Genomic DNA, 71,273 nt, shown 5'->3' with positions numbered 1-71,273 from the left:
CGAGGGGAACCCAGGGGGTACCCAGGGGTGCCGAGTTCCGCGCCCCCATGGCCCACGTCCGCCTTGGGACGCCTGTCGCTTGCCCTTGTCCCAGGCTGTCCCCTGCATCCCGAGGGTTTGGGGGGCACTCGGCCTCCCCGATGGAGTCGGGGAGGCTCGGCTTGGGGCCCAGCCGCGCTCGTAAAGTTTATTATCCGCATATTTCACCGGCGAAATTCATCACCGCGACCTCCGTCAAGTCTTTGTGCTGGGGAGGGGGGAGTTTGAGATCAGAGCTTTAAAAATGTGAGAAAAGCAGCGAAGAACTGCCCGCCCCGCGTCCCCCATTCCGCCAGACCACATCCCTGCAGTGCCCGGCCGCTTCCCTGCGGATTCCCCGCGTCCCCGGAGGGGTGCGGTGCCTGCACCCCCTGCTCCCGACATCTGCCTCGCGGGGAGCATTAGTGGAGGTGCTTTTTGTTTGTCCAGTGCAAATGAATTAAAATTGCTGAGCTGTTCAAATGCGCCGAGTCTCCGAGCGCCCAGGACGAACGCGATGCCGGTTTTGGTTTTATTTTAATTCAATCTCTCCCAGCACATTTTGCTCCAGGTTGGTTCTTGCAAATGCTTAAGAAAGCCTGTAAGTCAATGAGCTCAAATATTTGCGCTCTTTGTCCAAAAATTGTTTTTCTTCCTCTGTGGGTCAGGCCAAGTGCCAATCAAAGTTGTTTTTCAAGCCTCTCTTCCCTGCAGTAGGACTGCTTTTTTCTTTCTTCCTTTTTTTTTTTTTAAGGGTTTGGTTTTTGGAAAGGAGGTGTGTATTTAGGGGAGGGGGAGGAGAAACGTTAAAAATCGCTCAGAGAGAGAAGCAGATCTTAAAAATCATGTTTCTTGAATATTTAATGGAAACAAAATCTTATTAAATGTGCATGCTTGGTATGTGCAGTTATTTTTTCCATAAACTCTTGGATCAAATTACAGTTGATACTTGGTGCTCAGTTCTTAGCTCAGCTTGCGAGAAATGTAATGGATCAGAGAAGCACACATCAGCAGAGTCCGATTTTTAACCATTTCGTTGCAGGACCAAATCCTTTCTTGGCTTTATCTTGCTGCTGTTCCCACTTTAAGAAAAACAAGTACTTAAAACAGGGTTAAAGCCCGAAACAGCTTCAGACTTGACATATGTCTGAAGACATACAAATTAACCAGTGCCAAATATGTCTGTAGAACAAGCAGGGAAGGAGCTTGCTTTGTTCTGCCAAATAATCAAAATGTTTTGTTGACAAATAAAGTGGTGCTTGGCAGCACTTGTAGATCTAAAATTAAATTTAAGTTACTGATTTTTTTTTAAATTGTATTCCCATCTTGCTGGGTAGGACTTTTTTGTATACTCCTTTAATGCCAGTGAGAAGTAGGAGGTGGGGACAGGATTAGGTGGTATTTTTCTGGTAATGGGAAACTTGCTGAATTTGATTTATTGTTGTATTTTTATTTTATTTTGAAGTAGTTTAGGGATGATGATGGAACATAGGAGCCCAGTTGGATCTGTTGAGGAAGGCAACTTAGTGCTGCTCTGCTGTGGCTGTGGTTATTTCAACCATACAAAATTGGGGAAGAATAAAGAAATTGAGTGACAGCCCATGAAACCCTCTTGAAACATAGGTGTTCTGTGCTTTCAGTGCTGGTACTGGAACATCATTCCACTCTGTTCTAGGCTGGACAATAAAAAAGAAATGCAAAGCTTCTGACTACATCTGTCATTATTTAAAAGTTGTAATAAAAATAACTGTAAATTTTAACCTTTTGCACCTCATTGGCAAGCATGCAAGTAGAAAACACGAGGAAAACAAAACAAAACGCTTTATAGAAGCAAGATGCAAATTTGACCTGAGTCTCAGAGTAATAATTTTCAGACAAGTGCTGCCTCATCTGTTCTTTTGATAGTATTGGGGTTTTTTTGGGTTTTTTTTTTTTCTGATAACATACTGGAAAAAATTATTGGCCTTGAAACATGTTGAATCTCTTCTGCCCTCCTCCGTTTTAAGTCTTTATTTGAAGTCATATTGAATGCTCACAGTTAGAGCTGTTGCCAACATCATAAGGGGCAAAGCAAGCTTTCAACTCGGTGGCATATAATGAAATTTGAAATAGTCTAACAGGTTTTGGATTCTCATGGGTGAAGGTAAGTTTCTCTTTCACCTGGGAAACAGGAAAAGCTAGATGCAGCACTTTATGCTTCATCCAATTCCAGATTAAACAAAGTTATATTTTATTATAGAAAGTTCTATGAGGGCAGCACTGAGAATCTTGCTCAAGATTCATAGATTGAATTTGCCTATGAAGAAGATTTCTCATATTAAAAGGATACAATTTGCAGTTGGGTTTATTGTTATGGTACTCCTTAGATAATCAGATCTACTTGCAGAATAATTGTTGCTAATCAGAAGGGTTTAGACAATCACAGATACAGCAACTGCATCATTGTTTGGTTTAGGAGAAAACAAAGGACAACCAGTAATAGGTGATGCTGTCTTGGGTTTGGTAAGTGAGCTCGTTGAACAGACAACCAAGGCTAATGCTTTTAATCAGTTTAAAATAAATGGAAGAATGACCAAAGCAAGACGTGTAGCTCTGGTTCGTGGGATGGATGGGCAGCCTTTGTAACAAAACTGTGGCATACCAGTAGGGAGGAGTGCTTAACAAGGCATGAGAATGCTGTTGCCAAGTCTTTCCTAGAGGTGGCTGAGAGTTGCTGCCGCTTCAGTAACCAGGGCGGCTCCAGTTCTGCCCTTTGAAAATGCAACATGCAGGGGAGCTCCAGGGTGTTATCCTGGAGCCTGATGGGAACCCGAGGTTCTCCTGCCTAAACAAAACCAATATCCTAGCAAGAAACAAGAGAATATTATCTAGGAAGAGCTCAGTATTTCTTTGGATAAATAACTGCTTCAGGAAGGCTTTTAGGAATAAGCGAGAAGTCTTCAGGGGATGGAAAAATCCTGATATGTCAGGAAATGTAGGAACAGGGAGGATTTGCCAACCTTTCAAGCTTGGTTGCAAATTGCAAAGCCTGTGAAGTAAAAGGTTCTTTTACGTGTACATACAAATTGGTAGGACAGAAAAGTATAAACATGGTTCCAGGATTAAATATTTGGTTTGTGTTAGATTTCAGTGAGGGAGATAGAAGGGCAGTGGCAAGATGTGTGATGTGGGAGTGTGGTTTAATAGCAACCTTAATTGTTGGCAAGGTGGAAGTGGACCCAACTTAGCTGACACTCCTGGCTTGAGCCAGTGTCTGTGCTGGAGTGCAGCATAAAGGCATATGAAATCCTGGACTTTCCTGGTATTTATAGAACTACCCAATCAGGGGTGAGAGGGGAAATTCTCATAAAAATGATGGACATGATATGCTCCTCATCCTCCCATGCCTCCTTTGTTACTTTAGTAACGAAGTTACTAAAGCAGATAGGAAAAAAAAAGTATTACGTGATATCACCAGAAGTAGGTCATGCTAGACTAATGTAGTGGTCTTCTATTGATAAGGCAGCTGCTACAGTGTCCTCTTCCAAAAGCTTTGAATGGACTAAAATTGCACTGTAGTCATTAAACATCTGAAGTAACATCAAAGGCTTAACTTGACACTGCAAGTCAATGCAAATTAAATGTTTGTATATAGCAACATCAAATGTTCTATATATCAAAATATGTCAAAAAGTTTAACTGGGTTTGAAAACTATTCGGGCAAACTCCTAACAAAAAAATTAAACAGCACATGTAAATATGAAATAGCAACACCTCTCAGTACAATTTCTATAAGCTTTCCTGGCTGTTATGTCTATTCTATTGTCCCATGGCAATGACAAGTTACTGGGCAGGAGGGACCTTGGATCTGACACAGTTTCTCTATTTTTCTGTTACTGTTAATTACACTGATTGTGAACTGATGAGAATGGGAATTACAGTGGGCCATGCTGAAAGGAGAAGTCACTGTGCTGAGAGGATGATACAAGTGATAAATATTGTTGGTCCAAGGAGAGAGGGACATTTCATGAAGAACTGAGAGATCTTGAGCACTGGCATAGTTAAAGTGGTGTGTGAAATCCAGTGGTGTAAAATGTGAGAGGGCAGTCTTGGTTGTTCGCTGCTCATCACTTTTAATAAGAGCAGCTCCTTGGAAGGAGCAGGGAGAAGGATGTCGATGCAGGAGAACCAGCACCTTACTGTCACCCTGCATGGCTGTGGTGTTGAAGAGGAGGGAAACTGGGAAGGATAGACCCTAATTAAACAGGCACAGAGGGGAGCTGGCTGGGTGCTGGGAGAAAGGGCGTACTGATTTTGCAGGAGGAAACTAAAAAAAGTTTGTTTTTTTTTTAATTCAGCAGGAACAAAGGCTGAGAGGGGATATGATCAGTGTCTATAAATACATCTCATGGTAAGAGCAAGTGAGGAGAAATTAGCTCAAGAGTATGGATGCAATATGGTCATTTAGGCTGCAAAATTGAAGTGTCCACAGGTACGAGGATCTGGAAGAGTTTGTTCTAGGTCTGATGCTGCCAAAAAAAGCACCCACTTTTAAGATAGAAAAATGTGTGAATGTCATTAAATGATGTGGTGCTTACAATAGCACCAGCCTAGGCTCAGGGAGTTGACGTCATATCCAAAAAAAAAAAAAGAAGACAAACTTTCATTCACAGTATTGTTCTGTATGGGTAAGTAAGAAAGTAGCCCAAAAGTGAACCAAAAATATCAGGTCTCATAGGTCTGTGTAAGCTAAAATATATGTTACCATGAGTCATGGAGATGCTATTACCTGCACTGTAAAAATCAAGAGGTCTTTTAAGAATATCTCAGCTATTTTGAGGAGAGTCAGCCTGGTTCAATCTATTCTGAGCATAGGCAAATCAAAGTTGCTATGCTTTCGCTTGGAAAACACCCGGGGTTTTCTACAATGTAGCATCTCTGTTTTTTTTGTTGAGTTGCATAGTCTAGCTGGCTTTGGAAATCTCATCAACAAACCTTGGCTGTCACAGAGAATCTTAATTTGGAAAATCAAATTGTGTCTTCTATAGTTTGATGCCTCTTAATAATGCTCTCTTCATGTTGTAGGGGATGTGAGGAGCTGCCTAGATGGCTTTAAATCTCCAACGTGTTTCTTCCTAAAGGAGTTCTCAAAATGGTTTATGAAGTCTCTAATGAAAAATCAACTCTGTTTGCATTGGTTCTAATTTTAGCAATGTTCTGTTGTGTAAAACATTGTCTGCCTTCAGTGTTTGTGTCTTCCAGTCCCCTGGAGCACTGGTGAAACATGGTGAAACCAGCTCAGGTCACTCCTCCAACTAATCCTGTGTGCACAGCTACTGGGACAAGATGGAATTTTTAGGATCCAAAAATGTAAAGCTATAAACCAAGAGCAACAAACCAAATTTTTTAGGGCAGTTAAAGTTGATAGCAACAAGCCCCTCACTCTCATAATTAATTCTTACTTTTTCTTGAAAGATTTGATAAAAAAACTCCCAACAAACTAACACCTAAGAATAAGGTTCTTTCCTGTGAAGTAAGTGCAATGAAAATCCAGAATTGACTGGTTTCTCTCCTTCCCCATCCTCACCAGCGTTTCAATAATTTGTATCTTTTCAGAATCTGATCCATTTAACTGATTGTTCTCCCATCCCCTGTGTAGTCTTTGCATCCTGAAATCAAAGGGCAGTATTGCTCTTTGCACACGTATGCTGGCACTGAGGCTGCCTGGGTTCTTCTGCTTTTGCCTTTAAAACTACTGTAAAGAAATGTCCTTGTGTTTTCCTAGTTTTACTGGCTGAAAATGAGATGGCAGAACTATTAAATTTTCATTAGACCTGTAATGAGAGTGGTATGAGTGAAATGAACCTCTGGTGAACGATGCTGTTTTGAAAGGAGAAGCTGTAAGAAGTGGCCTTGTAGCAACCATGCTTATTTAGAATAGTCATTCTGTTTTAAAAAACAGAAGCAAAAACACAGTCTTCCCTGAATTACAGGGAGGGAATGGAGGTGAGAAAGGAAAGAAAGTGGGCAGGAGGATTTTCTTCAAAAGAAACTTTGAGGTTTAGTGTTTGGAGTGGGTTAGCCAAGTGTGGAGGCTGTCCTCTGCTAAGACTTACTTCTGCTGGTGGGAGTGGAGCATTGCATTAGCCAAATCACAGGCTGTGGTTTGGAGATGTGGACTCTGTGAACATTTGCTTTAAATTTATGCATATTACTTAATTAGGGTTTCAAATCTCACATATCTTTAAATGGCAGTGTTTTGAAATCTGAAAAAAGTAATATGGTTCATTAAGCATCCTTGGTTTTTCCTCTCTCCCACATTGGTGAGGGAGCTGCTAATACTCATTTAGTTCTTTATTTGAACAGTTTTTTTCTGGCTAGGGAGATTTGAGAGAGAGAAGGTAGTGGTATAATTCTCCTCTGGCTGTCCATAGCTGGGGTCTGGAGATTTTATTATCAGATTCCATTTACAGGGCTGGAGAATAATGAAGGATCTCAAGCATAGTTTGCGTGTCAGGTCTGAATATTGGCTTTTGTCTAAGTGGGTCAGGATGGACCGGGGGGGAAATGGGGCATTTTCAGTAGAAAAGAAATTTGAATTGTCAGGAGGGAGACCTCAGTTAATGAGAAATTGCACCTCATCATCTTTGGAAAAACCTGTATGGAAATAATTTATGCTGTTTAATTTCTCTGTTCTTTGCAGGTGTTCCTGTTTGTATGCAGAGGTGCTTCCCATTGTTGTTTCTGCAGCCCAGCCTGGTAGTCTTTGTGCTTTGAGTAGAAGCTATAGGGAACGTAATGCAGATGAGTCAAATTGTGAAATACCATTACAGGGAGTAGGGATACTTTCCCCAAACAATTTTTTTTCTGATTGTTTGCCATGAAATACATCACAGGAAATACATCAGTCAGTCCATGAAATACATCCCAGATAGTTCAAGAAATTTCATGCAGTTCTTGGTATGCCATCCTGGGCAGACAAGTGTTGCTGATAATAGGGAAGGCCATGATCAAGGGGTATTAATTTTAAATGTCTCTCTTAATCACTAGTTTCAGATTTTTATTATAGGATGTTTCTTGCATATCAGACATTAGATAACTATCACCTGGGGCAAAATACTGGTATAGATAGTAGTTAATATTATGTGTTTATGAAGCTGAAAAACTATTTTGTTCCTGTTACAGACCATATCAACCACTGATTTATTCAAATATCTTCATTCTCACATATTTCTTAAATTGAGAGGGGCTTTTTTCTTGTAGGGCATAATCTTTGTGGCAGTCATGGACTTTAGTCAGGGAGAGACTGAACTGGGTGTAAGTGATGGTGCTCAAGGTAAGAGACAGAAGTCAGTACTCTTAATCTAGCAAGATATCTCAATTCTTTCCTGAATGTCCCTGGTTACTTGAATTAGGATAAGATAAATAAACAGATAAAACCTCATGATTGAACACCCTCTGTTGTTGTTAATGACTCTCATATTACTCTTAAGGTAAGCATCTTGTTTTGTTAGACTAGCAGTGGATTTCTAATTGATTCTGAGTTCAGTCCCCAGCCTTTTTAACTTGGTAATAGTGTGAGGCTACCTGCAGTCCCCTTCCTTGGGCAATCAGGTGGTAAAAAATAATAATGGAGTGGAATATGAAGTATTCCTGGCTTCATCTGTTGGGAGTAGGCTGGAACAGGAGTAGTAAGTCTTTATCACAAGGGAATATGGTGTGGTCAATGTGTGGACCACCCTTTGACTTGTGGTTTAAGTCTTCCAACATACACAAATGTTAGGTTAATGTATGTGAAAGCCAGGAGGAATCGCATTAATGAGAATTCTTTGGAGCCATGGATCTGTTACCTCTGCAAGTGCAAAAGACATTTGGAAGAAAAGTAAAATGTAACTTGAAAATCAGGTTTTCATCTATTCAGAATGAGCAATGAAGTCATAAATACAGTCAGTATGTCTCAATTGCTGCAGTTTGGAATCAAAATGAGTAATTGTGTATCTGTTTTAAAGCATATTAAATTTCAAATTGGTTTTGTCATGAAACTGGAGAGAAATGTAAGTTCTTTCAGTCATTTGACACTTGATAGGATGGATTAAAATTGTTCCTTAGAAAGGAGGAATGGTTGCAAGAATGACTCCTCACTTAACATTTTCAAATGAAAAATTCATGCTTCTGAACAATTGCACATGACCTCAGTAAAACAAAGTTGTGTACATGACAGTGAAGGAATACAAGCTGTCTTGGTATAAACCATTCAGAGCAGTACACAGCTGCTTACTCAAAATCATCTTTTATTTGTCTCTGGGCAGTTTATTATTGCACTGGATTTACTCTGGCTGATACTAACAAAACAATTGAAAGCTAGCATATGTTCTCTCCTCCATATGAATTCTGCAGTTAAAAACTGTTTAATAAGACAATATCTTAACAGTGTTGAACCTAATTTAATAGCACATGCTTGTAAATATGTTTAATATCTCCTGCTGTAGCATGTGGTAAAGGAAATATAGTTTCATTATTGTCTAAATGTATCTCGAGGGGTTTTGGCCATATGGTTCTAAATCTGTTTTAAAGTAATTATGCCTATTAACTAAAAAAAATATTCCCCTCTGAGTTGATTGACATTCCTCTCAGTAAAGCACCCTCATTGCTGATGAGAAGTGTGGAAATAGTAATTTGTTCTAGTGTTTAGAAATTTGATTAGACCTTTAATGAAATGGAGCGCCTACATGCTGTCTAAATATTCTACCTGACACCAGCTGGATCTCATCCAGTGTGGAAGAACACTTGAAATGTTGCTTTACTACAATATGTTTTGTGTCTTGAAGTCAGCGTGCTGCCTGCATGCAAATACCCAACTGGCTATTCAGCAGGCAGAGCAAACCTTGTGCCTCCCTGGAAATCAGCATCAGCATGTGATTATTCCAGTGAGCACTGATTTCCTGACTACAATATCTGGCTTAGAGTTCAAAAATTAAGGCAACTGTTTATAGAAAAGGACCCATACTACTAACTCTGTAAGCTGGACTTTAGGTGCTTGTGCACATTTGTTATACATAGCTTGATGTTTATTTGAGGTAGAAACATGCTGAAGTTCCAAATTTGTCACTGTTGTTGTCTAGTAGTAAGGTGACAACAATGCACTATAAATAAGAATTTAAAGTTGAAGCACCACATTTCTCTCCCCTCGTTCAGTCCCCTCCAAAAGCTGATTGTAACACCCGTTACGTGCGGGGGCAGCTGCTTGAGCACCCATGTTTTTTAAGTCCTCTTTAATTCAGTTGCAGCCATTTTCACTCTAGATCACTCTGGCTAGAAAACTCTAAATTGGGACTGGGTCAGTGTCCTATGGTGGAAACTTCCAGTCCCTAGTGGTAGGAGACATCAAGATACTTTAGGAACATTTGAGGTGCTTGGTCTTCGTTAGTCAGCTGTTCATTTTGATTGGTTACCTTCTGCCTATAAAATCCAGAAGACAGGCTTTAATGCATCTCACTAGAATCAGACATGGCCTTCTTTCTTGGGTTTTGTTTTTTGGGTTTTTTTCAGTTCTGTTTCTCCACCATATTTAATATTTTCACATTTTGCAGCTGCCAGGTTCAAACAAATGCCGTGGAAAGGTTGAACCAGAAAGTCTCCTGACTACTTTATGGCCATATTAATGCTTCTGAAAATATTTTCATCTCATTTTCCCTCCAGAAAACCCAAACAAACTGTTCAATTATATTAGTATTTTAAGTTTTGTGTTACTGGGGAAAGACAGGATGAGGCAGTAACATTGAGGGTCATTGAAGTGGAATCTGCTTTGAAATAAGTGACTTATTCCAGCAATTTGAAATTTGTCTCACTTCTGTGCTGGTGCTCGACAAGTAGTTTGGAGGCAAGGTGTGTTGGTTGAAAAGGTCAACGTAATTAAAGGTTGAAGGAGCCTGCAGCCGGCATTGTAGCTCTTCAGGAGAGATGGAGCTTGGTGCCTCCTCCACCAGGGCAGAGTCCAAGTGGAAGGAAAGCAGGCTGTGGCCATGGAGGGTATGCTGGAAACATCTTTCGCACATGGCTTAGAAAAGCAAGAGGGGAATGAGGAGGGGAAGGAGGGTGTCCCTCCATTCCCCTGCTCTTTAGGCCACTTATGCAAAAGGTATTAGATAAAGGTGTAGTTACTTGACCTATTTAACCAACAGAAACTTGCTGTACAAGCAAAAGCAGTTTGACTGTTCAGTGCTGTTGCTGTTTTGTATGGGACACTCCTTTGAGTTAAGCAGTGCCTCATGAATACATAGAAGCAGCATCCAGCCATCTAAAATAGTTAATTTGTCTTGTTTGAGAAGTTATGTCTATGGCATCAGTTCTTGTTTCCCAGCAAAGTTGGACAAAAATTGCATGGTCTCACCTCTGTCTGTATAGAGGTAAGGCTGGTGCAAGTAAAGGCTGTGTATGTGTCTCTACGGAGCTGGGCTTATTCTGATGAAAAGGTCTCAGTCTGGGTTTGGTGACTTCATTAAGAAAAAGGGCAAGTCAACTGGAGGGCAGTGGAGAACCTTACTAGGCAGTGCATGTTAATCACTCTTCCATAGCTACAGAAGTCTTTATTCAAGCACAGTATAAAATAAGTGAGTTGATTACTTACTTATTTATTTATTACTTGCTGGTGGTTTTGTTTTGTAGAGTCATTAAATCAGCAAACTGTAGCAAAAGCTCTCTTAGTAAAAGTGTAGGCAGTACTCTGAGAAAATGGTAGCACCTGCCAGCAGAGGCTGACGATAAATCTGAAGTTCTGTCAATCTGCTGACCTGGGTGGCTGGAGAGAGCAGGAATAGCTGATCTGTCTCTGGACAAGTCCTGTATTTGCATGCAATAAATCTTCTCTAACAGTTAAGAGTCTTCATTTTTGAAAATCAGCATATCTTTTAAGCTCCATCATGAAAATACATTTGTATCTTATGTCTTCTACCACCAGCTCAGCTAAGTCAGTGTACGTTGGAGATTGTATCTCACTAATGACTCACTTTGGTAAGATGCAGCTTAAGATGCAAAATGTACTTTAAATAAAAAAATAAAAAAGAAAAAGAAGAAGAAGAAAGGGGAAGAAACTGCCTGACTGTAAGAATTCTTATGGTTGTTTCAGCAAGTTGGTGGCTTGCAAACATGCTACTGAGATGAACCCTTTTCCCTGTCTGTCTCTTACCCAGACTTTCCCAGACTAATCAAATGTAAAACTGTGTCAGCTCCCTGCTCACTGTAAAACAGTCTCCTGCCTTTGCAAACAAGACTCCTTGAAGAAATAATTTTTTCTAATTGGTTACCATTTTAGAATTTCTTATCAGGTGAAAAATCAAAAGGATTCATCCGTGGTTTTCCATCTGTGGCCCTAGCACATATAAGATTTTTCTGGACTTCCTTGAGGGAAACTGTGTAAGAAGACTTATTTCAGTAAACTCAGAGGCATGGTGTGGATGCCACCTCCTGAAAAATGCTTACAAGTCAACTAATCAAAAGAGGCTTAAACTCCTGGCTTAGACAGCCAGGCGCTTGCTCTTGGAAATTGTACCTTTAGGCTAGAGGTAAAGCGTGTTAGTCAGGGAGATTTTATTTTCATCTGGCACATTCTCCCTGTTTGAGTCATCAACCAAAGAAAGATGGCAAAAAAAGGTGCTTCTCTTAAATCAGGAGGATATTGCTCCTTTTGGATGTCCAGGAGGGCTATTCCTTCCTAGGTGTAGCGAGGAGAAACAGCATCAGTGTGCCTTACATTATTTGAATTGTCGCAGAGATGGTCAGTGATCAGCAGTTGTACATAAGCATTTGTCCAAGAAACTTGGGCCAAGGGGACTTCTCATTTTGTTTTAAAAGTTTTTTGATGGATTAATTCATAATTCTAAGGAATATTGGCCACAAATTTTGCTACAAATTAGAAACCTTATAACAGGCTTATGTTTTAATATTTTGACGTTGTCTTGAGTGTTGATGCAAATGGCTTAGTTAAAGTTTTTCATGGTGAGGTAGCATAGCCAATATGTGCTTATATTCTTCCAGAACCATCTATCTAAACAAATATCCTCTGCCCAGTAGGTGAGTAGTGAGGGTTGTGAGTATATTGTCTTTACATTTTAAGGCTAAAGCATTTCTTTTCTCCACCTTTTTTCAAATCTAAATTGGGGAAACTTCTGATGAAATGCATTCAGAAAAGAGGAATAATAACGCTGGCTTCCTAAAACCATGTTAGTAAAGAACTGAAGTGTAATGGTGTAAAATACTTCAGATTCTGAAGTAAATTATATAATACCCCCTGTGTTGAGGAGGCAGTGTAGGAATGTGCTCACCCAGGCACTAAGGAGCTCCAAAACATGGCCTGCATCATCTACACTGGATTAGTATCGTGCTTATTTCTGTAATGGTCCAGTTTACCTAAAACACCTTCTTGCCTGGGGGATGCCGAATCCTATCTCTATTACTAATAGGACTTAAAGAATAAGTATTTTTGAACCAATCTGTTGCAGATAGATGACAGCCTTAGAACAGAAACAGTGGGTCAGATTGAAACTCAGACTCCGGTCTCTGACAGTGGCTAAGGGAAGATATTGAAGAAAGGAGACACAAAATTGAGCAGTTTGTTATGTATTCCCACAGCACTATCTCCCAGGCTCCAAGTATTTGCCATTTGCAGACTTCCTGAGCTGGAGGTGGATTTTCCATATTTAATAAGCATTCTGGTGTTTCTCTTCCATGAACTTAAACGCTTCACTTTTAAATACACAGTGGCTTTTTGTCCATAGCATCTTACAGCAAGGATTTCCACAGCTTAGTTGTGCATTGTAGAAAAGGTTAAGTACCTCTTCTTGAGCTTGTTGCCTGCTGGTTGGTTCATAATCTTTTTATTGGAGGTGGCAAAAGCACACTGTGCATGGACTGTGACAGCAAGGAGGCAATCAATTAAAATTATTTGACATGCTTGTGACAGCAACATCAGCAGTTCAGAGTCGCTGTTTCCAAGACTCAAGCTACTGTGTTTCACAATCCTGTATGAAAAAGATGGCAGAAAACTAGCTGAGGGAGCTCCAGTACTGAGCAGAGCACATTTTCCTCTAATCTGTGTGAGAGGATTTTGTTTTTTGAATTTTGGCAAGTTACTTCCATGACGCTTAAGATAATTTCTGCACACAGATTCAAAATAACTATGATCATTTGGTACATTAAAAGTATGGGGAAAGCCTTTTGAAAGCCCATGCTTGTGCCATTTGCTTGACTTTCTTATGTCTCTGAATAGAATTTGGTTTTATGTAGTACTTGGTTAGTGAAAGGTGGCTTGGGAGTGCATGTCTGCAGCAGCATTTACTACTGAGCAAAGAGATGGTGTCCTAGAAATTTTTATCAAGCTGAAAACACTACAAGGACACAGACTTATCAAAAGGGAGTGTTGGCAGGGTTGCATGCTAAGTTTATTTCTGGAGTGTGGGGCTTCTGTTCATGTATTTGTTCCCTGAAATGCAACGAAGAAGCACCTGTGATACGCTCCAGGTAGCAAAATGTGTCTCTGCAGTGGGTTTGCTGCTCTTCTGATAAAAATCAGCCTTCCCACATGTATATCCTGGTTCAATGGCTCATCAGGGGAGCAGCCAGAGTGCACCTCCTACTGAATTTTAAAAGAACAGCTACAAGAAGAGTAAGCTGTCTAGTGACATTGCAGGGTGAAAAGTAGTGGAAATGCCTGGGAAGATGGATTGTGTGATCTAAAATCTAGTTACAGGTCAAACAGGTTTTCACATTGAAAAGGTCCTCAACCCTTGCCCTTTTGAGTTAAATTCTGCAGTGGATTCCACCACACTTGGCTTGTGGAGATTTTTCGGTGTTTGGTAGTCTGTAAATATGAAATGTTTGACATTAGTCACGAACATTGCTTGAAGAACGCCTCAGGCAGCAAAAGACTTCCTGTGGCCTGGAGACCAGTGCAGGAGACCTTGTTGCTTTTGATAGTCTATGCTGCAGGTAAGTTGAAGCTGGGAAGGAAACTATTTTAGTGAGCTGGTGTAGAGGTCAGAGCCCTGCTTCCTCCCCTGCAGCTGTGGGGGACTGAGATGCTAATCAGAGGAGGATATTGTTATTATTTTTTTTCCATTAAAGTGCAAGGGTAGGACTCCATACTTGCTGTGAGCAGGTCTCTTTATGTTCACTCCAAGCTGTCAAGCTTCATCCTTTCAACTGGAAACTCAGCAGTGGCTGACCTAACATTTGCCTGGTTTCTCAAGCCTGTTGTGCAGCAGAGCTTCACATGTCTGCCTGACTTAGGAACTGTTAACCAAGGACTTCTTCAAAACCAGTGAAACCAAGAACTTCTTTAAAGCTGACTTGTAGAAGAGCAGCAGTTGCTAGCAACTGCAGTGTAGGCATAACCTCAAAAGTCTCACCTTGGCAAAAATCCAAATCCTAATATTTTAGGGTACACTGTGCCTAAAATGTCTCTCTCTCTGCTCTTTGTCCTAATGAATGTAACACCAGTAACAAAGAGATGAGAATGCAGCCTTGATGACGGTCCCTAGTTAAAATTCACCCAGTCTGTTTTTATAGTAACATGGTGTTAATGCATCTTCTTTTTTATAAACCCTTGGTGATGATGGTCTCTGCTGAAACACTGTAGCACTTGAGGATTTTCTAGCATGAATTGCAGTGGAGCCTTTTCAAGACTCTCTTTAAAAAATTGTCTGAGAGTTGTGTAGTGTACTGCCCTTACATTAATTTAGTGTTTCAGTCATTTAGCACCTTTGAAATACTTGGAAAAACCAAAACCAAACAAGAAAAAAAACACCACACCCTGGGCCAGTTTCTTAACAGTAGGAGGATGCCATTATGTATTTACAGTATGGATGAATACCATTCTATTTTGCTTGCTTACAAAGCATGTCTTTTTAGACAATACTTCTATTAAAAATTCGGTAGAGCATTCTTGGGTGACAGTTCTGCCAGAGATACATGATGGATTTGCATAACCCCAGGGGTCTTTCTCTCTTTCAGTTTTTTAATCTCCAGTTGGCAGTATGCCAAATAAATCAAATTTGTGTATTTTTATGAAGTATTTAACCATTCCGTTTCTGTATTGTAAAGAGACTGTACTCTCAGGCCTTAATTTAGGTATTAATTCTAGCCTGTCAAAACAGCTGCTGTTCTATCTGCACTTTCTAGCAAACGTTTGTTGTACCTGTTGGCAGTGTTCTGCTACATGGATCCAATTGGGAAGTTGATCCAGTCTCTCTGTAAAAGGATGGAGGTCACAGGTGTGACCACAGTCACTGCCCTTGCCCATACTGAGCCTGCAGCCTTCTGAGCACATGGGACCCTTCTGGCAGAGTGAAACCAGGCTTGGTTAGATGGGCTGTGCTCAGGCAGGACAAGGCAGCCCTCTGCATGGAGGCAGGGGATTAAAGAATATGCTGGGCTGCTTCAGGGAGCGTTTCTTAACACGCAGCTCTCCTGTCCTGGCTGATGAGGAGGCAGATTAACTCAGTGCAGTTTTGCCGACTTAATGGCTAAAGGCTATGTTCTCCAAACCAGATCATACTGGTCTGTCTCAGTTTGTCAGATGTGGACTACACCTTAAGGTGGAAGGGAGCCAAAGTACAGATGAAACAAGTTCCAGCTAAAACCACTGAAGTTTCCTAACTTTTGCTCTTAATATCTGGTGCTGTTGAAACATAGAAAATGTTCTTCTGCCATGCTTGTAGCGTGTTGAGTCATCTAGATATTCACTCACAAGATCTTCTGTCCTGAGGGCAGTTCTTGAGGAGCACACAAACTCCAGTGTTACTGCTAGGTGTGCAGGGGGTGGAGGTGAAGTTCTCCATGGATGGAGGAGAGAAGCATTGTTTCTCCTTTTTTCTATTCTCCCCATAGTTTTGGGGGTTGTTTGTTTTTTTTAGTGGTTTTTTTGAAGGCTGAAGTAGACCAAAAGACCATTTGTTGGCTACTGGTGGTACATGTTTTGCTGGTCTTCAGACCAATACCTGGTTAGCCATGATGTCCTTTTAGTCTGTGGTGGAAATTCAGGCTTTTCCATGACATAGTTGTTCTCATCCTGAGTTAGACTTCACCTTCCTTTTTCCATTTTAACCAGCAGGCAGTTGGCTAACTCTGATTTGGATGCCTGTGTTTGGTCAGTTGTGTTTCATCCTTGGTATCTGAGAACCATTGGGGCATGAATAAGAAGTCAGACTTTGAGGTTTGGCTTATATTAAATGGAAGTGATTCTCAAGCAACAAGGAAGTAGAAAAAGTAGATGTTTGTCTGTTATCCTTTTCAGGTGTTAATAATCAATGTTTAGTTTGACCTGGCACCATTAGCAAATTTTCTTGTGAAGGTCTTTCCATTTTTCTATTTACACAGCTAGATGTACTCTGAGCTTCAGTCAGTATAAAATTACAGGTGTGTCTTTAACTTGATACATTTAGATCTATTCTGACCAAAAAATTTGCAAGTAGGGTTCAGGTTTCTTAAATAAAGAAGTGTTTCTCAGCATACTTGTTACTTTGACTTACAGTCCTTGTCTGTCTGCTCCCAGTTGCAGTTGGAGATTGATTTTGGTTCGTAGGAATGATCTCTAGGGCAAGGAGAGAGATACAGCAGCAGGAGCAGTAAGGATGCAGATACAGGATTCCTTTATGGAAAAGGTGGTAGGCTTTTCTGCCAGTAACTTCATGTTCTCTGCTGAGTTTTTCTCCTATGGGCTGAGTGTACCAGATATCTTTCAAAGAGCAAGGAACCATTGTGGGGCTTCTCCTGCCTGACCATCCTTCTTGGGTTGGGTAGAAATTGCTGATCTTTGGTTTCTAATTAGTGTGGATTGTGTTCTTAATAGCTGGTAGAGGAATGGAAACTTGGGATAGGCTTCCTTTTATTGTGTGAAATCCAAAGGGGCTGTAACCTGTTACCAGAGCAAAAGCTCTCCATCAGTTGTACTACATTGGCTCTCTTCCCAGCTCTTTGCACCACTTCATCAGCTGTGAGGCACAAAGATGCCAACTTCTTAATGTTAAAAGTTACTGGTTTAAGTATTTTGAAATGTTGTTCCATTAAAAAAAAAAAAAGAAAAAGAAAGATTTCCTGCTGTTAGACTTCCTCTGCTAATTTTTATCTTTATGGCTTAGTTTGCATTTTTGAAGTTGGACAGTCTGTTAAGAGGAAGAAACTGTTGCAAAATCACTTGAAATACCCCTAACAAATGACTGTAGGCTAGGACTTTTGCTTTGTGAACCCTCAACATTTTGACATTGTTTGTTCTGAACACTTCTTTTATTGCTCCTGGAGTTATATCCTGGGTTTAATTATAGGAGTGGGTCAGCTGTAAGGAGGAGTTCTGCACTGTCAGCAAATAAAGTGTTATGCATCATTCAAATAATTGCTCTTCACATTTTTGTATTTTGGCTTTTCTTTTTCTACAGAATTTTTTTTTAATAACAGGACACCAAGGTTTACCCTTGAAGTGTGTATCTTAAGTTTTTAAAGCTACAATGCAAACTTCATGTGAGATGAATTGTAGATACGTTCTGAAGCTATAAAGCTCCCAATTTTATTACATTAGATGCCACAAACAGATTTTTTCTTTAAAGAATGATACATGAATAAATTGTTGTAAATAAATGTCAAAATTTTACAGCTTTGCTGAATTATACTGCTTTGTTCTTATCAATCAGAGTTTCCCAGGAGAATTGGCATGTGAAGACAGGTAAACTGTGACTATTAACTTTTCATTTTAGTCAGCAAGACTATGTGTAGTTTTAACTATTGCATTAATCCTTTGCAAATCTACAACAAGTAATAAAGTTACCACCTAAAATGAACTGGATGCATCCTAAATTTCTGCCACATTTCTAAACTGCTCTTCCTCTGCCAGACTTGGTTGAGTAAATTAAAGTGCAACTTGGCATGCACACAAATAAACAAAATCCCTCCTGCATCCTAAGGAAGAGTTTGAATAAAAGTGGATGCTTTTTTTTTTTTTTAATGCTTTCTTCTGTTTTCAGTGAGGATGGAATAAGCAGATGGTCCAGTATGACTGTATAACTAAAATTGTGTTACAATTCACTGAAAATCAGAGCATTTGACTGTAGTTAGAGGCAGTTGAGGTAGACCCTGTTCAGGATCCAGGAACCAAATGTGTGAATGTATTTGATAGCAACAGTGGGAGTAGGAGAAACCAGTTTGTAGGCAGGGTTTTAAGGAGCAGCAGCAGCAAAAAAATGCTGCTTGTAACATGAAATAAAATTCAAGGCATTGTCAGCTGGAAAGCAAATGTGGGCTCCATATCATTAAGTCTGTGAGATTGAACTGGTATATTTTGAGTTTGAAGAACTGTACTATAAAGCTGAGACTAGTAAAAAAAAACCCAAAAAACAGTTCCTTTGGGAAGATTCAGCCCCAGGTAGGGAATCCTAAACCCAGTTCTCCACTCCCACCCAGTGACAGACTTAACTCAGATTATTGCTGCAGATGAGAATGAATATTTTGAAGAGATAGCCCACTGAATTTGAATAACAAAGATCCTTACAAATGCTAGATGGTAGCAAAATGACTTATGGATTATAATATAAGAAACAGTGTAATAAATAATAATTTACTTATTACCTTTCCCCCAAAAAACATTTCTGTTTCTTTAGGAAAGAGTTTGTTCCTCAGGAGAAGCTAATTTCGGGATGCCCTTACGATTTATATTTGGTCTGGTGTTGTTTATTATCTGATGTCTTGGCGGTGGTGGCAGGTGTTGTGAGAGTGGAGGCTCTGAGCCCCTTCACGAGTGTTTCCCAGATAGTTGCATTGCTCTGGGAGTTTGCAGGGACACAAGTGGCAGCATTGTCATGGTGCACAAAATTCCCTCTTGAATATTTCTTCTCTGTGATTCCCATCCCCCCTCCCCTCACCCCATTGAAGCATGGTCACCTTGATGTCAAATGCCAGATGATGTAGATTTTATGTGTGTCAGAAGCCCCCATGCACCCATATAGCAGTACAACCGCTTGCTTTTTGCCCATGTTTTCTGAAAATGTAGATATTCAGAAGTACTTCCCAAAGCAGATGTTTGATCAGCCCTACCAGCTTGCACTTCCATTCTCCAGCAAAACAGCCTCCTTTTACAGCTTGCTAAAAATAGCCATTTCTTTAAAGCCTGAGGACATGGTGGTTCATGTGGTGGTGAAGAGGAAGAAAGGTTATTTCTTTTGCTTTAGGCTTTGGGAAGAAAGCCACTGTGCTGTCCCAGTGCCAGCTGGGCTCACGCTTGCTCCCCCTTGGCCTTCATGGCCACATCACCAACACCAGTGGCTCTGGCATTCCTTGCTTTGCCACTGCAGCCTGGCAGCTACTTGAGGTGCAGTGCCACATCCCAGTGCCCATCTTGGCTCTGGAGGGAAGGGTGTGCAGTCACTGCCACAACCGAAAATAAAGCCGTGAGATGGCAAGGTGCAGATTTGTGTCTGTGGGTTTGTGCAGAGTTCACCCAAGGACGAAGGTATTCCTTACAGTTTATAGTTGGGCAAAGAGGAAATGCTCCTACTTTGTCATCTGTGGAGCTCCTGACACCATTGCAAGTGCAGTTTAAGGACAGGAAGGAGTCACAAGTAGAGCTTACATAGGACTTTTCATGGATTCCTGCGTCAGCTCTGCCGTGCTCCACAGTGGTCTCGTTCTGCTGTCTGACACTGCAGTGTGACAGTGACACTGCTGCTGAACCTGCTCCAAGGCTCGGGCTTGCAGCGGCCCCTTTCTCAGGAACGTGCTCAGGCACACGTTTTTCTGCCTTGAAGCCCTTCATCATATCATTCCTTCTGAGGAAACAGCCCTCAAAAAGGTACTAGTCTTAATGTAAATGGAAATTGTTCTTACTCCAGCAATGTGTTTCTGGAGGATCATGAAGCAGAAAATTACTGGTAGATGTGTGTGCAGCATTTTAGTTGCTGAGCAACCTGTTTCTTGCTTCAGCCTCTTAGCAAAAGAATCCAATCTCAAATAAGATATTTGGGACCCTGGCTGACTTAGTGACAGTTAGTGTAACCTGCAAAGACTACCTGGACAGGAAAACAAAATGGCTTTCTTGGAAAACAAGCAGCTTTGCAAGAATTTACACCATAAAGGGCCGTATATCTGCACTGTTGTTTTCTAATTCCCATATACCGTTTTTATGTTCGGGTTCTTGGGTAGACCTTAAATCATTGCTCTAGATAAAGCATGGCCAGAAGCAGTGGTTCTTATCTACAGCTCAACAAAGCCAACATTATCTTTCTCAGTGCTTGTAAACTTCAAGTTTTTATTAATAGCATCCCGAGAACTTGTGCAACCAGATGATGTTTGCTCCTTTTCTCCTCACAAGCTTGTTTCAACCAGTTTTAATAAAATAAAAGCTTTGGAAAGAAGGCAAAATAATCTTTCTTGTTGATTAAATGGAAGAATATATACATCTAATATAAAAAAAAACCAGCTCCCTGTAAGTGCCTAGTGATAAGACTCGACAACTTGAATGATCATGTTCTGGCTTTTGGGGTTTTGTTCTTGTTTTGGTTTTTTGTCCTTTTTTTTTTTTTCTTCCCCTAGGCTTGTTTCTTTTAGAATTTCCACCACCCAAAAGGAGTTGGATTTTGTTCTTTTTGTAGTAGATTTAACACACATTTTTCATGTCTGACTATCTCCTGGACTTTCTGTTATCATTCACAGGAATTAACTGTTGATATTTGCCTATATTCATCCACCCAAGTACCATTTCCTCCTTTCCTCAGCAGTAGCTTATCTGCAGGCTCAAAGGAGTAATAGCAGTCACACTGAATGGGAAAACGGGGGAATGGAGCCCAGATCCTGCCAGAAGCAATGAAGGGGTTTTTTTTTTGCCATGGTCTAGCCTCAAGGACCAGCTTTGCAGAGCCTGAAGGGGGTAGAGATCAGAGAGCAGGATGGAGAAGGTTCAGCTCTGGTTTAGACCTGTGCTCCTGTGAGAGCTGACGGTGTACAGGTATCCAAGTTGTGTCACTCACACAAGCTGCTTCCTCCAGATTATTTAGTGTGAAATAAAGGTTTTAAACTTTCATTTCCAGGTAACCTTCATAAAACAAGTGAAGTCCAAGCTTGGATCCAGTCTTGGAAAGCATTTCTTTTTTTAATATTGGCAGAAATGACTGGCTGCTGGCAAGACTGTGTATTTGAGGGCAGAAGATGTCTTCCTGTGCCTTAACTGTGTGAGGAAGGAGATGCATGTGCAGTTACCAGGACTCTTCACCCTTTCTTCATACTTTAGATTGAGTACTTTTTATACATGAGAAGTATTTTATGGGATTTTTGGGGCTGTGACAATAGGCAGCAAATGCAGGAAGTTGTCTCCTGGCTGCTGGGCTTCATATGGTTGATCCATCTTATTTCTGCATCTTTTAGTAGCTAATTGTTCCAAAGTCACAATTTCAATTGTCCTTTGAGGGTTTGCTTTGGAACATCTTTCCTGAATAATCGTTGCTGATTTTTGCATGTTATTTCTTAATCTAATTTAGAAAGGACAGGATGTTTTTAAGGATCAGGACAATAGTTACGCAGCTCCAGTGGCTTAATTTTCCTGTGTGGAAATCAGTGGCACATTCGTTATGGGACTGACACTGCTGTTTGTGCACAGAGCAGTTAAGCTTAAAGCCCCCCTGGTAGAAGTATTTAAGAGTCGTTTGTTATGGAAAACTTCAGACTTTTATGTTGAGGGCAGAAAATACTTAGTATGCAAATCCAATACTGCTGTTTATGGATAACATATTAAGAGTCACCAACACTGCGGTTGCAATTAGGGACTTAAGTGTGCAGCCAGCCAGGTAGGTAGAAAATAACCACAAAAAGGAAGAGACAAGAAGCAACTGCTTTAAATTATTGCAAGGGAAATTCAGATTGGGCATTAGGAAAACTTAAACAGTCTAAGGAGTTAGTCACTGAAATAAACCACCCATGGAGGGGAAGGAACCTCCAGGAGAATTGGACCAACACTGGTCAGGAATCACATGGACAGTGTTGGTCCTGCCCTTGATGCGTGGCAGGAGAAGGCAGCCTCCCCAGGTCCCCTTTACTCCTCTGGCTGGCAACACAGTTTATCTTAGTCCAGTTTCTTATCCCTAATAAATCAAAAAATTCCTCTGTCTCTTGTTACACTATCAGCTTGTTCTGTACTAAATATATCCTCCTGCCTTGTAGCTGGGGTTTGCACACCAAGGCTCCTGCTGCCTGCAGTGTGCTCCAGGCTTGGCAGTGAGCAAGGTGGCCTTTTCATCAGGTTTCTAGAACATGGATGTAAGTGGGTCTTGCTGGTTTGCTTTTCATGCCAGTATTGGGCACGTAAAGTTCTTATGCTCTTCACAACACTAAGGATCTCATCAGATGCTGATATTGAAAAAAACCAGCATCTTGCTTGTAATTCCCAGAGTGTGTTGTTTTTTTTTCCCCCCTCTGTTTTCAAACTTCCATTCAATCCAGTAAAATGGCTAATTTTAGCATCATGCCAGATGTTTTGTTGCTGTTGTCTGTGTATCTTCAAACTGGTCTGTAAACCAACTGGGATTTGATAGTTGGGGTTTGTTTCTTCCTAACCCCTGCCCAAAATTGGTTCTGGTCCTTGCCAAAATGAATGCTGTTCCCTCATGCAAAGAACAGGGCATGCAAAGCTGATCTAATGTGGTGCCATACATCCTCAGTGAACACCCAGGGGGCTTTGAGAAGAGGATTAAATCCAGACCTTGAAGATGTCATCTTGTGAGGTGAATATGTAATTCCTGACAGTGTGACTTCTTTTGCAGGAAAAGAGAGTACAAGTCTCCCCACCGTTGACAAGAGGACCAAGTGCCTTTATACCAGAGAACGAAGTAAGTTTGCGGTTAGCTGGGCTGGGTGATAGCTTTGAAAACAATGACACTGAAGGATGGTTCTATGGCCCTGCTTGTTCCATGGTACATGGATGAGCTCCCTTGAAAGCAAAAGCAGTGGTTTCTCTGGAGCAGGTTCCAGTGGGTAAGACCCACCCCATCCCTTCATACAAGTGGTACTGTTTGACATCTTTTCTGTCACCAGCATTCCTGGAGACAGCCATGGGTGACAGCTCTGCTCTTCTTGGGTGGGTGTGAACACATTACTTATAATGCCAGACCTGAGGGGAGGCCTGTCCAGTATTGCAGCAATGTGATTATGTAGCTCTCAGAGCTATGCCTGACGTTCAGTTTGAGAGAACCTACAAATATGACTTCGCTCCTGTAGTTCTTGAGAGAATTTATGGTTGAAAGGTAGGAGTGGATTTCAGACTTGAGATTTCTACTGTGACAGATGCTGACTGGTTTGTTAAACAAACAACTACCTTTCTCGTTCCTTGTCATGAAATAATATAGTGAATAGAGAGGATTTAGTGACAGAATAGTAACACACTGAAGTGATAAGAACACTACTGGTGTCAAAGGCTGCTTTATTGTTTCAATGGAAAGAATATGGACAGAGAAATAGACTTAATTGTAAAGATTCCTATTAACATGCCACAAGACTTTGAAAGCAGAATTTTAAAAAAATCTATTTGTGGATGGAGATAAATCAGGAGAAAGCACATGCACAGTATGAAGAGGATGGTCATAATGATGGAGATAAAGCTTAGAAATAATCATATGGCGTATTGCTATGCCTAACATAGCAACGGCAGAGTCCTACAGGATTATTTTTTGATTCTGTCAGCAGGATTTCTTTCTATAACTTATACTGTTACAAGGAAAATTCCTGACAAGCTGGAGAAGATTAGAAACCTTACCAGAGACACAAAAAATATGATTTCCCCAAGAAACCACTAAATGAGACAAGAATCTCTTAAGTACATGGGAGATACACTTACTGAAGAAGGAGGGGGACTCCTAGGAATGGAGCAAGGTATATACAGGGAGATAAAATGGTCTCTAATGTGTGAATAAAATTCAGCTGGTAAAAACACTATAAAGGACACCTGAGAAGGCATCGGTTTGGGTATAAAACATAGAAAAGCTGCCACAGTGAACATACACATGTAAAAATTATGGAGCTGCCTAACTGTGTAGCACCTTCTTCCCTTTCTTTCTGGGCCCACAAATTAAACCAGGAAGGTACAGTAGTGAGAAATGAAAATGTAGTGTGTTGTTTGTGTTTCTTTGTGTACAGCTTCTATATAAGAGCTGATAGAAAAATATTTGAAACATGGTCCACTCGTCAGCCCATGATAAAGAAGAAAGCATATTTTAAATAGAATATTTCAGAAAAAGCATTGTGCTTCCTGGTTTAACGCACTTCCTAGGTTCGTGTGCAGTAAAACAGCTGAAATATGCTCTCATTTCATGGTGTTTTCAATAGTAACCTGGCTGGTTTATTACTGCACAGTATCAGAATACTGGGTATTCTAGTCTTGTGCTTGTACCTTCAGTGGTGAGCATGTTGAGAATGGCTGTTCCTGGTGATAAATACTGAGTAATAGCACTCATACTGTGTCAGGGCTTGCAATGCAAAAGCTACTTACTGTTCTGCTGTTTCATTTCATCTTGTGCCCAAGGTTTGGATTGGTTGGAATAATTAAAGAACAGCTTTTGTTTAAAGAAAGCATTAAATTCCTGCTCTAAATAATACCTGAATGTTATGGACAAATTAGCATTTGATCTCCTCTTCAATTATACAAGCACAGAAGGGGTAGATTGCCAGGCTGTTTCTATAATTTGGTTACATAATCCAGTTCCTCTCCATTAATTTTGAAATTGATTTTAGGGCTGAGCAGTCAGGTGGTGTCTGTCTATACAGGTTGTCTTCCATAAAGAATTTACTTTCCATTTAGCTCTTACTTGCTTCCAGCTCTCTGACGGGTTTGATTTCAGCATCTGCGATTTCCTCTGTTTCAAGAAGATGTATAGAAAAATGGTTTGGGGTTTTTTAGAAACATGGAAAAAGTAACAGAGGTTCAGTGTAAAGTGTTCTTCAGTTCTCAGTATACAAATAGGATCTGTGTGTGTCTATTTGCATTCATGCAGGCATGTATGTTTGCAAATACACATCCAGAATTCCATCATTGTCTTTAAGTCTGGACACAGATAAACCTTTCATACTACAGTGTGTTTCTCCCAAGGGCTAACACTAGAGAAAAATCTCTTTCTCTCTTATAATATTTCTCCATCTTATTTTCAAGGTTATGCAAGCAAATGGTTTGGATGAACGTACCAATCTTCTTGTGGAAGAATATTCTACGTCTGGTCGCCTGGACAACATCACACAGGTCATGAGTATCCATACTCAGTACCTGGAGTCTTTCCTCCGCAGCCAGTTCTACATGCTGCGCATGGATGGGCCCCTTCCTTTGCCCTACAGGCACTACATTGCTATCATGGTATGTACCAACAGGCTGTGCACCTTCTCCTGCAGCTCTGCATTTACTGTATTAAAAAAAAAAAAAAGAAGAAAAAAAGGAAGCATTTAGAAAGGAGAAATTAGGGTGGTGTTTTGACAGGCTGAATTTTTGTTGTATATTTTTATCACAATAAAACATGCCTAGCTGGAAGGTCTTCAGTGAGAAGGGAGACTTGGCAACCTACATCATTCCCTGTTTCCCACTGTGATGCACCTCTCACAGGCCCACATCACTGTGCAGCAAGGATGAGATGCAGTTCTAAGCCACAAGAAATTCCAGATGGACGCTAGGAAAACAATTCTCTTTGTGAGAATGTTGAGACATTGCAGCAGGAACCAAGAAAGGTTCTGTGATCTCTAAGGGTGAAGATCTTGTCTGGACAAGGCTCTGATTAACGAGTCCTAAGTCAGCTCTGTGAGCGGAGGGTTCTCTTCTAGTGATCACTTCCAACTTAATTTATATTTTGCAATCCCAAGTAATCAAACGTGTTTTTATTGGAGAATCCTCCATACAGTATAGAAATACATTGCAATGCGTTTGCACAAGGCCTTTTGGAATGACATTGTACTTTTGTTTGGTGTTATTAACCCATCTCCCACCCGCAGCAAAACCAGATCACACACTAATGTGCTGCACTGTTCACTCTGTGTTTAATTATTCCAGGCTGCTGCCAGACATCAGTGTTCCTACCTAATAAATATGCACGTTGATGAGTTTCTGAAGACTGGCGGGATTGCAGAGTGGTTGAATGGTTTAGAATACATTCCCCAAAGACTGAAAAACCTGAACGAAATAAACAAACTTCTTGCACACCGGCCCTGGCTGATCACGAAAGAGCACATCCAGGTACCTCTTCAGTCATGCCCTGCAAATACTAGTAAATGTCTGGTAAAAAGAACTACCAAGAACTGTGCAAGTGCCTGGTTAGGCTTCATTACCCTGAGTTTAAAAGTTCAGGGAAGTACTAGTGCACCAAACAAGTTGAGTCTCCTGTGTGACAAAGTCAATAAGATTTTCTTAGGAATAGCATTGGCTAAAATAGCCTAAAAGAAAAGAAGTAATGTATTAGGCGTCTCTTTTTTTATCCAGTGAGAGTTTGTCTGCAAGGGGAATATGGTATTATTGGAAGAAAGATTTGATCCCTTTTTGAAATGTGTAGTGTTTTATAGAAAAGTTGGGGGCCAGAAGAAATTTTATATTTACACTTTTTTTATTCTCATTTCAGAAACTTGTCAAGACTGGGGAAAATAATTGGTCTCTTCCTGAACTGGTGCATGCTGTTGTCCTGTTGGCACATTATCATGCATTGGCAAGTTTTGTATTTGGTAGTGGCATTAATCCAGAGAGAGATCCGGATACATCTAATGGAGTCAGACTTATAGCAGTCAACAACTTCTGTGTCTGTGATCTTGCCAATGACAACAACATAGAAAATGCATCCCTCACAAGTAGCAACTTCGGGGTTGGTATTGCAAGAAAATTCCTTTGCTTGCCTCTGTTTTGCATGAGAAAAATTTCTTCCATTCTCTCCTGTTTAAATTTTAGTTTGAAAATTATTGTGTCTACTTTACAGGAATGCTTGAGTCTGGTAATTCTTACATACATTCTGGCAATTTCCAGTGTAATCTGTTGAAAACCACCCTGTAACAGTGGATGGTAGTCAGAGCAATGTGATTTTGATAGTTAATCTCACCATCCATCGGGCAAGACTAAAACTTTGCTTTCAGCAGAAAGCTTGAAGTCCCAATTTCTTTAGATAGCGTGGCATCAACTGGAACGTTGTTCTATCCATATTCCTAACATAGAGAGGGAAAAGAAAAATGGAAAAAAAATAGAAGTAATTGTAGTAGTAATAATAATTATAATAATTCTTACTTCAAGGCCTACAGTCATGAAACAGTTTGAAACACTTCCATGTAGAAGGGAGGAAATGTCTGAAATAAAATTACTTAATTCTTCATGCTGGTGTTCCAGTCTTGAATCAACAGAGAACTTTGATAACTAATTAATTAACTTTATTAATTTGATTACTAGGTAGTTAATTGGACATTTTTGTCCTGAAAGGTGCTCTCGAATGCTTTTGAATATATACCCTTTAATTAATGCTGACAGATTAATTAGCCTCATTGCCTTTGATAGAAGATCTGGATTATGAGCAGAGTTGCTAGATACAATTTTTACAATTAGCAGTAGAATGTAAGCATGTCATCAGTCAGTCCAATCACTGTGTCTTAAATTTCTGGGCTGTAAAACATGTCAGCTCATGCCATGGAGATGCCTTACTCCCCATTTGTAGTGGGCAGAGTGTTGCTGCTGACTCTGCTTATTGCTAAGCAGTGAGGAGCCTGCTAGAAACAGCTGCAACTGTGGGCAAAAGAACAGACTCAAAAAGATGGAAAAGAACAACCCAATAATTTATCTTACCGAAAATCTGAATTATAGTATTTCTAGCAAAAAGAGGTCTTTTTTCATCATGAAAGTAAAAAAATTGGTCAACATAGTGGCTATTTTGGTCACATGTAATGAAAGAAAAGTACTAATTTCCCTTCTCACGTTGTGTTTCTGCAAGTCAGTGTTGCACTGCATCTCTTCAGAAGCATCTTTTGAATTTTACCAGTGGACTGAATATAGTTACCTTAGTATGAAAAGTTGTTTTATGAGAGAATTAGGGATCAGATGGATTTTCCTGAGGTGTCTACGTTGTGGAATATGAGTGACTTTGGTTTCCACACTCAAACACCACTTCTTTGCTGTTAATCCCACTGCAGTAAATTACTGTAGCAGGCTACACTTCCCAGCTTCTGCCTTCCTGCTGTCTGAAAGCTGTTTGCCTGTGCTAGCAAAATGTGGCAAAATGCATTCTGGCTTGAGGTTTTGTGTTTGCTGCTGCTGTCTGGTTTTGAGGTTTGTTGTCAAGCATGAAATCTGAAGATGACACATGTTGTCTATCTTCTGATTTTGCAGAATGTCATGGTGTTTTTGCAGATTGCAGATTCTTTAAGTGAGCTGGAGGCCCTGATGGAAAGGATGAAGAGACTACAAGAAGATAAAGAGGATGAAGAAGCCTCTCAGGAAGAAATGGCTACTCGCTTTGAGAAGGAGAAGAAGGAGAGTCTGCTAGTAATTAGTGGAGGTATTTGTGCTTTCCCAGTTCAGTTTTGTTTGTGCTTTTTAAGAAATAAATGCTTGAGGCTAGTTTAGTGACTGAAACTTTTTTTGCCCATTTCTTTATTCTGGCTCTTCATGTAGGAGGAGTGTAGTAGGGTGGTCTTACCCTTTGCTTCATCACCTTAGGATTACTTAATTGACAAATAACATCCTTTCTACTGCTTGAAATTTAGCTTTTGTATATTAAAAAGGCCTGTTTTAAGGCTTCCTTAAAAAACAGGGTGTACATTTCTCTTTCTTTATATGTTCTGTATCATCAAAGTAATTAATTTATTAATTATAATGAATACGTTAGTAATAAATATTCAGTAATATTTCACAGGTGTAGGTTCTGGGGTGCTTAAAACTTCAATCATGCTCATAAGTAGCTTTAAGATATTACATCTAGTTTAGGAATTAGATGATGAGACTCAACTACTTTACCATTTACTGCCCACCTGGAAAGGACATTTCCAGATTGCTGCTCTGAGTGATCATACTGCTGTGCTGTTTCACTGCCTATCTTGTGATAGAGATTGATAGCATTTTTTTATTTTAAATGATTTTCCAAATTTTGAGCTGAAACCTTCTTTTCCCATATTCTTCATATGCTCTGGAGGCCTTCATCTCTAACAAACTATAGAATGAAGTCTGCTTCATACAGACAGGAAGGTGGTTTCTTTCCCAAAGGAAGTGTTAGAAGAAGGAATATTATTAAGACAATCGGAATCTCTAGCTATTCCCTCATAGTAGAAGCTACTTGAAGATGACTGCTTGTGTCTTTTTAAAAAGTGACCATTAAAATGCTTCACTTTTCACTGCACTGTTCTTAGTGAATTTCAGTCTCTGCAGCTTCAGACCAAATGTGCTTGAAAGAATCAATGGGTTTGTGCAAAGAGCCCAAAAGGGAGGAAGAATGTACTGAGGATCAGCACAGAGATTGTTTTGTTTTGAAACATGGAAAAATCTCTGAAAGAAGACACATCCGGGAGCAAGCTGGATTTTTTTGGAATGGACGTTGTAAATTCTTGCTGTACTTTCCTTTGGTGAGGCAGTATCAGCAGTACAGATAAATGGACACTCATTGCAGTTTCATTATCAAATCAGGACTTCCATGAGTCTGTGAAACTTCAGGTATTTAAGGAAAAGAGGTCATTGAAACAGGAGGGGGTTTCGAATGGGGTTGCTGATAGTTTTGTTGACTCTTCCCTCTTTACCATTTGCTGATTTCAGTTGAGGAGTCTGTGTGTGTTGGGCCTTTACCCTTTCATGAAATCCAATCCTCATCAGGGCAGAGGAGTGTATGTGTACAGGTTTTTTATTCTTCACTGAGAATTTACTGTAGCAGATGTTGTCCAAGCTTCTTCCTACACAGTTATGTTTTGATTGTGTAATGAGGCAAAGAGGAGATAAAGCACTTCTGCAATTCTTAGATTAACTGACTTTTCAAGGTGTTAACAATGGACATATGGCAACTGTTCTGTCAATGCATGTGGAAGCGAGCCACGATTTTAACATCAGGGTCAAATGCAGTCAGCTATGCAGTAGTCAACTTCTGCAGAGGTAGTTACACAATCCAGCCACCTGTTTATTCGGGAGGGAAAGATTGATTCCTGATAGAGAGCCTGCACGTGCTTAGCAATATGTTTTGGAGCTCTTTGAAGATGCTTAGTTACTACAGCTTCTGGCAGAATTTCACCCTGATGTACTGTATAGCTCTTTGCTTTCATATAATCTTCAGCTTATATTTACCAATGGAGTGTTGTGTTGCTTTCTGGTGCTCATACTCCAGCTTACAGAACAGAGCCAGCATGATTCCTGCCACAAAGGCTGCTCTGTACAACAATCCTGCTGTCAAGAATCCATTTTTTTGTTTCTTATGCTAACACAGTGACTTTGCTAATGATGTTCATCTTCCTGACTTAAGATAACTAGCCTCCCTCAGAAGTCAACAGAGAGAAAAGGAAACCTCCAGACAGAAGTGTAGACCATCTCTTCTCTTTTTGTAGAAGCACATTAGATGTCTGGTATAGGCTGACATTTAATGGGCTCAATGAAAGCAGTGTATCCAATACAGTCAGATGAGAATTGTAATGTTTCTTTCCTTTGTACCACTTTTCTCCTTTTCATAACTTCTAAAATTGTCCTATAGTCGTGTAGTAGAGTGGTAGTTGGAAATCAATGTTAACTCATGTTCTTGCCTAAATCAAAGCATTTTGTTGTTTTATTCCCAGCATTTGATGATGAAATAGTTTCTACAGATGTCTCCCGTTATGTTGAAGATCCTGGGTTTGGGTACAAAGACTTTGCAAGGCGAGGAGAAGACCATCTGCCAACATTCAGAGCTCAGGTACCCTCTCTTTAAAGCACATTCACTCAAAGAAGGTTTATATACCTCACTACAGAGCATAAAGTGGTTATAGTGGGGCATTTTTGTTGCATGTTCCCTTTCTTGTCCTGGTTCATTAAATAACTCACAACCTAGCCTAAATCTCCCTGAGATGGAGTCTTTCACTGTTTGTCCATCTCTGGCAAGGCAATACTTGGCTTTCCATCTGACTTCAGTTATTACCAGTATTCATGTTTGAAAACTGTAAAGCCTATCTGAAATAAAAGGTAAAGGTAAAGGTAGAAGAGCAAGACCTTCTTTCCCATTCCTCCAGATATTGTAGGAAAAAAATCCACTGGAGCAACTCTTTATTCCTGTCATTTTACCAAGTACTCTCTGTCCAGTGGCTACCAATACCTGGATACATATAAGTCTGTGAGAGTGATTTGGGGCGTATTGTCCTCATATGTGCACCAAATCTCTGGACTTGGAATGCTGTGGAAGAACAGGAATTCCTAAATAGGATTACTGAAGTTTTTTTCTGTATTTTAATATCTTTTTCTCAATGCTTTTGGAAGAACTGAATATACATTTTACCTGTACACTGACATCCATGAACTTCATATTATATACATAACAGGAGGGACATTCTAGGTGGTTCAGTTCTATCTTACAGAGCACATTCATAAGCAGCATAGAAGTAAATGGAAAGCAGTGGAAGAAATCTTCAACCAAATCAGAGAACTTCAATTAAAATGACAATGGGTGCAGGAAAACTCCATAGTCAGAAGATGTATCTGAGACTGTAAAACAAAGAATTCACGATTGCTCTCAGGAAATGTATTTAGCATTATAGAAGTCTCTGCTGAACTGGATAATTCATTCTGTGGTCTTTATATGAGCCCAAAGTAGGTTATTACTGCCAAAAAGAATAAGGCACAGCCAGTGCCTATAAATCATACAATCTGCCTAACTACTTTAGGAACAGCAGACTTCCTTGGAAAAAACCTCCAAAGAAGTTGAAATTGGAACTGAAACATCTCTGCTCTTAAATAAACAGGACAGCTTCTGGCTTAAATTCCAAGGAGTCACCTTGATAATTTAACTTCATTATGTCCTATTCTTAACAGTTGGATGTATACACACACAGCTCCCAAATTCTCTGCTATTAATGATACATTGCAGTAGCATCCCAAACACCTGCAATAACTCTAATCCTTACTCTGATGAAAAAAAACTACCTTTGTCTCTATGGTTTTAAATTTAATAGGAAAAAGATATTCTATACATAGCAGAATGTCTTTAGTCTTGTTTTGTGGGGAGAGGTTTCACTGATAATAGGGATCAATTGCTGTTAGTCAACAGTGCTTTCCCCTCTCTGGGCCTTCTGGCTCTCAGAGGCTTTTGTGATGTCCTGGACAACTTTCCATGGCTGCATGGGTATGGCATATTTCTCACAAGCCTGACAGTCTTTTGTACTGGCAGCCAGAGGCCAAACATGATGCTGTGACATGTTTTAGATGTCATTGATGCCTCTGTGAGACAACAGAGTTGCTCTGCTCTTCCCTGCTGTCTTGCTCAGGGGGACAGGACAGTAGACATATTTCAAGGTGCCTAGGTGAGGACCCTGATCTGGCAGCACCTTTGGAAAACAGCCAGAAACAGGAAGGACATGGAGATGATGCCCTCAATCGTAAAGATGCCATCAGTGATGGGATGATAGAGCACTTGACAAGGATGTGGGCACACTCTCACCTTCTGTGTGATGGCAGTGCGGAGCACCCTTGCTGCCTGCTCCGGAGCAGAATGGTTCTTCCTGCTGTGCCACTGCTTTGCAAAGATTTCCCATTCCTCATATGAGCAGACAGGCTTCTATCTTGCAATCCAGGTGCTGGTCTAAGACCAAAGCAGCCTGGATTTTATCAGTTTTTTCAGGGATGGTTCAGCACTTTACCCAATGATTGCACATCCCAGCTGAAAGTAAAGACTCCATCTCTGCTTGGAGCTAAGCACCAAAGCCTCCAAGAGGAGCAAGTTTTTAAACTTAAAGGCTGATCCCACATGGAATGAGAGTGGTCAGAGTGGCAAAGCAGAAGATTCCCTAAGCAATTCAGGAGAAGCTTGGGGGTTTTTCTCCTGTAGGCTGATGATATCCAGGATTGGGGTGTCACAATATGATATTCATTGGCAAGAATTCTGGGGAAATGGAGCAGGTGATGTGGATGAATGATTCAAAATGCAAACCTTTGGAAGAGAATAAAATCATAACTATCAGACAACAGAAACTGTTGAGTTGTAAAGAAGATGACATAGGGAATTTACTTCATTTGTGATTTTATATCTTTTCTTCTCTTCCTGCAGGACTATACTTGGGAAAATCATGGCTTTTCCCTTGTAAACAGGCTTTATTCTGATATTGGGCATCTCCTGGATGAGAAGTTTCGGATGGTGTATAACCTCACATATAACACTATGGCAACACATGAAGATGTTGATACAACTACACTAAGAAGAGCTTTATTTAACTATGTCCACTGTATGTATGGAATCAGGTATGGGCAAGAATTCCCTGCCTTAGGAGTACATTTTAAAACTATGTAAACAGAAAAATAAACCACATGTATAGCATCATTTTAGACAGGGTGTTTAAAGTGAAGATGTCTGAAAGTTAGAGTGGTTTTGCTGGCATATCAGTATAATTTCTCCTTCCAGTGCAGAAAATGAGTCAGGATGGAAATTTTTACAGAAATGTTTTCTCTGAAGCCAGCCTGTGTCCTTCATTCAGGAAAGACATCATCCCTAGGCAAGTTCACAGACAACACCAAGTTGGGCAGGAGTGTTGATTTGCTGGAAGGAGGTAGGAAGGAACCTTACAGAGGGCTTTGGGTAGGTTGGATCAGTGAGCCAAGGCCAGTTATATGAGGTTCACTGATGCCAAGTGCCTGCACTTGGGCCACAACATCCCCAGGCAGAGCTACATGCTGGGGGCAGTGGCTGAGAAGATGCTCAGTGGAAAAGGACCTGGGGGTGCTGGTCAACAGCAGCTGAACATGATCCAGGGTGTGCCCAGGTGTCCAAGAAAGCCATTGTCATCCTGTCCTGGATCAGCAGTGGTGTGGGCAGCAGGAGCAGGGCAGTGACCGTCCCCCTGTGCTGGGCACTGCTGAGGTCACAGCTCCAATCCTGTGCTCAGTTCTGGGCCCCTCACTGCAAGAAAGACATTGAGGGGCTGGAGCGTGTCCAGAGAAGGGCAGTGATGCTGGGGAAGGGACTTGATGCTGAAGCACAAGTCCTAAGAGGAGCAGCTGAGGGAGCTGGGGATTTTTAGTCTCAGGGTTCAGGGGGCACCTTATCACTGTCATCAACAACCTGAGATGAAACTGTAGCCATGTGGTGGTCAGCCTCTTCTCGCAGGTAACAAAGTGACAGGATGAGAACAAATGGCTTTAAGTAGTACCAGGGGAGGTCTCATTTGGATATTATGGAAAATTCCTTCACAGAAAGATTTGTAAAGCATTGGAAGAGCCCACAGAAGTGGGAGAGCAACCATCCTGGAAGTGTTCATAAAATGGTGGATAGGGGGGCACATGGTTTAATGGTGAACATGGCAGTGGTTTAGGGTTAGCCATTGGATTTGATGATCTTTAAAGGTCTTTTCCAACCTTAACAATTCTGTGATTCTACTAAGCCTTTCAAATCTTCTCTTAACACATGGTTTTTGGTCATGTATGATAAATGTTCCCATTCCCGGGCTTAAGAACTTAATGCTGCAAAAGACAATGCTTTTAGAAACTTATGGCAAACAGAATGATTGTTTGTGTTACATAGGTATGATGACTATGATTATGGGGAAGTTAATCAGCTACTTGAACGCAGCCTGAAGGTTTACATAAAGACAGTGACCTGCTACCCAGAGAGAACTACCAAGCGCATGTACGATAGTTACTGGCGTCAGTTCAAGCACTCAGAGAAGGTATGTGTTCCAAAGCCAAGGTGGCTTCACAGAGACCCCTGTGCTGTTTGAAAATTAAAATATGGGGACACCTAAAATGGCAGCATCTGTCAAATGAACTGTTTCAGATAGGAGAAAAGCAAATGAGAATCATTCCTTGAGTGTTATACACCAACTGGACAAAAATACTTCTTAGTGTGTTGGAAATACTTTTATTACTGTTATTATTATTTTGTTATTATTGTTTTTATTACTGTTGTTTTTATTATTATTAGTCACTTCTCCACAAAATTAAATGGAAAACTGTAAAAGAAAAGCGGATAAACTTGAGAATGCAGAAGTGGTCAACTATGCCAATACTTGGGATTTGGAGATCAAGGATACCTAAACTCATGTATATTTATATATGTATATATACACACTTTATGATGTTTTTCAGCAATAAAAATGTCAACATGCCTTCAGATATCACATTAAATGCTTCCTGAGAAGGATTCAGTACATGTGTGCCTGCTAGCCTATCTGGCATGGAAACTGTTCCTTATCCTGTGCTCCTATATTATGGTCACAGGTAGTAGTAAAGAAAACCAAATATCATTTAGAAAGAACTAATGCCATTAGGATACAAAAAAGGTTTAAAGGTGGCTTCTCAGATGGAAGATTACTTGAAGCAGCAGTTGAGGCTGGTTCCTTGAGTCCTGGGATGTTGTCCATATTGGTATTACTGCACAGCTGTCTCTAGAGGAACTGTAGTCCTGCAGCAGGGTACAGGGAAAAGAGACAAAGGTTTCTTGCAGATACTTTACTAAAGGTCAGGAATTTGAGCCCAAATGAATAAACCATGTTGCATTCAGAGGTGAGCTAAATGGCCGGTGTAATTTTTTGCAGGTTCACGTCAATCTACTTCTGATGGAAGCTCGGATGCAAGCCGAACTTCTGTATGCCCTTCGTGCCATAACTCGTCACTTAACCTGAAGCACTCGCTGGCCAGGAGTACAGGGGCTTTTACTGAGTATGTAAAGACCTTTTGAAATAGATACACACCAGAAGCTGTTTGTGATGTAGCATCAGGTTATTCGATTCTCTAGTGTCAAAGTTTAGCCGTGCTTCTTGGCGGCTGTAATGTGCAATGACGTGTTTTATTTTCTTGATGCTTAACATTACTAATGATAACAAAAGTAACACTGAGGAGCGCTACTCTGCATTGTTTCCGGCTGGATTTCTGCACAGCCGTCAGGATCCTGAAACTGGTTTTATTGTATCCAATCCTAGCGCTTTGTTCTTTAAGCACTAAAGTGCTTAGAGACTTCTTTTTCCAAGCAATCATTTTTCAGATGAGTGGAGTCCAGCAGAGGATGAGTTCTGCCTGTCCTGAGAACATCCCACCACATCGTGACTCGCAGCAGAGACGCGCGGACTGCTCTGCATCGAATTGCCCACTGGATTCTCCTGTGTGTCCTGGAGACTGCTGCCAGTCACTGTCTTACTACAGCAATTGGAGGTGATGCAAGATGTGGATGCAAACATCAAGCACACTTTAATGTGAAATTAATCTTGATAAATCCTACAGCATGCTACTGAAGTGCAAAATTCTTCCACTTTGTCGTGCCCCTTCACAAAGAGAAGAGGCCTCATGATTTGCCATTTCAGCCACACTTACTGTGTTTCAATCATGCATAGTCTTGTTTTACTGACAGTCACCCTCAGTTGTCCTGACAATATCCATGCTCATCATGTGTTGCAGTTTGTTTAGTTGGCACCTATAAAATTAATACACAGGCTGACCAAAAATAGGGTTGCGGGGTTTTTTGCACTCTCTTCTTTATCAATGTTTTAACTGAGGAAAGTAAAGGAAGGCTAGTATATCTATTCTTTCATATTGGATGTATAGAAATTATTTCCCATAACTTTTTCATGGCATGAAATTGTAATATTCAAAGTTTTTAAAGCTTCTATGCATTAGTGTGAGTGAACAAAAGAAAAGTGCAATATCTAAAAAGAAAGCAAGCTTTTTTCCCTGACATGCCACTGCTAAAGTGTCCTTCTTATATAGCCATAAAGAAATTTTAAAACCAAATTTCTTTATTGTCTAAGGCCTAGCAGTTTTGTTTTAGCTTTTATGGCTTAAGACAACCTGATACTGAGATGCCAAAGCATCCCCAAAACAAAGCATTTTTGGACAACCAGGAATATTGGGGAAGGGAAGAAATAAGCTGCCAAAAATGTCACACTTTTGTGCCGTTTTCTGTTGCTTTTGACTAATTTTTGGGAGCACAAAATGTTGATATTTATAGCTTTATTTTGTATTGCATTTAATGAACCAGTGAAGTGCCTAAAGAGATGCTTAAACTTACCTAGTAGAACACAAGTTAACTTCTTCAACTTTTGTCTGTTGGTTTGGACTTTTCATATTTCTTTTGAGGAGGGCGACCTTTATTTCTGTGGTATGCATTCAAAACTAACTGGACAGACAGGTTTATTTTTAATATTCTGTTGGATTGTGGAAGTTAATGCAGGACTTTTTCTTCATTGGTGATTGCAGAATAGTTAGAAAAAAATACTACCAGTCATATTTTTGACACTTTTCATTTACAAAACCATGGACCATTACTTTACTAAAGTTAGTTTTCTCTTTTCTTACCTTTTCCTGATCCTTGCTTTGACTTTACATGTTGGTTTTTCTGCTTTATGTGTCCATTCCAGATTGGAAAGCCTAATGATTGTACACTTTTCTGCACTTTCAGACTGCAGACTGTGCATGTGAAAACTTTTTGAGGGAGAAATCAGTAATTATTATTTTAAGTGTCATGTTGGCTATTTAGAAGACTACCCAACAGACAGCACTGGTCTGTCTTCTAGAGAGCATTGGGTAGAACATCAGATTTATTTATCATGTATAGCTAACTGCAAAGATTTCTCAGAAATGCTGAGATATGTGTGAACTTAGATTTGCTTTCTAAATTGTTATGATCATTTTTCCCCCCCTCTTGTGATTGTAGTGGCCAGACCTAATGGCTTCTGCTGAGAGAAGTTTTCATGCAATACTTTTGGGTTTTTTAAGTGATGGGAACTGTTCAGTACTACTTTAAATTTCTTTGCATTGAAAAGTCAAGTAGTTCTCAAGAAGCACAGTTGAGCTCTGGAAAGGAGGTGAAACTAGATTTGCGTAACTAATAGGATGGCTTTGTTTCCCCTCAGAAATGCAAAGACTTGTGGAGTAGGTTGAGTTTTACATTTGGAAACATGAGTGCCTTTACTTCTTTCCTTATGAAATATACTTGCCAGCTCAAATGCCTTCATGAGCAAAGTACATGAGCAGATTTGAAATACAGAAACCATAAATGGTTTGCTTCATAAAACTTGTAGTAAACCAGTGTTTTGTTTTGGATTTTTTAGTGCCATATCAAGTCACATATGGCCTGCAAGACATTTCATCATAGGAAATGTCATTGTACAACTAGTTTGCTATTTCTTTTTTTTTTCTCTTTAATATTAAATGCAAACTTGAAACATCTGGAAGTGTTTTCCACGTGGCATTTTTTTTCAAAGTATTGCATTTACAGTGCAACAATTTATAGCCTAGTTTTTTACACAAATTTGTGATTTTTAATAGATGTTTGTTCAGAATAGGTTTGTTCAGACAAAGCTACCATATGCTTTATGTGCGCTTTAGGTACACACTGTGCCAACTTTTAATGTGCAAACATTCTTGGACTTCTTTGCATTTTTAAAGCACGCATGAATGTGAATCTTCACACCTTGTCCATTAATATTTTTCTTAGTAGTACCATAATAATTGGAAGTGTAAATCCTCCCCCTCTGTGTTCCTTTATTGGAATTGGTAATTACCAGCATTCATGTTAATCTACAAAATCCCAGCCGTGACAAACATAAAAACAAAGTGTACAGTCTCCTGTCTACTGGAGAGAAAGTTTGATAGGTACAAATTAACCAGCTAGCACAGGGTACACTGTGAGTAGGGAACAGAGCTTTTGAGCATAAACAGCTTCTTATCATTGCAGAGTCACTTAAAATGTGTGTTGCTGTAGAGTATGTCCTTGCTGAGATTGCTCTATTTTTTTGGTAATGAAGAGAAGTGAAAAAGGTGCCAACTGGAGAAAGCATTTGCATTTCCCAGAACACTCTGCCCACAGCTGAACTTCATGAGAGTATCATCATACAAGAACAGAAATAATTGTTAAAACAGAAATAATAATTTTAAATTTGTGTGCGGTTTGTGCAGAGGGCTACTACAGCTAGTGCTGTGGTGTCCTCTGAGAATTTTGGTGAGCTGTAGATGGATTTATGTTCATTAAGGCGGAATTGAAACATACTTCCTTTGTCCTAAAGTCTTCATTAAAACGAAAATCACAGAGTCATAGAATTTGCTGAGTTGGAAGAGGCCCACAAGAATCATCGAGTCCAGCTCCTGACCCTGCCCTGGACAGGCCCAAGGGTCACACCACGCGCTTGAGAGCACTGTACAAATGCTTCTTGAACCCTGTCAGGCTTCCCTGGGGAGCCTGTTCCAGTACCCAACTACCCTCTGGGAGAATAAACTTTTCCTAATATCCAACCTGAACCTCCCCTGACACAGCTTCAAGCCATTCTCTCCAGTCCTGTCACTGGTCACCAGAGAGAAGAGATCACTGCCTGCCCTTCCTCTTCCCCTCAGGAGGAAGCTGTAACTGCAGTGTGGTCTGTTCTATACATTCAGAACAGATAAGAAGAAAACAAAAAGGAAAACATTTTGTTGCTCTAGTACTTGAAGGCAGAAAGTGAAAGAACCAGATTGTTCAAGTGTATTTTTGTTTGTAGTGATACTGATATTTTTATGGGATTTGGAAAAAGCAGCTAGCTGCCTAAATTTCAATGAGGATTTAAGCACTCAGGCACTCAGGAAAATCATGGAAGATTCCCACTTGAATGTTTGAGTCAGATTTTTAAAGAAACTGAGTCACCTAAGTAAAATGGCATAAAATTAATTTCTGTAGAGACTAAAGGAATAATATGTACCAGATCCATGTGATTTACAGTGATTGTTAATGAAATTAGTTGTTCTGGGGACTTCATATGGACTTAGAGAAATCTCTCCTAAAGAGAGATTTAAATGGTAAAGCCACTGCTCTTGCAGAACAGGTTCTCAATGTTTCTCATGCATGTGTGTTTTCCATGAACATAGGCATGCATTTCAGGCTCATGATCCAGAATTTGGACTCCCTTTCAGAAGAGCTGGGTTGTTTAACCTCTGCTTGCAGAAAACATTCTTTGGTGGTAGAAGGTGGATAGTGTGTGCCTGAACTAAAAATTTGTGGATCAAAAGAAATATTCAGATCTTCTTGATCTCAAGTGATGTTCTTTCTGTTACTTTCTGTTTGGATCCTTGTCCCATCAATAAGGGGTGATGTTGCACAAAACAAAGGAAGAGAGGAGTGGATTCATTGTAAATTAACTTCCCAGAGCAGGTCTGACTAGAAAGCTGTAGGAATTAGTTGATGTTAGCAATCATTCCAAGAGCTGGACAATGTCAGTTTTCATTACCTGAACTTCAGGTTTACTGTTCCTCATGTCCCCAAGCACTATGTGTGTCTAAAGAGATACATCCACCAGCTTTCCTATATTTGGGAATTGAATGAAACATTTTATCTCCAAATGAAAATTAATATAGTATTTCATACCTACTGCATAGATTACTGCTGTGAGAGATGGAGAGAGCACAGTAGCATGAGGAAACTTCAGAAGCATCTTGATCAGTGTTAATTTATTCCTTAGAGCACATTTCCTGGCAGGTGGTTGTGCTGCTGCTCCCCCAATATGCATCAGGTCTCTCTTGCATATATTTAATCATTTGCTGCTCATCAGGGGAAAAATTGTTATTTTCCAACCTGCCACCACCCCTGTCCTGCATCAAGTGCTTCCTGTCTTCCCAATTCCTAACCCTGAGCAGCCTCCCAGCTGCCGGGACAACCTCCCAGCTTAACCTTGAAAACAAGGTTTCTGTATCACTGCTTGTTGTTAAGTGCAGAGGCTCTTTCTCACATTTAGAAACACTTAATTGCCATAGTAGATTATTTCTGGACAGGAAAATGCTAAATGTGGTTCAAAAGGATGAAACTCAGTATTTGCTTAGTAGTGTGTCAAAGCCTTTCTCTGGAGTTACAGTAAAAATCCAGTGGATCCACTAAGGAAAAGCTTTCTTTGGTGAAACATCCCATGCTTGAACTATTCAGCTGTGCAGGTTTCTCAGAGGGACATCTGACAGGGAGTTTGAGGTCCCTTTCTGCCAGGCAGCCTTACAGGGCCATCAGGTTGGCAGCCCCTCAGGTGCCTTGCAGCCAGGCAGAGTGCATCCAGCCTCTGGAACAAGTGGATTTGGGTTTTTCCCTTATCTATGGGGGAAAATCCAAATGCATGTTGTGGAGTAGCTGCTGAAGGCAGAGTTGGGCGTGCCTAGGGTACTGAGTATGATCAGGACTTGTGGAAAATAGAAACCTTGTTCCTGACTTTAGTTAGAGGTACTGGAGATGCCAGTTGTTACAGTAATTGTGGCATCAGGAGACACAGACCACAGGCACACCCAAGAGGACACGGCAAGCACAGGAGGAGTTGAGGTATTGGTCAGCTGAAGAAACTTCACTGATATGTCTGAGATGTTCTTTTGTGTGCCTGTGCATACGAGGGGTGGTGGAGGATGCCTCCTTCCAAGGTGTTGAGAGGGCTTCTTTGGAAACAGAGCTAGGACTCTTTCCTTAACTCTGGAAATGGAACAGGGGAAGGGAACCATTCTGCCCAAGAAAAACCTGTTGCTGTTTGTTGAATTGCATTTTTTTTTGTCCCCATCAGCCCTTTAAAGGGAGTTTTGAGGCAAAATAGGTTAATCACTGAGCATTGTGTCTCCAGCTGAGGATTCTGGGGGGCAGCAACAGCAGCAGCTCCAAACATCAACAGTCCAAAATCGTGTCTCATTCCTCACTTCATGCTCATGTCGTGCCACCAGACCCAAACCTCTTCCCTCCAGCCCAGCTGCCATATGCCCAGGTGGCTGCAGGAGTAGCCTGCTCATGGTGGTGAGTGATGTAGCCACTTTTAGGGGGAAATAATAACATTTAGACTACAGCCCTTGGATTCTGGGAGGCAGTGCAGTCAGAGGTCTTTTCAGAACTGTGACCAGAACTGGATATGAACTGTAGCTTAAAAAAATAGGAATTTTGTAAACTTGAAATCTCTTGGTTTTACCCTTTTCTCCTTTTGCTGGAAAGCCACGTGATGAATGTATATGCTTTATCTTTCTATCCAACATAACTGAAAATCAGACTGCCAACTCCTTGGTTTGTAATAGCCTTTTTTTTTAAAAAAAAAAAAAGAAAAAAAAAGAAAAGTTTGTGAGCAATATATGTAGCATGCTGTGAACGTCTGTTTTGATCTTTATAGTTACTCTTTAATCCATCAGTATTAACACAAGTTCTTTTTTGTGTTCCCCTTGGTACTTCGTATGCAGCGTAAGCAGAAGCTGTGATCGGCTTTGCAGTCCTGTGCCATGTTACTGTAACTCCTTGATTTTTTTAGGAAGCACCTGACTGTGGGCCACCCTGGGGCAGGTAGCGTGCCCGTACACGACTGCCACTTTTTGGTCTCTTGTACTATGTATAGTTCTAAGTAGAATAAGCTTTTTAACATAATATTGATGTGGTTTATGAGTCACGCAGGCTGCAAGTGTCTGGTGTGTGAGAGTCTTTGTATTTATAGTTGTTGGGGTTTGGTTTTTTGTTTTGGTGTTTTTTTTTTTGTTTTGTTAGTTTGTTTTTTTTTTTAATTCATAAAGTAGCAAACTTGATAAACATAGCCACTTTAAACTGCTCTTGCTAAACAGACCCTGCTGTAGATAAGATACCACTGTAGATACAGGGAGAAGCACCAGCCGACCTCTCTCAGCTGTGGGTGAGCTGAGCCCCTGTCTGCACAAAGCACGGTCCGAGCCACACGGCCACCCTGCGTGTGCCCACACGTAGACCCAAAGGCACCAAAGGCTGGGGCCTGGCATCCATTTCAGCCCCTGTGCCCGTTTGCCTGCTGCTGGCCACCTCCCACACTCTGCTCATTAATGCAGGGGGCAAGTGTGAGCTCGCTGGCATGAGAGGGATGGACAGACCAGCTGCTGGACCACAAACACGGTCACGGCACTCCTGCAGCCAAAAAGCTTCCAAGCCTCTCTCGAGTGCAAAAATTAGTTCTTGATTTGCTGACTGCAGAGCCTGGAACATCAGGGTGAGAAGCAGCATTGGCTCCCTGTTGGCAGCCGTGGGTCTGAGCCCTGGCTGGGGCAGCAGGCAGGGCAGTGCTGTGCCCAGAAGGGGTGTTTCATTGCATCTCCCACCTCTGACCCTCTGGACAGGGGGTAAATTGTACCCAGCCCAGCAGCTGTCAGCTTCTTGCCTCCTTGTGCTATGGCCACGCAGGTGTTTTGGGATGGAGGGTTAAGGACAAAGCTCTGATATTGCAGCTCCCTCCCACCACCAGGAAGTGAGGAAGTGTGGTAGCTCTGTGGGTCCCACAGTCCCTACAGCATCCTGTAGGCAGGTGGCATGTTTGCTGTCCTGCCTCCCAGGTCACCACCTGTCCTGAGCTCTGGAGATAGGCCACGGGCTCCATGCTTTCACAGGAGGTTTGCCTGCAAGGTAAGGCAGCTGCTAGGAGCTCACTGTGGGTTCCCACAGCAGCTTTTATAATTTCTTTCTTATTGTTGCTGGTTGGGTTTGTTGTTCTGTTTTGTTTTTTTTTTTTTGAAAGGACAGACTGACCTAGTGGGATGGAATTTTTTGTGTGTGACTTTTGTTAGTTTTTAAGTTACCCGACTTGAATTTATCTGAACAGATGCAGAAGGAACTTCCTTTTTTTGTGAGTTAAGAGACAAAAACGCATTTTTAAACAAATGAATCATGTATTAACATTTTAACAGCAATTCATAAATCTGCACTTTTTATGAGGTTTTGAAAAATCTATTTATAGGTACGGAACAATGGGGTTTGTTTAAAACTGTATCGCATTTATACTTGCTGAAATTACTTTCATTGTTATCAGTAGGAATTTCATTGGTTAAATAAAATGAATAAAACCTGACTCCTGTTTGAGCCATCATTTGCCACATGCTGGGGAGCATATCTCTAGAGCAGAACGTCCTGTGTTTTGGGATAAATACAGTTCCTCTCCATGCCTTTGTGGTGGGTTTTAATTTGTCTGTCATTCAATAGATTATTTAATTCCTCTTCCAGGGAGACCTGGGCAAACCCCAGAGCAGTAGTGGGTAAGAGCCATTAAAACAGGAAGGGCATGTGGAGGGAAATGTGTGCTGAGGGTGCTGGCTCAGGGCAGTGCCAAGCTTACCTAGCAGCAAATTGCCCCCAGGTCCTGCCCTCTGCTCTATCCATGCCCAGAGAAGGGGGATTTAGTGCTGAGGGATCACCAGGGAAGTTTTTCCTGGGGAAGATGATAATTTCCCCTCAGAAAGACTAAGGTAGTTAACACAAGCTGCAGACCTAGGATGTTTCAGGTGTAACTTTACCTCCAGCTGCAGGATGCACTGATCACAATAAAATAAATACATCTGTGTATATAAATATCTCCACATACATAAAGTGCTTATTTATTTGCTTTCAGTGGGAGTTCCAAAACACTGGAAATATCTGTCATCAAATATCTGTCCACGCCCTTTGGTACAGATGATGTGGTGGTCACCTCCAGTTGCCAGAGCAGCTCGGGACTGGGAGGGTGACTGTGTCACCAATACCATCATGAAAAAGATATAAATCTTGCAGTATTCCTCAAAGACAAAGGGCTGCTGTGGAATTCCTGCTTTAGCCCCTAGAAATCCCAGAGCATGGGTGATCAGCAGGGCAGGACAGTCCCACGCTTAAGTGAGCTCTACCCTGATTTTGGTCCCTGCTCACACCCAGTGCGTGATGCGAGTGCTCAGACGGGGGTACCCAGCATAGGCATAGAACACCTCGGCTCCCCTGCACCCCATCCTCACCTCTCCAGCTGGTTTCCCACAGGAAATTCAGAGCCAAAAACATTTGCGTGTTGGTGATACCCCAAGACCTCCTTTTCCATCTTTCCGGGCCACCTGCTGCCACCTGCTGCCATCTACCCCTACCCCTGCAGTGGAGACCACGGGGTGGTGGCAGCCCAGGGATCGTGTCACAGGGATGCTCGTGCCCACACCGACTGGCTGCAGGACAATCTCCCTGCAGCCCGTAGGTGACCGCTGTGGGATGTCCCTGGGGCCTGGCAGAGGCCCGTGGCTGAGATAAAGGTAGGCGGCCCTGCATGGGCAGCACATCCCTAGGGAGATTCCTGGCTGCACTGACTCCAAGCCTCACCAGGTTCCTCCCCTCCTCATGGAGCACGGCGGGGGACACCTGGTGTGCCCCATGACCATCAGCTGGGAGTGTGGGCACCCCAGCCTCCCGGCTGGAGCCAAGAATCCATGAGCAGGGCTGGGTGGCCAGCAGAGTGGTGTGTCATGGCCAGCAAAGACTGGCTGCCCACTCATAGCCCAGGCTAGCCCACAGCTGTAGGGTTGGATTTCCAATTGTTCTGGGGTCTCCTATGCTCCTTCCCAGCACCACCTCAAGCTCATGCCATAGCATGGGGAAGAAATGGTGAGCAGCCCCAGATCCCCGTACAGAGCCATCAGTGGATCTGCTCTACCAAGTGTACATTAACTGAAGTGCACCCACCTGCACGACTTCATTTCAGCACTACATGCTAAATTAGACCAAATTATAGGCAATGTGGGAGCATGGAAACTCCTCCCAAAAACTTTTAATTGGATTGTGATGGAGTTACCTGGTGAGGCACCTGGGTAGAGAACCAGAGGCTCTACAAACCTAATCTAGAATTACATAGATTTTAAACAACATCATTCCTCATGCTAATGAGCTCATGTAAATATCACTGATTTTTTTGCAAGCTTTTCAATATATAAGGAAGATGATCACTGCAGTTGTATTTCCTGCTAAATTAAAACCACATCTTCCCTGTATGGTTTTTCCCCTCAGGATTTTCGCATGCCCTTGAGCAAAACTGGAACCTTTCCCACCTGCAGGAATGTGCTTTTGCGGAAGGGAAGCACTCCTCCTCCTCCTCCTGCCTGGTACCGGTGTTCAGAGTATCAGTATATCCAGATAATAAAACGTTGCCAAAAAACTGAACACAGCAAATGCAACAAAACGTGATTACAGTAAAACCAGAAGTGTTTTAGCAGTGGAACCTGCAACGTTCAGTGTTGGCTTGCTCAGGAAGGAATTCCCCAGCAGTTTGCTGCTACAATGTGCAGCCCCGTGGTGGAGGGCTTAAGTTCAAGGTTCAGCTCAGACCACCTCACCCATGCTGACCTTTGTTCCAGCGACTCTGAAAGCACCGAAAGGGCTGGGCTAGGGAGTTGATGCTGCCTGAATACAGGAGTTTAATTTGCCTTGCAAAATTACCTAGCTAATCTCTCTTGACTCCCTCTGCAACGCGTGGAGAGAGGCAGAGACTCCACCAGAGGGTGACATCTGCCCTGAATCATCTCCTGGGGGAATCTGATCAACCTCCACCCTCCACATCAGGGGAAACACGGTTGGGATGCAGCATTCAGCTCGCAGAAGATGAAACTGCAGCTCACGTCTGCAATACAGCATGGTGATGTTGAAAAGATCAGCTGAAAGCATGGTATTAGATTTAAGCTAACCCCTAGGATATTTTTTTTAACCTGATGAAAAAACAAAACAAAAAAAAATACATTTTCTGTAAAAACCAGGAACAGGAGCATTTCAGTTGGAGGCATCATAACCAGCTCTTAGTTAGTAGACCTGAGTGCAAATCCCCACAACCACAGAGGTCCAAAGCCTCAGTCAGTGCTGTGTCCACAGGAGTCCCAGCAGTGCCAGCAGGACATGTTGTGGGAATGTGCTCAGTGTTGAATGCCTGCATCTGTTCACAGCTGGAAATGGGGGATGGAGTAATAATGAGATTTTGAATAAGCTCCTGAGGGAAATAAAAAACAGGGACCAGGTTCTCAGACAGATCCTACATCACCAAACCTCTCTTGGGTTGGGAATGGGGGCATGATCTGAAGCATTACAGAATATGGGGATGGACAAAATTTATCCTTCATCACTGGAGCCTGAGAGCCTGATCATTTGTCTTTGATTGTAGCCAGGTGCAGGTGAGTCTCTTTTCCCAGGTAGCAAGTGACAGGACAAGAGGAAACGGCCCCAGGGGAGGTTTAGTTTGGAGATTAAGAAAAATACATTTATTGAAAGGATGGTCAGGCACTGGAGCAGACTGCTTAGGGAATTGGCGAATCACCACCTTGGAAGAGTTCAGGGAACAGATGGATGTGGCACCTGGGGACACAGTTTAGTGGTGCATTTGGTAGTGCTGTGTCAATGGCAGGACTCAATGGTCTTAGAGGTCTCTTCCAGCCTTAACGATTCTACCTGAGTAGTCATCCTCAACTTCTGTGGTGATGAGCCCCAGGACTGTCTGTTTCTTTGTAGAATGTAGTGGTGTTTTCAAGAGCAGGCTGTCACCTCCAGTACAAAAGTGTATGGTTAATTCCTGCAGGTGCCTGAGGGTGAGGCATGTCTACACCTCCACACCACAAATGCACGTGTTTTCCATTAACTCAAAAAATTGGGGCCAAGCTCTTTGGGAGCTGGATTCATTCCACACAGGTCAGGCCAAGCCTGGTGGAGGTACACACAGTAGTTAATCCCATCTGTTTCAACAGAGCCACACACAACTCCCACCATCACCCAAATGTGGCTGCGAGTGCTGCAGGTCATGTCCAGCAGAACTCAGAAGACATCAGACCCTGATATTAGTCCTACCCGCATGGAAGGATTTAGCGACCCAAGAGCCTTCCAAGGGGCTGTGGGAAAGGCCATCCCACCTGTACCATCATCTGGGTGAACCACATCAATGGACACCTTCAAGGGTGGGGTAAGCCCCATCAGCCACCAACTCCAGCTAAGAGTCATTGGTGCCAGCTAAAGGTGGATGGTGCCCAGGTGAAAGCCAGGTGACATATTTATACTGAACACAGGGACCCTGTGCCTGCAAAGAAATTTCAAATGCCTACATTTAGATGGCATAAATCCAGAAAGTGATGTCTCCATGAGTCTATTGTATCATCCCTCTGGAGCTGCTTCACTCACGTCAGAAGCTTGTTGTTGTCAGGATCAAGCAGAGACCATTGCTCAGTGCTTACTGTTCACTGTTAGCTTACTGTTTAGCTATTGGCCGCTTGGTGTCACAGAATCATAGAATTCTTGGGTTGGAAGGGACCTTTAAAGACCACGTAGTTCAACCTGGGACATCTTCAACCAGATCAGGTTGATCAGCGTCCCATCCAGTCTAGCCTTGAATGTTTCCAGGGATGGGGCACTTACTACTGCTCTGGACAACCTGTACCAGGGCTTACTCATTGTAATTTACTTTCATTTTAAAGGAAATTTCTTCCTTTTATTTAGTCTGATGTTCTACTACCACATTTCCTTTCCTGCCCACCAGCATGGTCCTGTCCACCTGCTGCAGCTCCTGGCATTGGTCCATAACCATTTTCTACCAGCAGGTACTGGGGATTTGGAAAAGTCACACAATGACATCTGCTCCAGATGTCCATTCTTCACCATGTTAAATTAATTAACTTATTAATAAAGATGATACTGCAGAAGAATTTGAAGCCTCTGCTTCAGTTTTGCAGGCAGCTTTGCTGCTGGCTCAGTAGAAAATGACTTCTACGTCCCAGGAATACTGTCACAATTTCTGTATCTTTGGAAAGGAGACAGGGTTTTTTCACCCTTACAAATGGAAGAAAATCACACATATGCTAAGATGGCCCATGGCTGAAGGACTTGCCTCTGAGACAGAAAGAGCCACGTTCACATGCCAAACCTGCTGTTGAGCACAAGTGGGTGCTGAACGTCCACATCCAAACTGCTAATCCAGACCCTGGGCTGCTCTTGAATGTTTCCTGTCCTTGTTCCAACCTGGACTTGAAAAATATTTTCCACTAAAAGTGGTAAATTGCTATGAAAAGAACCCTGTATGATAAATCACCCCATTCTGACAGAATATAATTCCTTGGAGATTTTCCAACCAGCTGTAACACTAACACCACTGGAAAGTCTTTAGGCATTTCTGCTTGGCTGGAAACACCAGTTCTGTGGAAATCAATAGCAGATGCTACCCGTTGTGAGATCCACCAAACTAAGTCCAACAGCCCAGGAGTCTGTGCAGCAAAGAGAAATCATCCCATGCCAAACCCACAGTATTGCAACCTCACTAATACACACACACCCTGGACACACCTTGCACTCCTTGCTCCCAGACAATCCCTCCTGACCAAACGAGTTACACGGGTATTTATTTTCCAATACCTTTTCCATTTTCTGGCACTGACTACACTGGACAGATAATCTGTGAGCAAGCATGGCACAATTCCCTGCTGAACAAGAGCAGCTCTCTGGCCAGAGGGAGGGACAGAGCTGCTGTTGAGGTTCCATGCAAGGTGAGCAGCTTCAAAACATGCAATGGTAGCAGAGGTGTGACCCAGAGGGCCTGAGACTGAGGAGCTGTCCTGCAGGGCTACCAAGTCCGTCTGCCATTATGGGTGGATGCAGCATAGACAAGGGTCACCTTGAGGTGCAGAGATCCCTGTGTCAAAAGCTTGGGGTGATCTGGTTAAGGCAGGGACACCTTCCACTAGACCACGTTGATCAAAGCCCTATCCAGCCTGCCAACTTGACCTTGACCATTTCCAGTGATGGGGCATCCAATCCAGGCAACCTGTACCAGTGCCAGACTTGAGACAGATGCAGAGTCAGCTACAGGGGTTCATCTGCCCAAAAAGAGGTACCTGCAAAACAGAAGTGCCAATATCTGGCTTACTCATCGCAGGACCTCCATACTTTCAGTGGAGTATGATTACCCCTGTTATGGAAGGTAAGGAAGTTCTGACAAAGCCAGTCCAGGGACCAGCCCTGCACAAGAAGGAGTTTCTCCCTGTGAGCTGTGAAAAACTGTGCTGCTGTGCTGGGATTTCTGTATGAAAACTAGCTGCACTCCAGGTGCATCTCATTGCATCTCACAGGAATAAAAGAGTCCCCTCTCCTGGCACACACAGAGTCATATGCACTGCCTGCAACACCTCAGCTTTCTCCAACTGATTCTGCAGCTTAATTAATTGAGCCTTAGAGTGCTTTGAGAGAGGAATGGTGTTTAAAAAGCACAAAAGAGCCAGTAATATCAGATGTCAAGCTGTTACAATGAAAAACTCTGCTGCTGGTGTTTTCTTGATTAGTCAGGACACCCTAGGTTGTATTATCTCATTTGCAACCGTGACACAGTGGTACCAGCCCCTCTTAGGAAAAGTAATTTTATTTTGTTGAAGCCATACATTTCCAAGGATAGAGAAAAGCTCAGGAACCATAAATCATGCCTAGATAAGGAGAATCTCAAACAGTGTTTTTTTGCAGGATGTTGCTTGTTCTGTGATAATTGCTGGATGTTCAAGGCAGATTTCCCACTGCCTGCTCAGATGCACAGCACAGAAGAGAAATGCCCCATGCCAGTTTCTGTTCTTAGCATTTGAAATCTGAGCATGTTAAGACAATTTTAATAATACTGTTGCACAACTGCCCAAATCCTATAGAGTTGCAGCGCCTCAAATTTCAAGGACTGTACACTTACTGTCAGAAGTCATGGCTGCAGCAGAGACGTGCTGGCCTGAGCTAGGTGGGGTAGCAACGGTGGTGGCAAATTGACAGTGCAGACCTCCTGAGGTGCCTCAGTATTGCTGTCACTGCGACTGCAGAGCTGCACTGGAGATGCTGGTGGACCTGGGATGCAGGGGCTGCCAGGTTGGGGTGTAGGGAAGCTGCTCTGGGTACAGAGACCCAGGAAGTGCATGGCTGGCTGCTGTACAGTGCCACACAGCTAAGAAGGGTCAGAGATAAGGCCACACAGAAGGTGCAACACAGCTGTGGGGAGCAGCTACCTCTCCTCCCCAGTGTTTAGGCTGTACTTGAGAGCTGCTGCCATCACACATGTTTTCAGAGGATTCTGGGGACCCTGGGACCCCCAGACTGGGGCCCCTGCCACCCTACCCTAGCATCCCCTGGGGCTTAAGCTGCCTTTTTTCCTGTCTTGACAGCTGCCATGTAGCCCTAGAGTAGTACCAGGATTGAGACCAGGTCTCATGAAGGAGTGGGAAATAAGCTCCACATCTGTCTTGACAGCAGACCAGGCATGTCTGAGTGTGCAGACATGCAAAGTTCAGTATGGAGAGCATCCACTGGCTGCTCTCTGCCTGTTAGGAGCAGTGACCTTGCTCCTTGCACCCAACATTCCTATAGCAAAACACCACTGACTTTACCCAACTAAAATTCATACTGGCTCAAAAAAGCTGCCTTTCCTTTTGAACAAAGCCAGTTCTGCCTGCAAACAGCCTCTCTCTCCCCATAAACCAGCGGTGGCCCATGAAGGGTGAGACAAGGAGTCATCCTCTCTTTCCACTCGTGTCACTGTTTCCCCACTTGCTGGCATCCCCAGCTTTGCCATTTGCATCACTGCTGAACAGGGTGCCACGGCTGGCCAGGGTGTGCTGGGCTGGGATGTGCACACACATCTGGTTGCATTAAGCACAGCCCCTGAGTTAAAGAAACAACTCTGTCCCATCATGAACAAGCCAAATCTCCTTTTCCCTCTGAATCCATCCATGCCAGCTCAGCCTTGCGGCAGGCTACATGATGCAGACAGGCAAAGCTGCCATGTTAGTAACTGAGTTTTCTTCAACCCAGGACAGGCCACCACCAACACAGCACCACTGAGATGGCAGCACCAGCTTGCTCACTCCGGGGACTCATTATGGGATGCTACGGTAGATCAAGGGTCCACACCAAGCTAGCACTGGAGGGAGAAGCACAGATGAGTGTGAAAGGAAGGAACCATGTATGTAGGACTCCCAAATGCCTTTTGGAGTCCAGCCAAAGTAAATGCTGCTGAGACGGGAAGCCTCCCTCCTGCAGGCAACTGCACCAAGAGATCCAAAGCCCCTTGCTGAGCCAAGCCCCAGGGAAGGGCAGCCCTTCTGTGCCCTTCTCCAACAGTGGCAGATGTCTCTGTGCCTCTCATCTGCCTGCAAACACTTGCTGGTCCCCTGCAAAGCCCTGATGTGTTCCCCAGCTCCAGCATTGCAGATTTTGGGGAGCATGGCTCACACTGAGGCAGAGGGAAGAAGGGGTGAAGAGTGAGCAGAGAGGATGAGCAGTGCAGAAGAGGAGTTGGTTCTACCTCTGACATTAAAGCATCTCTTTGTGAATGGGCTCACCAGGTGGGTCTTCACATAGCAAAACAAGTGCTGCAGTCCAGGATCCCTCCTGCCTCTTCTCCCACCTGACAGTCCATAGTCCCCTGCATGTTTTAGCAGCAGTCAGCTCTCAGGGAGACAAGGCAGGTGACAACAGATTTGAATCCAAAAGTGCAGCTCCCAGACCTGCTGGGCATTCGAGGAGACACAAGGGATTCAGGGCTGAGCCATTCATGGGCTTAGAGCTTCAGAGAACACCACATCTTGAAGATTCAGGGCTCAGACCTTCAGTGGTCACCACACAGCAAGGAAGGGTTGGGGGAAGATGACCTTTGTATGGCTAAGGAAAAATGCTTTCCTACCATGCAAAAAAAAATGGGCAGTGGGTCTTTCCTTGCTGCAAGATCCATCCAATTTCAGGTGTCTGGAAAGGCCTGAAGACTATGGGATATACCCAGCTGCATCCCCTCCACCAGCTGGACACCAGAGAAATAAGCAATGCAGACAACAGCAGAACCTTCCCTCCATTCCACCCTGCTCTCTGCTGTTTCCCAGCCCCAAGTCCTTGAACTCTTGCCTCCCTCTCCTTTCATCAAATCCCAGTAACCCTCTGTAACTCATGTCCTCCCCTAACCCCCACCACCTGCTCCTTGGAAGGGACGGGCTTCTGCAGAGCTCACTGCCACTGCATAAGTCTCAGTGTCATCATAGCCAGAAAGAAATTACCTCCTACCACAGTTAGTGTGCATTTCCCAGAGGAAGCATCTTGACACCTGCAAACCACAGAAACTTTGTGGCCTGCACCAATAAAACCCGAACATTTTACAACGAGATAGAACTTGAGTTACAGTGGTGGTGGCCCTGAATGACATTGCCTTGGCCCTCCTTGTTATTCCCCAGTCAGTTCATTATTATTAATGTCACTACAATAAATACCAGAATGAAATTGACAGCATTTGGCCACATATCTTAAAACATTTCCCCAGTCCTCCTTCATTCCATGTATTTGCAGCCTCAGTTTCCATCCCTATCAGTCATCAGAAGAGCCTTTAGGGACAAACCGTTTGAGGATGTGACCAGCTAGGTAATAAAAGCCATGCAGAACCGTGGCTGTGGCATCGATGACCAGCGAGAAGGTGCCCCCAATCCCAGTAGCTATGTCTTTAAGGACAGAGGGAATGGCACAGATGGAGTGGTAAGGGAAAGCAGCAAGGTGAAGGATGAACCCCACGGGGATACTCAGGATCCTGTAGGCAAGGGACACCACATCTCGAACAATTTGCAGGAAGCCCAGGAAGATGTTGATGATGACCCTCCCAACATCATACGGGATGCTGATGAGCACCATGCTGACAGCTTTAAGGTAGGACACCATCCCATTCCACAGACTGTAGACTCCATCCAGAATTGTGCCAACAACTCGCTTCACAACATGCCACAGAAAATAAAACACAAATTTCACCAGTTCCACAAAGATGTAGATGAAGAGTTCCAGAAGTTTGATGAAAGGGGTAGCAATGATGCCAGCCACTCTTCTGACCCAGCCACTTTCTTTGGTCTCTTGGTTGTTACTTGTTCCTACTTGCTCTCCAGAGCGGATCTGACTGACAACTTGCAATACTGCTTCTCTTTTCTCCTGGCTTTGTTTGTCTTCCCCACAGCTGCCCTTGAACAAGTGAACTCCTGGTAGAAGCTGCTTCTCCAGCTCTCTCACTGTGAGGTCTTCCAAGCTGTTTTCATCATTGATTTTTTTCACTAGTCCCAGGGACCATCCCTCTGGAGCATCACAGCAGGCTGCAAGCCAGAGGCTCTCTGGCACTGACACCTTGCCTTTAACTTGGACACTGGAAGGAATTGCACCTGCAAGGAAATATAGATGATCCATCTTGGAACAGTGAGGGATCAGAGCTTGCTCCACAACCTTCCCAATGTCTCTGTGCCAGCTTTTGCTCAGAGCTGGGCTCAGAGGAACAGCATTTGTGAGTGTGTAAGTGGCCACCTGGAAATCCTCCTCATTAAGCAAACTGGGATTGAGAAGGCCTCTCTCGTAGCCAGAGCCCACGTAGTCTGAGGTCAGGGCTTGATTTGCACCGAGGTTGGCCACAGTGCCACCAATATCAGCTTCATGAACCATTTCATGCAAGTCATTTTCTGGATCATCTATCTGAAAGAGTAGAGAGAAGCATTACTGCATGCAATTCACCTTCCTAGAAAACAATGTGCAAAATGGACCTTGATGTATACTTTTCATTAGGACTACTAGTACATGCCTTGTATTATATCCTGCACCCTCTCCTTACTTCCCCTGAAGTGCTTCAGAGGAGTCTATTCTCTACTTAGCTTCTCTGCCAACCACATTGGTTTAGGCTCCAAAGGATATTTGCAGCTCTCCAGTCTGGTACACAGCACAGAAATCAAAATCTCACCAGGCACCATACACCAAGCCTCTAACTTGTAATTTGTCCTGAAAGAGATTTTTAAGACCAATAGATGGCTAGATTTAGGGTCATGTTTTCACCTCCTACTGCAGTTCATTTAAGAACTTAACGATGGCATCTTAAGCCCCTCTGAACTATCAAATCCAAGCCATGGGAAAAGAAAAAAACCAAAGAGGCCATGGTGTATAAGATGTCTAGAGAAGGCATTTACCTCTCACCACTTATTGTGTAAGAAGCAAGAATGAAGCCAGACATCATGTCGGGTGACCTGGACTACCCCACCTTGAACAGGAGACACAGCAGTGAGCTCCTAGGGCTGTTGCAGGGCTGGTCATCAGTAACCTGATCTTCATGTCAATAATAGTCTGAACCTCATCCTTAATGACCATGTAGCTCCTGGTGACATGGGTGAGGGTGCCATCACCCAAGGTCCTCGATGGAATCTGTGCTACCTGCTTGTGTTCACTGTTCCCATGCGGTGGAGCCAGAGGTAGCAATTACTGCAGTGGGAATTTGTCCTGAAGCCACGCACAAGGGAAGGGAGCTGGCAGAAGTGGTAAAGAGCAGTGGGATGAGCAACACTAAACGTCAGGGTGTGTTCAGGTCTTTCTCAGGTGGCCACAGGTCTGTCTGATCCATAGTCACTCCTATTGACACTGCCTGAAGCTGCTCCAGAAGGCTGTGCCAAATCATCATTTTGTTCTTCAAATTAGAGGGTGAACATGTTGGTAGAAGCTCAGGGGTGGCGGACAATCTCCTGCAGTCACTGCCTTCTGTAGTCTCTGTGGCTCTCAGGCTCCAGCACTGCGTTGGCCCAATTAAACCATCTTCATTTGCCCCTGGCCTATAAATTGTTTACTGCCCCAACTAATATGCACTTTGGAGACATCTATGTCAGACAGTTCATAGTCTACCTTGAATCATTGCCAGGTCATCCATCCTTGCCTCTTGACCACCCTTCAGCACATTTGGACAGATATCCAACTATGTCCTTGCAACCCTACACAGAGTTTCCATCCTCTTAGTGCCACATCACCTCCTCAACAGTTCTGCACCATCTTGTGCTGAGAATCAGGGTGAAAGGGGCCAATGTCAGCAATTGTCCATTACCCTCACCCGGGAGCTGAGCTCTGGCTGGCCTCCTGCATCAGCCAAACCTCTGCAGTCAAGGCACAGGGCTTCCTCTGCACCAAGCTTGGTCACAGTGCCAAGCCTGGCCATTGCAGAGGGCTGCATTGCCCCACCTACTGCTAAGGAGGTTTCTTGCTCTTTTTTTTTTTAATCATTTGGTGCTTATTGCTTCAGGACTGCGAGGATCATAGAGAGTCCTATGTGCTGATGCACAAGTCACAGCTTTTTCCTAAATACACTGCTTAAAAAAGACTTATTCTGCACTTTTACTGCCTTATTCTGCTCCTCTTGCTCAGTCGCACCAAACAACAGACTGCATGAGGCCAGACATTTTGCATTCCACAAAATCACTGTCTCTTCCTGCTGCCCCTTCCCTTGGCATTCTTCTCTTCTGATGAGATGATGCTGTGCTGTGAGACAAGAAATGCACCCAGGGTGTTTAATCACACAGAAGAGATGATGGGGATTGGGCATAGATGTGAGACTGTGCCCAGGACCTGTCCTCACCGCTATGACCCTTTGGAGTTTTACACCCTCTCAGAGAAACCCATCCCATCTCACACCCATGGTGAGTGCTGCCATACTACAAGGACACATAGACCTAAGATAGATCAGCTCTGCCTCCTGGCAGAAATTGCCAACCTACACGAAGCAGACTAACTCTAATTTCTCTCTCCCATGAGCTGATGCATGCAAACCTTGAGGAGCCTGTCAAGAAAATATGTCCCTGGTTACCTCTCCAGTTTGCAGGCCTTTGCACATACCATCGAGATTGTTTGGGTGCAATTAAAAAAGAATATGATAAAAATGCAGCTGTGTGTTGTTCATGTGTAAGGCTCTGACATCACCTAACTACACTTATAATAACTCCTATAATGGTTTGTAATAACTAATGTGTACCTGAGGTTTTCATGCCTCCTCCAGCTCAGTCCTCAAGGCAGGCCATCTCAGCACTGCATCTAATCTGCATTGCAAGATACCTTTCCTCCCTGCTTCAAAAAGCTTCTGGCTTGTGTCACCCCAAAACTTATCTGTATTTATGGAGTCAGCCATGAAGCCACCTGTCCAAACAACCTGGAACAGCTCAGAGCAAAATCCAAGCAGACAGTAAACTCCTTATCATAGAATGGAGATTTAAAAACAACTTATGTGCCTGAAGCCTGTACAGTGTTAGCTCATAACAATATTGATGTGTGTCATTAAGTGGAGGGTGCAGTTTCACAGATGGGACAGAGGCAAGGGGGGATTACAAGTATGGCAACACACATTTATTAGGGCAGGCAGCTTCCACTGAGTTTGGTCATTTAACAAGGCAGGACGCTGCCACCCCCTACCTTCCCCACCCTAGTATGTAGGATCCCTGAACTTCAGCTTCCCTCTCCCACCACTACTTCTTCAGGCACCCTTACACCTTTGATTGAAGTGGAAATGTTTGATCCAACCTTACTCTGGGATTCCATACCTCACTGCATCTCATGCTGAAGTTTCGGTAGTAGGAACACTCACAAGTGGCTCTAGAAGTGCCTGTTCTCTTAACTCTCCACCATAAGAGATTGCAAGAGCAGCTCGAAGGTAGCTACACTATAGCTGGGCAAGAATCCCACCTTGGTCATCTGCCTGGTGGTGGCCATTAACCAAATGAAAACACAAGGTAATTCATCCAGCCTCTCATAAATTAGGACAGAAAAAGCAACTCTGGACTTTTCCACCTCTGTCTAAGATACAGAAAGAATCAAACACAGAGATTTTTAGACAATCAAAATGGAATGAGGTAAAAGATATATAAGTGACTTGCTCTCAACCTCTAGGAAATCTGTGGCAGAGCAAGTTTTCAGACCTGCACCTGGGGGAGTCCCATCAGTACCCTGCTCATCAGCCTATCCTTCCTGTTCTCTAATTTTTCACTAATTGCTCAATTAATTCATTGTTTCCATCTGCCAATCCGCAGTGGGTGGCACTGACATTCCACACACTTCTCACCCAATTACTGCCTCTGTGCTACATTTGGCATTTCTTTCTCAGGCAGACATTCCTGAGGGAGTGAGATACTGCCCTCATCATTATCCCCCCCAAAAAAGCGTATGACAACCTTGAGGCCCTCACTGGAGCGCTGAGTGTTTTTATAGTGATTTATTTCCGTTTGCTGTGTGTCTGCATCTCCATGTGCAGCTGAGCCAGATCATACCCAGCTATCCCTCTGTTGGCAAGGAAATTACCCAGAAAATCGGTGATATGAGCTCACTGGGCTATGCTGCAGAACAGGTGTTGCTAAGGGTTTCCTTCAGCAGCCATCTGACCTAGCCTTGGTAGAACATGCATAATGGGTGTGAAAGCTCTTCCCCACTCTCTCCTACAAGTGGCAGTGTCTGAGAGGGCTGTATGCGCTTACTTCTTGAGTTACAGCAGTTCTTCATATTCTTCATTTCTTCCCCTTACATATTCTTCTGCAGATTTTTTTGTTTGTTTTGGTTTGGTTTTGTCCTAGTACTTTTCTGTCTCAGTCAGAAGTTCCTCCAGGGAGCTGAAGAGCTGCTAACTCCTGCCTCTGAGATATCTGCATTTCACCAGTAGATGAAGGAGACCCACCAGTGTCAACTAAGAACTACCGTCAACCTGTGAGGCTGCTCTGGTGAAGCCAGAGCAAATAAAGGTAGCACCTGCCCTATTATTTCTGAGGCTGCAGAAGGTTTTGGTGGGAGGACACACAAGGTTTGGGACTCTGGAGTGCTGGCAGGAACCAAGACAAAACGAGGGGCCAAAAGAGATGGAGCAGGAAGGGCAGAGAAGCCAGCTAAAGGAAGGTCCAGGGAAACCTAAGTTACTGGGTGGGGAGGGAGGTTGCCCACTGCTCCATGGCAGGAACAGCTTCTGAGCCTACCTAGGTAGGTTGGGAGAGCTGGACCACAAGAAGCAGGAGGAGATATGGGGGCTAGAGGTGATGGAGGGTGTCACTGGCCAAGGCAAATGGGAAAGGATCCCATATCTGCTGCTTTACCTTGCTGCTGCCATGGCACTGAACCAAAGAGTCTTGCCAGCCTAGGCTCCCTTTGCACTTTAAAAATTTGTCACCCTTCCACAACTCAGTAATGACAGAGTCTGCAAAAGGTTGCCTCTGTTTTAAAAGGGCAAGCTCTCACAGCTTGCACGTGCAGAGGAAAGAGCTCAGATCAAAAGACCCTTAGAAATTCCCGCAACTCAAAACCTAGCCCAGAGAGCCAGAAGACAGTCCAGGCTGAAGATAACCACTTAATAACTCCTGTCTTCAATGCCTGTGGCCTTGGGACCTTAGTATCTCATCACCACACATGAGAAAAATAAGCACAGCTTTCTCCTGGCAGAGGGGTGAGCTTTGATTGTGGCAACATCCAGTAGATGAGGGCCACGCTCCAAACACACTGATCTGACACTGCAGCCATTCCTGCCCTAACAAAGCACCCTTGCACACTTACAATCTGAGCTCCTGAGCTCAACAGATTGGGTAGCCTGATGTGGCTGCAATATTCCTTATTATCACTGCTGAAAAATCTAAAATATGAGGAAGGAAAAAAGGACACCTAAAGTTTTCTTAGGGCACTACCAGTTTTAAAAATATTTCCTTTAAACTGAACAGCCTGAAGGCCTTGCTTAAGCATGCCAAGCGTCAGGGGAGACAAAAAACACTGAGGCTCTGGTAAAACCAATTTTATACTGCATACTTCTGACCTGACTGAAGCCTGCACGCCCCAGGACACAGCAACTCATTTTCCTACCTCAGTCTGGGACAGACACACTGAAAAGCTGCAGCATCAACTTGGTGAACCACAAATGGATGCTTTATCTCTGCTCAGTGAAGCCAGGGAGCCCCTATCAACACCATGATCATACTGGCAACAGAACAAACTTGAACTTGACACTGAGATGTTTAACGCACCAGCAGTGCTCCCTGCCCACAAGAGCTGGCTGGGCAGGACAAACACACCACTGGTATCAGAGAGGGCTTTCCTCTACCCTGGCACTGCACATTCATGCAGCAGCCTCTCAGTTTTCATTATAAGCTCCCCGGGACAAGAAACTATTTGTTTGCCATTTCCAAGCACAAAAAATAAGTTCTGCTCATGCTAAATTCATACCAACAGAAGTTCAACAAGCGGAGTTCCTGCCTCCTTTGCAAAATTCTAGCCCAAGCTTTACCCCAGAGGAAATGTTCTCCGGGAACAATCGTTTTACAGCAAAGGAAAAACTGCCTTACCTGCGGTTCAACCAGCCAGCTTTCCTCCGCACTTTGAGCTGGCTTTGTAAACTTAAAAGCTGAATAAAGAGGGATTTTGTCCTTAGTACTGTAGAGGGTTGCAAAACGCGGCTCTTTGTTGTACTGCTGACAGATTTTCACATGGAACGGCTCCGTATATCCTTCGGGTGGGACTTGTCCGGGGAAGAACACGTTACACTCGGCAAAACCAGTTTCATCCTCTCTGACAACTCTGCCCTGGGAAAAGCCTGGGAAAACTGAGATGCAAAGCAAGACTACAATTGACGTCTTCATGGTCCACTCCCTGGAGCCGAGGGAAGCCCCGTCTGCCTCCGCTGGGTACGGCGAAGGACCAGAGTCCATGCAGCAGCGAAGCCAGAAAGCGTCTGGAATTCGGGTGTAGCGTGTGAGGGAAATGAAATCCGAAACCACAGCCGATCCCTTCGGGGAGCCAGCGCGTTCTGCAGGCAGCGCGTTGTGAAACCGAACGTGCGCCGGGCTGCTCTGACACACGCTGCGGACGCCAGCTGCCCGCGGGAGATGATGCCAAGCAACCTGAAATCATCAGGGCTCCTTGGGAAGAGGAGGAGGGACGCCTATGGCAGCGGCAGGGCTGGAGCTGAGCAGCACCGGCTGTCCAGGCTAGGGCTCAGCGCCGGCGGGGGTGTGGTGTGCTGCATTGCAGCAGTACCCGGCAGGAATTTTGGCTGACACAGCCAGAAATGTTCCTGAGGCTGTCACAGGGGATGCTGCAAAGTCAGATTCACCACCCCAAAGAAGGTATTAGCTGTCCTCTCCAGCTGTGAGCCTGCCGAAAGGAGAGGGACAGAAAGAAGAGAGCTGGCAGCTTTGGAGCTGCTGGGAGCCCCCTTTGACCCTTTTTGGGGTGTCTGTCATCACTATTGCTGCCACATGCTGCTTAGATGCTTGGGAAAGGCACTCACCTCCCATTCATCTCTCCTGGCACTGAATGGGGAATTCAAAACCCTCCAGTATCATCTCATCTTGTGAGGCCCTCTCTCAGAAGAGATGAACAACAGAAGGATGAAGACCCTCAGATAACATATCCCTAATCAGCACCCACCACAGAACACTTTGGCCCAACCTATGGAACTGGCAAAAAAAGGGAAATGAAGCTACTCCTTTGAGTTTATGCTCAACAGAGTAACCATCCACCCAATAAACAGCTGCCTATACCTTGACTACTGCTGGGTAAAAGCAGCATTCCTTCAGTAACTAGGAAAATTGATGTTTTCAAAATAGAGGAGATGGAAAGGAGACTACAGAGCAGTGCCTTGAAGTAAGGTACCTTGGAGTCTAGAAAAGATAATATTTCCCCACCCAAGAAGTGAGATGTGATCAGTTGTATTGCCAGCAACTTAAAAAAACTCCTAGATGCCAATAGGGCACAAGTCCATTTTATAATACAATTTCCAAGCAAAAAACCTCCCAAGTGTTACCATCCCGCAAGTACTTTGCAGACAAGGTAGGATTATGTCCATATTGAAAATTATGAAGTGGGATGGTGAGTGGTTAAAGTGGCTGCCCAAGGTCAGAGAAGGAGTCTGTGAAAGGTTAAAAATAGACTGCACTGTATGACTATCATTCCTCTACTCAGGGATGACTTCTGGAAGTATCAAGACAAGGAAATACGTCAACACCTCTTGGTGTGGTGATATCAGCTAGGGGAGGCAGAGGCAGGCTGGACAGGCTGGGGAACAACAGGAAATGTAGTAAGTGGGCTTGGGTTTGGTCCAGACAGATGACTGGTCACCCAGCCCTGCCAGAAAGAGTTAGTCATGTTCAGGAAAGGTGATGGAAAGGAAAGCACAGACATAAAATTTAATTTTCCTGGATGTAAAAAGGCTCCTGGAAAATCAAGAACTAAAGCTGAACCTTTGCTGTTAGGTGCTGTTCTGATCCCAGACTCACAATTACCTGGACAGCAGAAAAAAATATTTTCATAAGCATGGTAAACCCTGCTACTCAGGCAAAGCTAGGTCACACAATGAATTTAAACACCCCACTTCAAGGCTGATATGTATTACCTCAGGATGAGCATGGTCCCAATCCAATGAAAAGGCAGCATTAGGTGTCTCAAGATGTGCATGACAGCAGGCATTAGCACTCTGAACAGATCAATGATTTCCACCAGGAAACATCCTGCCTCTGCCCTAGACCTGTGAATCAAGCTCCTGCCTCAAAGTGGCAACTCTGTGTCATCAGATGTACTGTCCCAAGTTGTCTTCTGAGCCTCAAGGGCTTTTATGGGCTTTTGGGAAACTGAGGAGTTCTTTCCTTTCAGGGTGTGAGGCTGGGGTCTGTCAGCCAATTTAGCTCTGCATGTACCAGCAAACAGATAAATCTGACTCATCCTGAAGAGCAGGAGCTTCAGGTTTTCATCTCCCATGAAGAGCATCAGTTGAAAGCCAGCATGGAGCTCCACTCCTCTGCTCCCAGTTCAATTTTCTGCCCAAGCGAGGTGCCTTTCCAGTTTCTAATTTAAGATAGCTGTTGTGACCCTTGAACACAGAGCTGTGTATTTTTTTCTCTTGCTAACATCACTATTACTAAAGGGACTAGTGCCATCATAATGCTAGTGCACTCACCACGCTAAAGACAAAAGAACTGCTCTGCCCTGGGAAGGTTACATTCTCAGCCCAGGGACCACAGACAGAGGACTCAAACACAGTGAGATGGAGTTGGCCAGAGGTTTTGATGACTTGGTGCTGCAGTAGCTTATCTGCTATCAGACCCTTTTATAGGCATCACAGGGAGTAATGCCTATAGGCAGTGATAGGGATTGATGCCTATAGGGGCTGATGCCAAAAGAAGTATTAAGATCAGATTCAAAACAGCCCTAAGGCTCTTGATGTGAGCAGAAGGGCTCCGGAAAAATACACACTGGGTTAGCAATGGGCAGTGAGAGCTGGCGGTGTCAGTATGAACCGTGGCAGCAGTGTGGCCTGACGGGACCTGGGCTGCCTTCTCCAAACCTATCAAGGGGTCACAGTGCAATAAACTGAGCAGGGTCAACAACGCGAGCAAGAACCTGACGTTTCATGTGATGGAGCACAGGGAACCCAGAGAGGATGCAGAGTGATGTGGCCAAAGGGACACATGAGAAAAGTGATCATAGAATTGCAGAATATCCCAAGGTGGAAGGGACACACAAGGATCATTGAGTCCAACTCTTGGCCCTGCACAGGACACCCCAAGAGTCACACCATGTGCCTGAAAGCATTGTCCAAATACTTCCTGAACTCTGTCAGGCTGGCGCTGTGACCACTTTCCTGAGGAGTGTGTGCTAGTGCCCAACCACCCTCTGGGTGAAGAACCTTTACCTAATATCCAACCTAAAGCTCCCCTGACTCAGCTTCAGGCCATTCCCTCAGGTCCTGTCACTGGTCTTGAGAGAGAAGAGATCTTATCTGTGCCTCCTCTTCCTCTCATGAGGAAGCTGATCACTCAGTGGCAGGCAGAGGTGTGTGGGAGACAAGAGAGGCTGTAAACAACAAACTGTATAGACACAGAGTTTAGAAGGCATGACAGAGGTTAAGTTTGTTGGGGAAAATTAAGAGAGGTTAGAGAGAAGGAAGGGCAAGAAAAGAGGTAAGGATCCAGAAAATTATATTGACCAGCAGGAAAAGGAAGATATTGGGCAAAAATTAGAGTTGAGAAGGATCTGCATTCTTGAAAATCGGAGGTGCTAAAAATGGTGAAGAAGGAAAACAAATGCCAATACATGTGAGGAAACCCAGGAGGTAGGTTGTGACAGGTCAAGTGAGATGATCTGAGGAAAGTCTTTATTGATAAGAAAATGAGGAGAAAATATGAGGAGGAATGGGGGAAAGGAGAATGAAAGATTTACATCCATCTTCATTGACTTGACATAGATGAGCAGTCTTCCTGTTCTCCAAGGGTCACAAGCATCAAGAACAATGTCTCCAAAGGAAGAATACCTCCCTGCAAAACAAACCTGAAAAGCATGTCAGCATCCAAACTCTCTAGCCATTAGGAAGCTGCCAGGCTTGTCTGTCTGCTTTCCCACACTGCTTCTCCAGCCCTGTCTCTGTTCACACGACTGACATTGGATTTGCTACAAATAGAAAATCTATCCCCTCACATGCTTGACCCCTCTAGCCTAGTCTCTCAAAACATTCTTGACTCCAAATATTTTTTCAGGCTGGATCTCCAGTCTCCTACCATGGCCTCTGTAAGACTCTGGTGTTGCGTGTGACTGTCTCTTTCTCCTGAGAAAAAAAAAGGAAAGAAGACAGTGTCTCCAAGGGCAAGCAGTCTTGTGAGAGACACCATTTGTTTCAGTAGGCATAGCAAGCATGAAGGTGGAGCACAACACTGCCAGCAGACATGCCATGGCATGTCAGAGAGCACATCTGCCTCCTCACTGTCTCATGGGGAAACAGTCTCTTTTTAAAATTAGTTTAAAAACTTGCTCTGGGAAGGGAGCCCAGTGCTGAGTTACAGGGAAAAGCAAGAGTGAAACAATTTTCCCATTGTAACTAATAGATTCAAGGGCAAGGGGAGGGGGTGGGCAGAAAGGCTTAAAACCACATTTCTGGGATTTTGATTCCCACCTAAAATGAGGTTTTGATGCCAATCTCTGCTGCTTTTTGTGTTCACACCTTCCTCACCGTGTCCATGGTGCTGGTGAGGAATGGCCCCCCACTGGCAATGCTGCTTTGTTACTCAACTCTGCCATGATGCTCACTAGCAAGGGTGGCCTGTGAGAGGCCATGAACTGCCTCAGACTGCCAGGGATGCTGATCTGGTTCCTCTGCTTCTTACCTTGCATTTTCTCCTATCCAGACTCAGTGTCCACTCATAGCAGACAGTGGATACCCTGAAGTGGTGTTATAGCTGAAATCAAAAGAGAAAAAGAGCACGAAGTTTAAAAAAACAAATTATAGAGGAGGTTGTCCATGGTTGTCCATCAGAGGAAAAGGGTGGCAGCTGGGAATAATGAAGCACCCAAACTGCTTTATGGATGGTAACACCATTAGGACAGAGACATATGCTCATTTTGTACAAAAGCTTGCACAGTGGAAGTCTGACAGGCACCCTGTAAACCATGAAGTATAAATGCATTGCATAAATAGTGAATAAAATTAATAAAATGCAAAGGCTGCTTCCTTTGACATTTTATCATAGTCTTCATGCCCAAGAGATCTCTGTTAATCTTCAGTCTGTTTAAAAGAACCACACTGACAAACCCATGCTAGACAGCAAAAGCAGGATGGATGTAGATTAGCAGTATAAGGTAATGTTTTTAATAGTGCAAATGATTATCTGTCAAAACGAGCTATTTAGAGATGTGCTGAAAGCTCCAGTACTTCCATTCTTTAAATCAGGAGGTGCTTTTTAACATGATAACAACTAAAAAAAAAAGTTGATGTTTCAACTGTAATGGCCTTTGTTTTACAGATTGTCAATTAGTCAGAGCCACAACAGCTCTTACACACCTTAAATCGGTTTCAGGACAGGGAAGTTATTCACTTACATGCTTTTTCTTCTAGGTATTAATATTAATTTTTTACTATTTGTTTTATTTTATATTTTCAGAAGTGCAGTGTGATTCAGTAAATGCTGAGAGCTCGCTGTGCTATATGCTGCCCAAAACAAGGTGTGACACAGCTCCTGACAGTCTGCATTGACAAAAGACTGGTGAGTGGGAAGAAAATTAGAGGCACAGGCTTGTTAGGCTTGCATCATCTTCAGAGAAGGGAAGGAGAAAGCCATAACCCTTGAGAAAGCTAAACCTCCTGGCAGGATCCAGCACCTCTGATCAAGAGGCAAGATAGTAGCCACACCCAGGACTGCCTGTCTCCAGAAACACCACTGTATTTTGGAACAGAGGAGTAGTAGGAGGAGTGAGATGTTCTGCATTAAAGGTTTTGCCAGACCTCATAGATGGATATGAGGTTCCAGCTGCTCCCCAGCTCCAGCACCCTCTGTGCCATTCAGATTGGCAGTGGAGATGCCCCTATGGAGTCCAGTCATCCCAACAGCCAAAGTGGAGAGGCAGGCACCACAAGGCATTGACTTGCATCATTCTACATGGCCAGGCAAGGATGAGATGGCATCCTCCAGATATGCCTCTGTCTCTGCACCAGCTTTAATGTGAACCCAGGATGTCCACAGCTGGTCAGACAAACCTCAGGCAGGATCTAATGTACTCCTACCACCACAGACTTAGCCCACAAAAAATTAAGTGCATTGGCTGTGTGAGAGAAGAGTGAGCAGCTCTTTCTCCATTCTCATTTCAGGCCTTGGCTTGCTATTGAAATATACATTGCAACTGCTCTAGGCATAAACATAATATCATATTTTCCACATATGTTGGTTCTTGGCCAGTACTGCCTAGGGAAAAATTCAGATGTGAAAAACACAATCACCAATCCCAGGATTCTGTCACTAACATGAGTATAGGGCTCAGATTCTACCTTTAGAGTTCACAGGATAGCATCAGTGCTTGCCAGTCAGGACAGGATATTTCCTCTAAAATAAAAAATCAGCAGTGCTTTTAGTCACACTGACAGCAGGGTGGATGGAAGGAAGTATTGGCCTCAAATTAGACCTCTAAACAAACATGTGGCTGTTGGGATTGCAGGTTAAGTTACAAGTTCATACCCAAAATCCCTGAGGAAAAGTAACTTTGTCTCTCTCCTTCTCAAGCTCAGTTCAGCACCTAGGAAATTGTGGTTTAGATCTTAAATCTCCATCAGGAGGCAGAAGAGGTTTGGCCTAAACTGTCTCACACCTGTAAGAGCCATTGACAGGAGTCACTGTTCTGCTGACCCGGGCTGCTTGACACTGACCTTTGCACAAATAGTCAGAAGGAGAATCACCTTAAGCCATTTAGCTCTGTAGTGAAAACACAAGAGCAAGAGTCTTGCAGTCCAGCCTGGACCACCCTGCTTACAGTTCCCTCTGAGCAACAGCCCCTGTGCCTGTGCCAGGACATGGTGCTCTCAATGTCCTCTGTGCAGCAGCCAAAGGAACCAGAACTCCCTAGAGAGCACCACACACTCCAGCACAAGGCCTTCCTAACCACTCCACTAACTGAGCATCCTTACATCTGATGGGAAGTGCTTTGAAGTCTACCAAGCACGGACTACAGAGCTCATAGCTGGTAAAGGCTGCAGAGGCTGGAGTTACTGCAGTAGGCAGGCTCCAGCACAATGAAAACTTGAAGGCAGTGGAGAGATGTAAATAGTGAGGCACATTCATCACATGCCAAACATTCCTATGCAAGCCCTGCCCCCACAGTCACCAGCTCTATTGGTCTCTCCTCCACAGCTGCTTATGAACTGCTGTGCTCTGCTGGGTGGGACTACCCACCAGTGGGATACAGCACCTTGCACAGGACCAGGAATCCTCCCTCTACTCCTGCTTAAATTTTTACCTACAAGGAAAGCAAAGCCAAGATATCAGGGGCACAGTAAGATGGTACTGGATAGGAGCAATGAGGTCAAGCTGCTCAATGTGTGTGCTTTTGCCAGGACAGACATGAGATATGGCTGCTTTCACCATGCTCATGGTAGGCAACTGGAAAAGAACAGGAAACAGGAGGGAAATGCATCCAGGAAAGCCTGGTTGCAATTACTACTCCTCAATAGCAATGATACAGAAACAGGCAGTGTCTTGCCAAGATGAGGCATGTCTGCAGAGGTATTTGCAGCACACACACCTTCTTGGTGTGCCCCAAGTCTTCAGGGAAGCATGCAATGCCCCATTCAAAAGGTCTCCTGTTTACACTCATGGTGAAGCTCCGTGTTCAGCTGAAGGACCTGGCCACCAGAAATCCTGAACCAACCAGTTCTGCAAATTGTGTTTTTATACTCCTCACAAGCATTAACCACTTAAACTTCAACTGAACCTCTCCTGTCTCTCTGCACAAATCACAAAACGGAGATTAAAACTTAGGTAGGGAACAAATTTTGCCAGGCTGGTATAATCTGTAAGTGGCTTCAGTCAGGGTTACTGATCTTGCAGGAGAAGCCTACTTTATCCTTAGTCTGAGTCCCACAACAGGACCCAGTTAACAAGTCTTGCTCAAATAGAGGTGATGGTTCTGATGGGAAAATTAAATGTCAAAGCCCTATGGGTTTTTAATACAGGAGACCAAATTTCTAAGCCTGCTCTTAAATGGGACATTACAAGTTGCAGAGCAAAAAACTTGGTCCCTTATTTGTGGTTTTATAAAAAGGGAAAGGCACAAGACTTGGGGAGAGGGGGTGACTTTGTCAAGGGCCTCTGGCTAGTGGCAGTGCTAGGGGGACATTAACAACTTTGTGAATGCCAGCCCTCTGCACTGATACAGTTCCTCAAAAGCAAAGACCTCCCTTGGAGCCACAGTAGCTAAAATACTGTGAATTTGCAATCAAGAACTAAAAGAAAAACAACCTGGTTGATCCCACTCATGGGGATTTCATTGTTTTTCAAGCTCTTGTTCTTTGTTTCCATCTGAATCAGAATAAATTCAGTTCTGCCCACATCTGAAAGAAACAATGTGGCTGGCTAAAACTCTTCCAAAGCCCAGCTGGCCTCATTACTGGGTGAACCCTTTGCACAGTGTGCTAGTTCAGTAAATAAAGGATAACTAAGGATAACTAAAGGTTATCACAGCAGTTAAAAGAACTCACTGCTGGCTGATACCAGCTAAAACCCTCTTAGGTAGCAACACACGTTATATTCATGTGGCATCTTTGGAGGTGATAGAAATTGATCCTATGGCTGACCTTCTTTTCAATTGGTTTGAGGACTGCACTACTAAGATGTTGCTGGAAAGGAACCTGAATTGTGTTTTAACTTAGTCGGGATGATATAGAGCAGTTTTCTTATAAACTCTTCCTTGTATTACTGGTTTGGAGACTGGAGATAAGTTAGGAGATTCTGGGCTTCCACACAGGTTCTCTATTCCTTACAACCAAATTTATTTACAACCAAATACTTACCTGTATCTTGAAGCTTTCAGTAACTGAAATTTTAAATCCTGAAGGATCTCATCTAACTCAGCCTCATCTTTGGAACATAACTACTTTGAGAGTTTTATGTTGCAAACTCCACATCTTCTGCTTGCCTTTGTAAATTACTAATGAAATATAGAGCAGGATTTTCTGGGATTGCTCAAGCAAGCGAGTGAATTGCCTCCCAAAGGAACCTGTCACTGTCCACTGAACAGATAAAGGGCCCTAAAGATTTGCCTACACTAGATACCTCACTTACCTGGAGCTTTATGAGAGTAATCCTAAAGCTAAGGGAGCGATGCTCATAAACTGAGGACTGATTCAGACAGAAAATATTCATAAAGCATTAAAATATTAAAAAAATTACAGCGTGTACCAGCTCCTGATGTTATTGCTAAAAGTTATAGCTGCAGCTGACTCTTATGGAGGCAAGGTCATCTTCACTCCATCCTGCCTAACAAACTCACATGTGGAATACTTCACTGGTTTCTTTATTCCACATCTACACAAAGAGAGAGGTAAAGTGAGCAGATCCAGAGCCAGAGCCACTGTGGTATGTGGACAGCCAGCCCTTCCGTACAACACTGATTTTCAAAATCTGAGCACCCTGCTACTGAGACTCCTCCCAGCCTGACTGAGTCATCGTCAGACAGCATTAAGGAAAGGATAAAATTAGCTTGGCTATTAGAAATGTTTGGTTAATAAATAAAACAGTAGGACAGTTTTGCTTAACAGTGGATGCAACCATAGACAGAGGTATGTCCTGGCTGCTTGCCTGGATGTAAATAGTGCATGGCTAAAATTATTTGCTTTGTCCAAGCTCAAAAAAAATCCCTTCAGCAGAAACAAGAGAGGTTCCATGGAGCTGAGCATGCATCCAAGACTGTGAGTCCAGGAAACATTAGCTGTGTGTGTCTTGGGGCGCCACTCCTTCCGGCAGCACCCTCCCTTCCCAAAGTCCCCGAGTGCCTTCTGGCTGACATCACGTCTCACGTTGGAAAAGCACTGGGATCTCAGCGGAGAGCCACGCATGTGGGGAAGCAAACAGAGAAAGACCCAATTAGCAGAAGACATATTTAAAGCCAGTGTGCTGGACCTGCAGCGCTGGTCTGGCTCGTTTAATGGTTGGCTGAGGAATCACAGTCTGCGGTGTCTGATGAAGGTCATCACTGCCTCGGGCAGGATCCAGATCGGCTCCTCATCCCCGAATCTTTTCTTTCAGTGAACTGCTGCTCTACAAAGCAAGAGTTTGCAGCTGCTAAATACACCTATGACTGGAGTACTGAAGGCACAAAAATCCCTGCAGCCCAAGGAATGGAATGGAAAGGAGCACAGAATCAGAAAGCTGGAGAGACGGTGCAGTGGGAGGTGCCAAGGCAGAGGTTATGGGCTGGAATGACTTTGTGAACAAAGAGAAGCAGCAGTAAATGGCATTTACTGTCCCACGGCAGGCAGCAGGGAAGGTGTGGAGAGCAAAAGAACACAAGATAGCCTCATCGGAAAGCAGCCCCTGCTGACTCACCAGCTGAGTCACAGCCCTGCCCAGCTTCTATTCTTTTTCCAATCAAGGAAACAGCAACTTCCCACGGACTGCTTTTAAGGTTGTTTTGGATGCTGAGCATGTCTGCACCAAGTTTCCACTCTTGACAATCCCCTGTGCTTTTCTATATCTGCTTCCCAGCAGGAGACACAATCCTTCAAAGCACAGAGTGTCCCGAGGAAGGAAACGGTGCTGCGGTGCTGCAGCCACTCCAAAGCAGAAACGGGATTTACAATTTGCTGTTGATTGGCCACAAAAGCTGTGCCTCAGATGGCCAAAGACAGGCTCTCACAAGAAAGGGGAGGCAACAGGAAAATTCGGGCTGGGAGATCTCCATGCTGAGGCACTGAACCTCTGCCCTACTGGGGAAAATGCTCACCTTCAGAGAACGGCTTTGAAAGAGGAGATTGCACATCATCCTGCTGTACTTCAAGGGTGGGAAGAATACAGCCTACAGTGGGAGACATGAAAACTTAGGAATTACAATTGCTTCAACTAAATATCTTTCTGGATTCAGAAAAAAAAAATCTGTGAAAATCAGTAAGTAAGAGTAATTCTAGAGATGGAAGAAAGGGAACCAGAACCCAAAGAATACACATTGAAAGATTTCAAGAACAGAAAAAATACACAGAAAACAGGAAAAAATCCCTACACTGGCAAGGTTAAAAGGGAGTTTTTAAAGTCCATTAGAAATATAAACAATCCTCATAACACTACAGGCCAAGAAGTAGATGAGAAAAACATTAAGGCTCCAAACAGGCACAAGGTTTTTAGAAATGTT

At 43.2% G+C, this 71,273-nt stretch overlaps 2 protein-coding genes across 4 annotated transcripts; one reads left to right on the top strand and one right to left on the bottom strand.

Annotated features, from left to right (window-relative positions):
• The first annotated feature begins 25,087 nt into the window (after nucleotides 1–25,087).
• SESN3 (sestrin 3) lies at nucleotides 25,088–35,784 on the top strand. Of its 3 annotated transcripts, XM_062487561.1 has the most exons (9): nucleotides 25,088–25,360; nucleotides 26,045–26,227; nucleotides 26,607–26,843; nucleotides 28,367–28,531; nucleotides 29,461–29,470; nucleotides 30,763–30,878; nucleotides 33,219–33,409; nucleotides 34,686–34,830; nucleotides 35,698–35,784. In XM_062487561.1, exons 1-9 carry the CDS (start codon nucleotides 25,166–25,168, stop codon nucleotides 35,782–35,784), a joined length of 1,329 nt encoding a protein of 442 aa, XP_062343545.1. In that variant the 5' UTR covers nucleotides 25,088–25,165. The 3 variants fall into 3 exon arrangements, with proteins under 3 accessions (XP_062343545.1, XP_062343547.1, XP_062343546.1); XM_062487563.1 differs by lacking the exon at nucleotides 26,045–26,227; XM_062487562.1 differs by lacking the exon at nucleotides 29,461–29,470 and having other exon boundaries at nucleotides 28,367–28,508.
• A 17,411-nt stretch (nucleotides 35,785–53,195) lies between these two features.
• Nucleotides 53,196–60,256, bottom strand: ENDOD1 (endonuclease domain containing 1). The gene is made up of 2 exons (XM_062514414.1): nucleotides 59,963–60,256; nucleotides 53,196–54,329 (listed from the first exon to the last, which is right to left on the bottom strand). Exons 1-2 carry the CDS (start codon nucleotides 60,254–60,256, stop codon nucleotides 53,196–53,198), a joined length of 1,428 nt encoding a protein of 475 aa, XP_062370398.1.
• Nucleotides 60,257–71,273: the final 11,017 nt, after the last annotated feature.

Source organism: Cinclus cinclus, chromosome 2, assembly GCF_963662255.1.
Source record: "Cinclus cinclus chromosome 2, bCinCin1.1, whole genome shotgun sequence".
Lineage (NCBI taxonomy): Eukaryota > Metazoa > Chordata > Aves > Passeriformes > Cinclidae > Cinclus > Cinclus cinclus.
Note: the sequence above shows the minus strand (reverse complement) of the source record. Positions and strands in the feature narration are given on the sequence as shown.

What these genes read in the sequence shown, in the direction of transcription:
- ENDOD1 (XM_062514414.1), bottom strand. Translation starts at nt 60,256, where the DNA reads ATGAAGACGTCAATTGTAGTCTTGCTTTGCATCTCAGTTTTCCCAGGC. An exon ending in GCTGGCTGGTTGAACCGCAG is followed by an intron (nt 54,330 to 59,962) that starts GTAAGGCAGTTT and finishes CTACTCTTTCAG; the next exon opens with ATAGATGATCCAGAAAATGA.
- SESN3 (XM_062487561.1), top strand. Translation starts at nt 25,166, where the DNA reads ATGCAAGCAAATGGTTTGGATGAACGTACCAATCTTCTTGTGGAAGAA. An exon ending in TCACAAGTAGCAACTTCGGG is followed by an intron (nt 26,844 to 28,366) that starts GTTGGTATTGCA and finishes GTGTTTTTGCAG; the next exon opens with ATTGCAGATTCTTTAAGTGA. An exon ending in AGTTCAAGCACTCAGAGAAG is followed by an intron (nt 34,831 to 35,697) that starts GTATGTGTTCCA and finishes AATTTTTTGCAG; the next exon opens with GTTCACGTCAATCTACTTCT.